Raw genomic sequence first — 72,089 nt, forward strand, 5'->3', positions numbered from 1 at the left:
ACAAAGCTGAACAACATCCTGCACCTTTAGATCAAAAAGGCAAATAAGGATTAAAAAAACTAGGCTTTTTTAAAAAGGAAAACAATAGCAAAGGCCTAATTATATCACAAAATTTGCATTTAGCAACCTTTGCACAGCCATTTGGCTCACTGCCTTGTTAAAGGGGAGTTGCAGCATATTAACCTTTAATTTTTTTTTTTTTTTTAAACCAGCATAAGTTGCTATTCCTGTGAGTAGCGGTCAGGAGCAAAAAGGTGAATCTAGTTCTCGACTTGCTGCTGTAAATCAGAAGAAACTGTTTCCCAGTTAGAGGGGAACCAGGCTCGCTCCATCTTTGTGCGGGGTCTCTGGGCCTTCCCTCCATCACTCCACCTGCCTCATTCCCCACTCTCCTCTTGCTGATGCGGTTGCGAGTATTGACCATAAATAGACCCGATTAGTTGCCTATCTCATCTTTTCTGCAATGCAAAAATCCCAGCGCCAGGTGTCCTGCAGCACGGTGGCTTTTCTGATAAGAGCCATCCAGACACGAGCAACTGAGACCTCACCAGTTATGGGGAGGGGAAGGAGAGAAAGAGGAAGAGCTTACAGGTGGCAAGGGACCGCCGAGGCTGCTTCTCTCCTGGGCCCTATCTGCTCGGCCCTGAAGGGACGAGACAGGGCCAGTCGGACCCAGGACAGGACTCGGTTACGCTCCGGGCAGCACAGTTGAGCACGGTCCCCAGAGCATGGCAGGAGAACCATCATCCACCCAACAGAGGGACTAAGTCAGCGTGCAAGAACAGCACTCCAACGGTCTCTGTTGGAATGATTTCTTTTAGAAGACAGATTTAGGACAAAAAGCAAAAGAAGAAGTCTTGAAATTTCTCTGCAGTCCCCCAAGAAAAGGGAGGGGATTAAAAGAGTTTTCTACATATTAAGATACCATCCCCTCTTTGGAGGCTTAGCTGCTCATACTGTTTCAGAGCTAACATAATAGGATATGTACTTTCAAAGAGAGCTGTGTTTCAGACCAGATGGTTTCTGTCTTCTCGTAGAGAAACAGCAACTACACAGTTGCAGCAGTGTTCAACACGGAGTCAATAGCACCCACATTTTTGGGGCAGACAAAAGTATGATTTGTAAGAATCTTAGTATAATTTAAAAGGGCTTTTCAATAATGCAGTATCACAGTTTGCTGTGAAGCTAGGTATCATGGACCATCTCAAGCAATCACGCAAGCCTATTCTGGCTTTACATACAAATGCATCTATTAATACAACACTGGGAGGATATGCCCAGATTAGCCAGATAGTGGTCATGGTGGCTGTCCCACAGCCCTGAATTTTCAAGAAGTGAAAAGCCTGTTTGCTGCTACTTTACAATTCAACAGTACCTTTTCAACCAAATAGCTCAAATAGTTAAGATATGCTTCAAAAAGTGAACACAATTGTTCCTTTCTATAGGCTGAGAAACACATACAAAAAGATTAAGACTAAGGGTTTTCTTTAATATAGATGCCTGATCCTAGATATCTACAGTCAAATTTTCAGAAATGATGAATTCCCCTTTCTGCCATTGGTTTCAGCTGGCAACATAGCACAAATGGCATTTCAAAAGCTGAAACTGTTTCACATGTACCTCACTCCTCAGGTGCTCAAAGCTGCAGACACCTTTGAGAGCATCGACCTCAGACTTGCCCCAATACAAAAACATGACAAATACTAGCAACAGAAATGCGATTTCTTCGTGTCAAAAAATGCCCTCTTCTAAACGGTGGACTCCAGCCCACCAGTAATCCCTACACATGTTGCATAAACAAAGGAATTGAGGTTAGATTATAGCAAAATATGGATAAAAATATTACTATATAAACACGCATTGTCTTGTCACACAAGCATCTATGGATGCTTTCCATCTTAAGCAGGAATGCGCAGCTGCCACGGAAATCTGGGAGATGCAAGTGGATGCGCTAGTTCAAAAAGAGGAAACAGTAACAATAAGGCAAAAGCCTCAGTCAGAGCATGCATGAGAAGTCAATGTTTTTACATTGACCTTTCACTTTTAAAGGTGAGACTACAATGGATTCCTGCAACTATACACGGAGTTTTTACCACTTTCAAACCTTAGAGGTATTCAGAGATAGAAAGAGGGAAAAAAAACAAACAAACAAACAAAAAAAGCCACTCACACATCAACTCACCATGAACAAACATTGAGTTAGGGAACGTGCTTAACTAGTGAGAAATAATCTGGTTAGCCGGAGACCTACAGTGCTCATTGTTCGCAGATGCTGCAGACATTCATCTTTTATTGCTATCTTCCAGAATATATCCATCCTAATGTGACTACAGCATATGAAAGTATTTGAGATACCTCTCTAAATACGCATTTCTGTGCATAATGTTTTAGCAAAATAAGAAATAAATTACTACTCTCCTCCATACACTGTGGATAAACAGAACAATCTGAAATAAAACAAAAACAATCTATACAGTAAGTATTATTTTGGCAAAAAGCCAAGAGAAATTTGGGAACATGGGTCCTAAGGATATTACAAATGACCAGACCAATTTTGTAATGGATTTCCCTGGCAATTTGTTATCATATCCATTTTCTACTTCATCCAGACCAGGGTTCAAATGACCTGCAACATCCATGCGCACAAGACCAGCTTTTCCACAAATATTTCACAGGTTAACTGTTCCTTCCATTTCAGTTCTTCTTAATCCATAATACTGGAGTATAATTAATGCCACATATGAACATAAAATACTCAAATGTTATGAATACCAGAGATTTACCAAAATGATCACAATATTATCAAGCATTATTTTCTTACTGGCTCTTCAAAGAGCTATGTTATGTTGTTTTGGATTGGTATTAAAACAAGAGGATCAGGTTAGCATCTAATTGCACTGAAGTTATAGATCTGAAATTCATGCAGAGAAAAAGCTCTCTGATGAATAACTTGAATCCATTTCAAATATTTGTTGCATTTAGAGCAAAGTGGGTATTTCCTTAAAGTAAGCAATCTGAATAATTCATAAGTCCCTAACCAAGCCAATAACTTCCCATCTCTCTCTCTCTCTGTCTCTCCAGAACCAGATACTTTTCAAATAGCTTGAATGGTAATAGTATGCAATACACAACTTTTAAGTCTTAATTGTAAGCAAAGGTGGTGGTAGGGAGTTTTGCAGAAGACATATCCAGTGTGGACAGCCTTCAAACACATTCCTATTTCTAAAGGGCATCTGATGGCACTTAAAAAAGGATTTTTAATTGCCAAAAAATAAATGGATGGGAAATAAGTTTCCAGTTTCCTTAGCTATTTTTATCCAAAAGCATGAGTTCTGACATAATCTGTACCTAGCAGACAACATCCAGCTCTATTTGGGTTACCTAAGGAAGTAGGTAGGCAGGACTCGAGTATCAGGTCCTGTTCGAGTTTGCTTGAAACGACAAGAATCAAATTCTGGCCTGAGCACAACTGCAATCAGTTAGGAGAGAATGTCAGATCTTGGATTTATTTTATTTTAATTTGAAAAAGTCTTCCGCTAGCTAAATTTTTTTCTGTAGCCACAACTATGTTACAAAATCACCATGATGTTCATTAACAAGCAGGTGCTTTGCTTAAGATGTCCAGCTAACCATGTTTTAGGATAGCCCACGTCTCACATTGTGGGAATGCACCAGCCAGCAACAAGCCCAGTCTTAAGCCAAGTTTTAGTCATAAAAGAAAAACTTGGTCCTCAGTAATAAATCATCAAGAATATGTTTTTTATATAACCCATATTGTGCCAGCCAATAGCCCTCTAGTCACTCTGATGCCAACCAAATGAACTACAGATTAAACAAAGTTTCCTATGGCACTGAAAGCAAACAGAGTTCAGATCACTGTGCTACGTGTGCTGAATGGCCTTGCAGGGAGGGGAGCAGAGCACGTACACTCAGGTTTGCACCCACTTCGGGCAGCATGCTCTAGCTATTAATTTGTTCACATTTCCTCTCCGGCCCAGTCAGCAGACAGGCCCTCTGTAGAGCCTGCTGGGACCACACCATAGGGAAAGGTGGAGCGTGGGAGGGGATTTGCAGCCCTTAGCCCGGGCCGGGAAGGCAATATTCCTGAGAACTCCGAGACACGCGATCCACTTCCCCGTAAATAGTGAATCATTCATGACTGTGCACTAGGACAGTAAAAAATGGCACTAGAAGTTGTTACCACCTGACAAACTTCATAGCTTCTGCAAAACCAAGACTGTGTTCTTCTTTGGCTTCACCAGTAAATTCAGTAAAAAACCGAGGGACTTCATTTCCCAGTCTTTAGACTTCTGCATGTTGCCCAGACTTGTTTACTGAACTAACTTGGTTTTGAACCACTGACCTATAGCCAAAGATCCACAGTCCATTATCAATCGAGAGTCTCTTAAAACAATAAGATGGCTTTATAACATCAGAGACAAAATTACTAACGGCTGTATCCTTGAAACCATTAGCCTTTTTTAGAACTTAACCACCTATGCCCATTGAAGTCTGCATGTTAAGCCTCTAAGTGTTGTAACATTATTTGATTTTACTTGACAAAGGGGCCAAATTCATCCCTGGTCTATTAGTGGCAGCACAATTACAGCAAGAAAACTCTGTCCTCATTCATCTTAATGATCAGATTAACAGAACTAGAGAAGCTCTTAGGACCCACGCTAACCACTTGATAGCAGTCTAATTTTCCATGGCTTTTCTTAGATGCTGTAAGTTTGCAAATAAGGGACAGAAACTCCAGAAAATACATCTCAAAGGTTTTTTTTTAATTCTATTTCAGATTACATACAAGCTAATATAACCTCATCCTCAATCTTGTCACTGCACATAAATTCCTAACTTTCTACTGTTCATCAAGCGTTTCCTTCATTTATTATTTAATAAACTGTTTATAGGATCCCTGATTATAAACATTTGTTAAAGATATCAAACCTAGAAATGTGCTAGAATGTTTCCCACCTAAAGTTTTAATGAGTTTATAATACCTCCAGCCCATATGCTTCAAAAACGTTATCCTCAATTATGTAACAGGGGGTATGCTGCTGATATCTGTTAACAGCTAGAACAGCTGTGGTTTTCTGCTTTTCTGCACTGCTCAGGAGAAGCAGCAAGTTCAGCTTCCTTTTTTTTTTTTTTTTAAATTTGGTTGCAAAACCTCTGAGCTGAACAGGTGTGTGCAATCACGAACCACAGCAATGAGCCCAAACTGCTGCTTTTCTAAAAATTCCACCAGTCAGTGACACACACTGGTCAAGGTTGCACAACCTTGTTTTCCACAGGCTGTTTCTGATGATTCATTACCCTCACGGAGGTGAATTTCAATTATCGTTAATATGCTTTTTTTCTTTTCTTCTAGTACTGAACTAAGAACTTCCTCATTTTCATTTCTTCTCCTCCTCCCCACACTGCTCTCCTAAATTAAGTGAATTTCCTTGTTAATCCAGAAACTAGCATGAACATTGAAGAGAAAAATCTCTCCTATTTATCCCTAGAGCAGGTTATCACAGCAAAAAGTTCCATATCATTCTGTGTGGAAATGCTCTTCTCTCCTACTCAAGTAGATTTACTGCTTTGTCCCTCCACTAACAGCTAGCACAGCTAAACACTTAGTGCCATTGTGGGACTGCGCTTTTGCAAGAAATGATCACCTAGAGCTACCAAACTAGTTTCACACGCAGATGAGCTTATACTTCTGCTGGAGTCAAAAGCAAAGGTCTGTTGGACACTCGACTGCCCCACAGCTCCTGCACTTCAGCAATCTGAAAGAAAGAAAAGTTGCCCCATTCCCCTTTGAGGTCTTCTCGCTTCATTTCAACAAAGAATGAATTGTGAAAAAAGCACTAAGGAAAGCTTTAGTTTTAGGAGCGAAATTGCATGCTACTTTGTCAATCACCTCTATTTCCTTCCCCTAGGTCTCCATCTCCACCTAAGCTTCAGCATATTCTAAGTAATAGGAAATGCGCAGACAAAAGCTGCATCTTCAGGAGGTCAGATTATACCAAGAACAGCAATTGTGAAAGCTGACATCAAATAGACCTCACTTTTATGTCTTCACAAATTCTGTCTGCAAGTACACCAGACATTTTGTTGTGTGAAAGGTAATAACAGCTGCTTATGAGTGATCACATGGAGAGACAGTAGCTCATGCCTAGAGTTCAGTTGTGTCTACCCCACAGGCAGGAAGCACCTTATATTTGTTCCTATCGATATTTAATTAAAGTATTACTTGGAGCAAAAAATAGGTTTTCCTACTGCGCAGGAGCTATGCTTTTGTAAAGTTTTCCAAACTTGTGTGTTTGTGCACACGCATTCCACATGGAATAGCTTCACCAGCCAGGGGAAGGACTTCAGAATATCCTACCGGGCTTCCGAAGGGTGGATAACGCATGGACAGAAGGATGGGCTTGAACCTACAGGTCCCCCACCCGGTTCCCTTCACCCCAGTCGTGTTTTCCGAGAAGTCCTGCCTGGCTGACGTGACACGCAGCAAATGCAGGAGGGAGGCAGGGGAAGCCCTGCTTTGTGTCGCCTGCTGTGCTTAAGCAATTCTGGAGTTCTCAGAAGCACGTAATTAAGCACTTACGGATTATCAACATACACGCGGTATCTAGGGAGCTTAGGTACATTCAAAGGTTATGTGGCAGCAGAACACAGAACCTAAAGGTCCAAATTTTGGATTTCTAGGCCCAACACCCAGATAGACACTTTGGCTCAAGTCCTTTTCTAGCATCAAGTCCTATGAAATATCAAAAATTCCACTTGGCATGTACTTATGTTTTTAGCCATCTAATTATCTTCAAAGACTTAAGCTTATTCCTTGCTGGAAGTCCTCAGAAAGCTATGATAAGGAAGGGTTTAGAGTTCAGTGTCCCCAGGTCAGACCCTCATGCACTGAGCATGCTTCCTACAACTCTCCCTCACTGCAGTGGGAAAAGCTCTGCATGCCTCCTCTCCAAAACCCCGATGGACATCTTGCAAGTCATATGGGCTCGCCTCCTTGCAAAAAACAAAGTCATTACAAAGAAGTCACAACAAAATACAAGACCATGAGTCTCCTTTCAAGGGAAGTTGGACAGCACAGTTCAGGACATTTAGAAAGAAGGAACAGAAACTTTTTTCTGAACTTTTTGTTTGGAACCTCATGACTTCAGATTTTGCAAGTGCTTAAGGAAAGATACGTGCATGCTGTGTGAGCACAGGCAGGGAACCTGTGATTCACTGGCTTGTGCTCTGTATATTTAACTCCTGAATCACAGGATAAGTGTAATGTCACTTTTATTCTACCGACTCGTAGTCAAATAGCCATGCCAGAGGAAGAACCACTGATACATGTCAGCCTCATCCATTCGGCACTGGGGACATAAAACTTCCAATTCATGTAATTTCTGAAATCCAATCACCACTAACTAGTATAACTTGCCACGTAACAGCAGAAGCAAAATGCACCTGCTTTCTAAAGTGATGGTCCAAAGACTGCTCTTATGTGGATGACTATGCAGCCACCGAGACCTATTCTACATTTAATACATTTCATGCATTGCTCTAATAATGAATGGCTCTTTAAATAGATGCAGCCTTTGTCTTTGCAGAACCTAGCACTTATACTCTTACATAAAAAAATTTTTTGTGTGTGTGTATATATATGTGTATATATATGTATGTATATATATACACACACACTAAAAAAACCACACACACACACACCCTTACTTCACTTGAAAGGTTATTGTAAGTTCTCCTACCTAGATGCACCTTACATGCATAAATGGATTGTGCATAATAGATTGCACATGAAAGGGTAGTCATTGGTGTAGCATTACCAGGACAATAATATACAGCCTTAAGAGTACTTAATCAATCAGTACCTATAGCATTACACATATCATTCACCACAGTTGTTTCTCATGTAATAGCTGCACATTTTAAATAGGTGTATTGGATAAAATGTGATTCACAGCACTTCACTAGCCCTAGAACGTGAGCTGCCAGACCAGAAGAGAGATACAGCCTTTCGAGCCAGTGAAATATATTTTGGAGAAAGAAAACAATCTGTCTATGTCATGTATGTTGAGTATCAGGTATCAGATTACGTCTTGCTCTGTGCTCCAGCAGTCAGATAATGACTTAAACTCTGGTCACCTTATTTAAGTATCCTAATATCCCCTGTATAGTCACCAGATCCTTATATGCATTTCGCTTATGAATAAAAACAAAAATTTGCCTAAAATAGGATTAATAACACTTTTCTCATTTACATCCAAGAAAACAGAAGTTCCCTATCACAAGGCCAAAAAGCAGATATCTATCTTCTCCATACTGTAAGAAGGCAAGGGCTTCACTTCAGTGGAAAAAAACAGCTTTCTTCACTTTACTGCACCTAAAGACTCTGTGCAAGATGTGCCTTTTCACACTGCAGCCAGGCATAGCTGTGTTGCTGCCTCTCTGCAGAAGGGTAGAAATGCCATTGATTTTTGGGTTTTTTTTTTTCTAGAATACGTCAGTACCAACATATGCATAACTATATAATATTGCAACTGCCCCAACATATTGAAATTTTGAACTGCTGTGGAAAATTTAAGGAGACAATAAGAGTTCAGTAGTCAGATAACGATGATCATTTTGGCTAGTAAGCTGTCAAGCCAGCTTTTTGACAACAGACAGTTGAAAGTAACCTCGAACAATATATAGAAGCCTAGAAGAAGGCAAATGCATCAGGTTAGTAACTGCCCAAGTTACAGTCAGGTAGGTTGAGTAACTCCTTTATTGTCCTTTGTTACTTGCTTGTTAATGGTATGGTATATAATAGGAAAGACTAAAATTGGGGATTAAAAGAAGGAAAGGGGGGGGAGGGGGGAATGATATTAGAACTCTTTGGAGAATTAAATCAGAAGATGTTTTTCCTTCATCTTTAGAGATTCCACTAGAATAGCTGATGCCAGTAAGGTATATTTGCACACAATCTTTCATAGAGAAAAAGAGCACTTTGAGTCAATTTGGCTACATCTGTAGTGATGCGTGTTTGTACTGCTGGTTAAATTCTTTGATTACTTCTCATTAGGGATCAGGGAGTAGTGATTTGGTATTTCAAACACTTCAAGTTCAGGCCAAAATCAGATTTATGTCAGTCCAATGAAGGATTTATAATTTAATTTAAGGCCGTGGCTACAACTCACAAATCTAGAGGTGTGATCAGATTGCTTATTGGACACTGAATTGTGGAAATGAAGCTCGCAGTTTAAATTCAGCTCAGCTTGAAGACAAAGAGGATGCTACTGTATTTACTGACTTCATATTTTGGTAGAGAACTTAGAGACTATCTATATTTAGGACTTCAGATTCTAGTAGATACATTTTTGATATATTTTAAAATACATTTTACTACCTTATATCTGGTTCTAAACTGGATGTGTTGTAATAGAGGTCATTAGCTTCTCTATCTGAAACCTGCTGTATCATTCAGCCTTAGTTACAGCATTGAACATCAGCTCAAAACACCCTTCCTTTGTCAGACACCGGTTCAGATGAGACCAGAGTTTGACTTGCTCTCTCAAAAATCTGGATTTTTGCTCATATGAAACTCTCAACATATAACACGTTTCCAGTCAAAAAATATTTTGTAGGCAAACACTATAGTGTGAAGTTTGGCTCATGAACTACAAGAGCAGTGGAACAGTGCAAAACTGTAGTGCCACACACTCTCTGCTACCTGCATAGCAATAATCTGTACAGCTGACAAATGTTTTGATTTGCAATTCCTCCTTCCATGAAACAAGTAGTTCTGTTCTAACTGACATTGAAAATGTCCTGTTCTGTGTTTTTATAGAAAGACATAAAACATGTCAAAGGTTTTCACTCCTGAAGGTATCAAGTGTTAAAAGATTTTCTGCTAAAAGCTTAAACATTAGTAAAAATTTACCAAAGATATCAATTCTGAATGCATTAAAAAGAGTGAAAACAGTCTTCAGCATTTCCACAAAAAACAGTTTAAGTTAGCAAGCTGGTTATGTGAGCAGTAAATGCCAGGTGAACCGAGCCCATCCAGAAATTGAAGCCAGATGTTGGATAGCCAACAGCTCCTGAATTCATGCGGAGTCAGAGGCAGCAGCATTTCTTTCATTCTGGTTTTGGCTGTTAAACTCCATACCGAGGTCTTGCTTCAAAGCACATCTTAAAGAATCACAAACCCCAGCTCTTACAATAGTACAATTGTTGTTTGGGCTTTAATCTCCCCACAATATAGGGCAGTAGGTTCTCAAAGTACATAATTTTATGGAACTATCTTCCACGGGGAGCGAGCCAGCTCTTGCTGGACATCTCTATTCTCAATAGCTAGCACATCTCCTGTTCTTGCTCTGTGACACCTCACCTGCTAACAACACCCATCACCCCTCTGCTTGCACCAAAATAAAGAAAATCCATCAGCATTAACTGAGGGTAGCTGTATAACAAGCTATATTTAGCTTGGGCTCAACACTCCCATTTTTGATATAGTCTAACTCCAGATTCAAAGGTAATGGGTTCTTTTATTAAAATTTTATCAGACATCTATAAACGTAGCAGTTGCTTTAGACTACATCGCACAAAGGGAAGAAAGAGGGAGAGGCTGATAAATCTTAAAGAGTTTATTATTAATACAGAGAGAATTTCCTTTGTTTGCTGTGATGTGTTTTATTGGTGTACTCACTGTGGTTCAATTTAGATTAAGAAGTAGGAAGATTATTGTTTCCCAAACGACAAGTATCATAAATAAACACAAGCAGAGAAATTCTTGTATTTATATCCCAGAGAGATACGCCAAACTATCTACAAATAGCCAGGCTAACGGGAAAATTAGAGTACCTGCAGGTTCACGGGTAGCCAGGCTACTGCATTTTACTGCCCTTGACAAAATACAACCGCTAGGTTTTCTAGAGTTTTGATCCACTGCAACGCCGCCACTGCACTGTGTCAGGTTACACTGGGTCACATCTCATCTGTGATGTGACATAACGTGACATAACTCAATGTGATGGGATGCACAGAACAGTCAGGTGCCCACAGGAAGCATATATTCTGCGACTACAAGCAAGTTGTTCGGCACAGCAGGTACAGTGCTCTGAACCGCTTTGCACATCCATTGATGTAGATAATTAGTATACAAAGCAACGCTCCGCAATATGCTCATTCCAACTCGGTTGTTTCCTATAAACCATACTCTTAAAAAATACTTTATGGTGACTGTTAGCTGAGATTATTCCACATTTGGGTGTTATGGTATCATAAAGGAGTAAAATCGCCTACGTCAATAAGCTGCGTTACACCTTAATTTGGGATGCAGCATTCAAGCACTAGTATAATAAGGAGTGGAATGGACATCAGCTAAGTACGTTTTGCAATTTACTTTGATAAATAAATCTTTCTAATGTTTTCACAGGCTGAACACAACACGTTTATAGCCACAGCGGCACTCTCTTCATCCATGAGAAGGCCACCCAACCCAGTAAGTGAAGTGCTGCTGATTTCAGATCCACTGCTCCCTTGTGCTAAACACGCAAGGCTACCTGAATACAGCCAATATGAGGGAGAAACCAAGGGCATCTACGAGACAGCAAGATTAACAAGGCAGTAAAAGCCCCTTGGCTAGAAGCACAGAGGTGCTCAGAGGGAAATGGAAGCAAGTTTATGGCAAGAGATGGTGGTAGTGGGGAGGGAAAGAAAGAAAGGAGCATCTGTTCAGAGGAAGGATCTAGAGGAGAAAGAAAAGCTTGAGAAAGGAGGTTTATGTTTTGGAGCCACCAACAGAACCAGAACAGCAGGAAAAGGGTATGCCTGAACAGGGACTTGTCCTCTCCCAGGATGTGGCAGGAACTCCATGTCAGCCACAACAATGTGGATATAGAGAGACAAGGAGCTAACAGGCAAGACTTTCATTTTTGGTAGTCCATTTCTAGGAGGTTGATCAGCACTCAGGTAAGTGGCCCGGGGTCCCCAGCTGGGAGCAAAGCTCCCTGAATCTCCTAGGCCGTCAGACTTCACATCAGGATGGCTTCTCCCCACAGACCATGTTGCAGCACCAGCACCCTTCCTCACTAAGTTTATTCCTCTCTGAAGGCATTCTTACCAATATGGGACCTTGGAAAACATTTGTGCAATTAAACAACAGGCAATTCAGAAACAATAAAGTTGAAGTGACAGTGCATTGACCTGCAGTCAGCATTGTGACTCATTCTTCTACCTCATCATGAGGAAATGCAAGACATTCATGGCAAATTTCTTTGTTCGTGAAAAAGTTGTCAGCATTAGATTTACAAGATAAACTCCTAAAGAAACCATAAGTCTTTGTTTTCATATAGAAAAGAAATGGAGTTAAAGCTTTGGGGCAAATTTAAGTTGATAATACCTCTTTATGGTAAATGGGAAGCAACCACAATACAATTCATGACCAATAAAACAAAAGTAACTGAAAATCTACCATGAAACAGAATACATATCACATGCAGACTGACATAAGACTTATGATAAGGAATTTCAATATTACTTTTCCTAATTGTTAATTGGCAAGAACCTCTACAGAACCTTTCACTGAAAGGTACTGTATTAAGTTGTGTCATTTTCTTTAGTTTTCAAACATCATAAAAAGCTTCATGGATTAATTCTAGCCATGGTCCTTTAATCAAGATCTGCTTATCTCCTTTTTCTGTGTATAGATTATGGAAGAGTGCTGTACTCCAAACCTAGTCAACCTCAAGCCAAAGAGCATCAGAAAGCTCTGCCCATTTCTCAGTTTAGAGGAAGTTACTATCAAGTTTCATTTTTTAAGTCTATTATTTTTATTTTATTGGAAGTACCTACAAAAAGGATAGTGCAGAACACTGCTCTATGTTACACACTTCAGGAAGCACATCAGGATTTTCAAAGGCATACAAAATTTTCCTTCAGTGCACACAGACCCCCAAACACATATCTCCACCTGCGTGCAGTGGACTCAGGCTAGGCTGGAGGTCTTCAAAGACACCAGAAAGGCCCCTCATCTCCACCATGTGCTACGTGGGTTCCTGCTGCCTTTGCAGGTATGCCGTTATGTTTTGGCATTTAGTTGTGAGGAAAATGCTCCCAAGCATGGGAGCAAACTAGGTTTCAGTGTCATGAATCTGGGCAACTCATACACACCATTAAGTGCATTGTCAACAAGCTACAGGTGTACATACAAACAGGCAGGAAAAGCACATGTGCAATCGTAAGGGGGAAAGGAGGGAGGGAAAGGGGCAATAACTGCCTCAGTCAAAGCTTTCAGTCCAAGGTGCCCTTGCTTTATATTTAGACCCTTTCTTGCCTATAGTTTGAACAGCACGCGTGCAAAATGAGCAGCTTTATTTTGCCCTTCCAAGAGAGATGTTCACAGCCAACCAGAGGGGAATGATGTACTGTAGAATGACAGGGGTTGCTAGGCTCGATCACCAGCAAGTGTTTCAAACTGTGGGAGAGCTATACAGAGTGAGAAAGTTTTATTTTTAAAAAGCCTGGCAAGCCATGCTCCCTATATAGCTCACTTCCTCCTAGAAACTTTCCCTAAAATATTTTTGTTTGATATTTTGATCCAAGTCTTCATCGGATCCAAATCCTAATCTCCTGACATCTGCTCCCATTTCTTCAACCTCCTTGTGCACAGGAGAGAAAGTCGGAGCCTTTGAAACAGGTAGCTGCTGCCTCTGCAAAGGTTGGGGATCCTCTACTTCAAGGCAGTGTCACTTCGGCACCAGCGCAGGTGCCATCACCCAGAGCAGCCGGGGAAGGGGGAGACACGTGCTGCCCCACTGAGCGAAGATCTCTGCTCCACGCAACGCCGCTGGACCAGGACCAACTCTATCAGACATACCAACAAGACCTGGCTACAAAACACACTTGGGGTAGTGATGGTTACACGGAGCATCTATCAGATACTACCCACTTCTGAGATTCAGTCTTACCATATGCTCAGAACGACGCAAGCCTTGATGATGTGTTGTAACAGCAACAATACCATTTAAAAGCAGCTCTTCTGTACATAATACTACTGCTGCAGAAGAATAGACAAAAATACCAGCACTACTGGCACTGGCAACAACACATAGTCATTTGCCCAAAACTTTCCATTATTAATGAACACTGATTTCAGTCACTTTTTGTTTATCCTATTTTAACTGTCTGAACTGGCATTTCCATGCCAGGTATCTGCTTTGAATGCAGATGCTTTGGAGACACTTCAGCTCAAAGCAGCTGAGGCATTTCCTTAATGAAGGCTGGGCTGGGGAGAGGAAATGTACTGCTTGGCCTGTAATAGTATGGATTTTTTTTTTTTTTTTTTAGAAAAAGAAGATCCTACCATTATTTGGAGTAAGACCTTGAGAATCAGCAGAAACAGGGGTAGCTTTTGACCATTATCGCCCATTTGACATGAGAAGACTGAGATGCTGCTATTGGAGAAGGGAAGCGTAACTGCCTGGGTAAAGTGCTGTAGGTTAAAAGCCCCAGGGAACAGCCAGCAGGCTTAGGTATGCTAGAGAAGGACAAACCTGCACGTGATGCGAGGCTGGGAAAACCCACCTGAGACACTGTCAACTTGGGAGAGAGAACACCAAAGCAGCCACTTTTGGTGGCAACGGGCAGAGCAATCCACCTCCGATGCCACATGCCCTTCTCCCCCCAGAGCCAAAGTCCCCGCGAGGACCGCTGCTCTTCGAAAGCCGCATGTGCCACTGGAGACCTCACTAGCCACCTGGCCACCAGACCCAGAGCTTCCACGGGCAGCCGTGACCAGGCTACAGGTTAAGATCATGCCACTAGACCAAGAACATCTGCCTTACTGTAATCCCCTGCCTCCCTTGCTCTCGACTTCCAAACATTTACCTCGAGCAAGTGCGATGAGGTACACGACCAGACTGTATTGCAACGTATGCATACCATCCGTATACCATTAACGTCACATCAGCATGTGCTGACTTTTGAATCCTGGACACTGTGAGCCGTTAAATGTTTGTGCATAGCTCTGAGCATACGATAGCTACCCACGCAAACCTTCCCCCAGCTGAGGTCTGTTTGGAAGCAGACTCCTATGCCAAGGCAAAGTCTCAATGAAGTCTGTGGGAGCTGCAAGGTGCTCAGCACTTTTAAAAGCAGGGCCTTTATATTCCGATCCCTAAATGAACTTAGCAGCCTAAACTTAGGCTCCTATTTTTGCCACCAAATAAAAAAAGACCCATATGAGCCTCCAAATTTAGAGCTGGGTACCTCAACATAGTCATCTATGAGAGAAATGTAAATCTTGCACTTCGGCCCACATTCCTATCAAGCTGATTTCCAAAAGAGGAACTGATCAAGCACACAAGATTTTTAAAAGGAAAATAATAATCCAAACTTGCTAGTGTGAATTCCTTCTATCCTGCTTTATTTCTAGTTGCCAGTCATCTGATTTGGACTTTGCTTCCAGACCTCTCACACCACAGTAATTCCATCAGCTCAGAGTCGACTGTGACGAAAGCAAGATTTTTCAAGATTTCCCACCTGACATCAGAAGCTAAATCTTATTTCCAAGGGGAACTGTGGCATTTAAGAGCTTTAGTCCCAGCAAAGTCAATGGGGCTAAGGTTCCTAAATCTGCGCCAAAGTTTTATACACCTTTCAATGTTGACTCGTATAAAATATCACTGTGCAAATATTTTCCATTTTCAGAGATCACCTGCTCCTGACAGCCTCTCAGGGAATTTATCTTAATGTGTAACACAATCTAAACATATGTGTTGCATTAAGTTGGGTTATATCAGGTCATGCCCACCTGACACGGTATATCCCCACATAATCTAATGCACTGTAAATCACTCACTACAACAAACTCAGACAAAAAACTTTCCTCCCACCTCACAGACAGCTGCAGTAGATAAAGTGTCCATTCTATTATAAATGGCCAGGTAAGCATCCACGTTTTGACATTATTTCAACATAATTCAGTACACTTCTATTTCAGTACAATGGTAGCTATAGATATGGTCCTAGTTCACTGAGCCCTGGTGATGGAAGGAAGGGAAGGGAAGTTTTATGACTTAGTTTTACAAAAATATTTCCAATTTGACTAATACATGCTACAGTAAAGGGAAAACGTCAGAGAAATATTATAGCGCACAGTCATAAAATTCAATGCAGGTCCAGAGCTCAGTGAAAACCAGCTCCGTGAGGATAAGCAACAGGTGGGAGAGCTGGCGAAGGGAGATCAGCTATCCCATGAGGTGACTGCAAGCCACAGTGCAAATCCATTCCCATACGGGCCAAATTACAGGTTCTCCCACCTCAGCTTCCGAAGAAGAAATTAGCAATTCTGCATCACTTTGTGAACTCTACCTAGCTGAAGACCATTAGTCTCTCTTCACGGCCCCACTGCTGCTCCCTGAATAAAATAGGGCAGGCAAAAGGAGAGGGCATGCCATTGTCATGCAGCTACAGCATTGGTTAACTTGTGCAAGAGACTCGCGCCCAGCATTTAGAAGCTGCGTAGAAAGGTTTGTTTATCCCATTTGCTTTGCATGGCAGTTCATCTGGACACAATCCTTGGAGCTAGCTAAATTATTCTGGAGGTTTTCAAGCAAGCATTCAAAATCGGTAGTTCTTCCATAAATATTAAACTATCACACTCATTACGACAAAGGCATCTGCTAAAGGCGATTATTTGTCTGAACATCCCACACAGCGTAGGTAGAACATGGGTTATGTTAAGAGCCTGTTGTAGGATGCAGTCTTGTATCATTTTATCAAGTATGGATTTTACATCCAGAAGGTAAGCATAATATCATGAATTATAGCTATATTAAATTATTGCGCTTTTTTTTTTTTTTGGCAATTTTTTAATTTTGAGGTTATCTACCTAGCTACTAGAGCTACACTGAGTTACATTTAATCACCAATAGATTTGTAGTTATAGTAATAGGAGCTTCTTGTGAAGTAGCAACAAAAGGATGCTTACAGAACCAGGAAAATAACATCCCTTACACTGAAACAAACAATTACTAGTGATGTAAAAATATGTAGTCCCACAGGCAAACCCTGCTTATTTAGATTACTTCAGCTGAACTGCCTTTAAACTCAAATTCATGCTAATGCAGGTACTGTAAATACAGTTTGAACCTTAATTCAATAATGAGATCAACAATTACACTTAAAGATTACTTAGCATTTCAGCAGTGTGAGCAAAATCCTTTTGATCACCTGTATTGTGCTATTCATTATTTTCTTTGATGGTTAATAACACCGAAATGTAATTGTTAAAAAGAATGAAATGAAGTACAATATTTATACTGTATTACAAAGTGCTTCAGCAAATCAGAGAGCTTAGAGCACCTAAATTAAAAAGAAAACATTGTCAATATTTGATGTTTGTCTTCTTTAACACCTAGTTGTGTTTTTATATCAATAAAGCTTCTGACCCCGAATTCATGGCAGTATCTAGAAACGTGATCTTTTGCCCATGAGATCCGCATTCTGGCCATTTTGTTGCATATCTTTCTTTCCTTCTTTGTGTGGCCTATAGAAAAGAGAATCCAGCATTTGCAAACTGCAGAGCAATTTCGAGAGGTGAGTGCTGGGAGACATTTTAGCAAGGGAGAAGAAAGCAATTATTTGACTTGGATTTCAACACTATTCTAAGTTGGGAAAAATGGCATGAAGACATTGTGCTAGGCAACAGATCATGTAAACATTTCCTATGACAGTCTTTCATCATATATAGGAACATTTACACTGCCAGATCTTGTCTTCTTTAAAAATGTCAGCTCTGTAAGTTTGATGCACATGTGCTCCTTCTGTAAGTGTCTGCTCAGGCAGACAGTTTACTAATTTGTGGCTCAGTAAACCTTTCACTGCACTGAGCACCTTGAGGTTAGCACATCTCTAATCATTATTTGATAACAGAAATCTGTAAGCATCACATCCCTAGTAACAAGAACATTGTATCTTAGCAACCAGCCTTGATATTCAAACAATTTCATTAAAGCGTAGCACCTCTTAGCAGGTGGGTGAGTGCGGGTGTTGATAAACATTTATAACATGATCAACCATTGTGTTTGCCAACACTATAATCAGCATGACAAATTTATGAATTTGTTTACAAGCTCTTAGGTACCAACCTAAGTAGGTAAACTACCTTACAGAGTGCTTCTGTATCTATAGATAGAGACGCATTCAGAAATTTGATGCTTCTTTAAATTGAACATATTGGGTAAAAGGTTAGCAGACGAACATCACATTTCACCATAAAAATCACCATTTAAATTAAACCACAAAGGATGCGTCAGAGTGAGGACAAGGATTATATTTCGCCCCCAAGAGAGCAGGGAAATTTAAAGTTGAAGCCATCTTTAATTTACCCCTCCTTCGCCAGCAACCCACGTCCGCGGCCACCGTGCCCCAGCCCCGCACGTAGGAGCATCACCTCCACCGTGGCACGTGCCGGGGCTCTGCCACCGGCGAGGCAGCTTCCCAGCCCTGCTTTGGGGTGGCATTCCCGTTTCCCACTGCCTCAGTTTCCCTCCTGAGGAAAGGCCAGGATAACCACAGGTCTGCCTCCCAAGGGAAATGGGAACAGCTCTAAATTATTTCACTTCATCAGATATTCTGCAGAACATGCATGCTGATGGAGGACGGCAGGCTTGGAAGGAACCAAAGCCCCCATTCTCCTTTGAATATATAGCTTGGGGTATCCTCGTTCATACTCAGCACACACAGCAGATAAATATTTCTTTTTAAGTGGAAGTGTATTTTTTTTCTACTACAGACCAGACAGGCCAAATTCTGCTTTTAGAAACACAGGAAATCTTTTTCAGTTCTGGGTTAGAGTCCTGTCCCTTGCTATCCCAGAGAGGCACATCTTCATAAACTATTTAGCTCCATCTTCAACCCAGTTAAGTTCTTTAACCCCACAACTGCCAGCTTTTCTAAAACTTCACTCCTCTAATAACTGGAGGTCTTCTTATCTAGGGTCTGATTTTATTTATGGCTCTTGAATATTCATTTGTTCTTATGTCAATATTATCATTTAACTTAGAGCAGCCAACCCTCCTTGGTGTTCACTTCCCTATTTTTCATACGGAGCAATCGTGACCCCTCTTAGTCTTCATTGTTGCTAGGCTAAACAAATTGTGCTCTTTTATGGCTGGATTACATCAACACAGCCCTGCGGAGGGCAATAGGTTTATTCTTTTGTAATCAAAACCAGCGTTTGATCTCATGAACTTAAATGAAAATATCCTTCTATGAGCATTACTTTTTAAAATAATTTCCAGTGTTTTGCTGCTGTTCAGAAGAAAAATGGGGAAAAAGACGGAGCAGCTAAAGAAAGTTAAACTGGCCTTGCACTGCCAGCCCAGGGCCAGAAGACCAAACCACTTGCTTTGTAATCTAACATACCAACCTCTGTTGGCCAAATCCTTTCAAGGGCCAAATTTTATGCAAGTGTTTAGGTTACAAACCCCTACTGAAATCACTTGCTTACGTACCTAAATGCATCTAAAACTCTGATACTCAGCCTCCCCACCCCTTACACTCTCCGGAACAGGGGAAGAGCTGCCCTTGCCTGTCTCACAGGGGTGCTGCAAAGACCAAGACTCTCACGAGCAACACGGTGATATTACGCCCAGGCACACATATACTCTTGGGCTCAAACTTTCCACAGGTCTATGCAATATAGATGCAAGCCTATGGCCAAGTAAATCTGTCGTGGTGAAGCTATGTCTAGAAACTCCAAGATATTGCTTTCCTTGAAAGCAAACCAGCCTTATAAAATACTGTGGGTACCAACAGTCTGCCACACTTTTCTTTCTGTGTTGCCACTTGCAGGGTGCATGAGCCAAGCTGTACACCAAGGCAACAGGAGTCATTAAAATGTTTAAGGTCAGCTGGAAGATAAATGCAAAATATATACTCCAGCTTGTATCTGCTGAATTGGTATTTTAGTAAAACAGATACAAAGTCCTGGAACAGTCAAGAAGTCCTTGACACTGCAACTCAGATTCTTCAAAACTGCAATCTGTTTCCACTTCAGCAATTGTGTTTCATACTAATTTTTCAAGCAAACCCATTAATAGCCTTGCTATGTGTGTTTAAAATTTACCAAAAGGTGGAAGATGGAATGTGAGGAGAGAAAAACAGGAATATGAAGTTTGTACCTTGTACCTATTGCATCCAAGGTAACACTACCGCATCACTGATTTCGCACTGGGCACACTACATCAAGCTATTAATCTACCTGAAATACCTGAGACCAAATGAAGCATTATGGAATAGGTAACTGAAACGCCCTTTTGAAATTAGTCATCCACCAAGAGGAAAAAAAAAAAAAAGGAGAAAAGTGCACAGCCAACAAAGAAAACCCACATTTCATCATTTTCATTTATTGCCTTTGTGTTTATCTTACCTCCCATTACTAAGACCTGACATATGATAAACCCATACACTATGGCTGGGAAAGACAACCCACCCGACACACAGGAGGAATGGATTTTTTAGTTCCTTTCCTTGAAAAAGACTCTTCAGGTTTGTAAAACTAGATAAGCTTTAATCAAGTATCTCAAGACATTTAAAAAAACAGGAATAAGAAGTACAGTGAGCAAGGACATATTATATGTATACACACACATATATGTATACACCTTTAGGAAGAATATGGATTAGTTCCCTGAAAGAAAAGAGAAATACCTAGCTAACATAGGAGACCAAATTCATACTCTTTTCCTGGATTTGTCCCTGGCTTCCTGTACAAACAGCATGTAAATTTAATTTCCAGCAAAAGATTTCTTCTGTCATCAAAAAAGATAAACAGCACTTTTACTGTCTGGGTTTTTTGTGAACATGTTGCACATTCTGTAAAATGGGAGAACTGTTTAAAACCCAATCCCCTCCCAATCCCCTCCCTACAAGCTAATTCTTACAAAGCCCTCCAAGGCAGAGAGCTGAGTGCATCATTGCAATACTATCTCCTAAGCAAGCTCAAGAAATATCGTAGAGAGTTTGGGGGGGGGGGGGGGGGGAAATATGCAACTGGCATTGGAAGTCAAATTCATATTTGCTAGCAAGGATCTCTTCATTCAGCATGTGCAGAGCCAGAGCCTGGTCTATGGAGCAACAACAGCAATAATCAAGACAGACATTTTCTCCTTCCCCTTCAACCCATTTCTCTCATTTCCCTTTCAGGATGCATGATTAGCAGTCAAAGAAGAGAAATGCATCAATATTGGTAATGCTATTAAAAAATGTATATATGTTTAGGTTAAATTTCTGTAGCATACTGATTAAAATGAGATAGGTTTGGGGGAAAAAAAAAGAGAGGGAGAGAGAATATTTTATTTAAGGTGGTCTCAAGCAGCAGCACTGCCCTGCTCCCTCAGTCCACTCGTGTCCTGCTCACAGAAAAGGCAGCTTTTCCAGCAGCCTCAGACTGCAACTATGCCTCCAAAAGGATGCATAAAAGTCCACGTACAGACAGAAGTTGGTGAAAATACTCTTTGCATATCTCATTTCTTAATACTCCAGTCCCCCGACTTCCGAGACTGGTTTGTCACTTTTTTGCCGCACAGAGGAAGCAACTTGACAACACTTATTTAGTCATACAATACAGCAGGCAAGTATACATTGCCCAAGTCAGCAAGGAACAGACATGTAATCGATAATAAAACATGCTACTATAGAAGTGATAATTACTTAACACCACCACAGGCTAGTTAAATATTATCCCCGTTACACAGTTAGGGAAAATGGACAGAGATTGTGTCAAGGCTACGTAGAGTCACTTGTCAGAAATGGAGTTTGATCTCGTTGGCTTCAGGTTCCCATTTTTATATCCAGATTCAAAGCCAAAAAGGGAAACGATGGATGTTATGAAATACAGAGATTTTCTGGGGGTTGGAGGGACACTTAATGCTTTTGCGGCCTTCTCCATATCAGCTCTATGACTGCTTAACATTTTTGACTCGCAAAAGGAGAAAGGAAAGCATGCTGAGGCCACCTGTGGCTTTGCATTCCCTTCCTTCATTCTTCACCCCCTTCTCCTCCCCAGCCAGCTTATCCCACGTTCCTGGGAGGGACACCAGGGACAACTGCTCACCAGCCCCTTACACAAAGAGCCACACCTTAGGCATCTGCCATAAATTTGAGCTATTTCTGCGATTTGAATGTTAGCAAGCAGTTTCTTCCCATGCGATGCCAGAAGCACCACAGGGCAGAGACCCTGCTGAAGGAACAGGACACGACTGCGCTGGCAGGGGGTAAGCGTTTAAATGCAGCCACAGACAATGCCTGAAGACAAGGACACACCTTATCATATTTAAGCATCATGTGTTGCCTTTTTAGCACATTTAAGTGCTATACTAGAATCCGTTTATTTTCATAACGCCTGTTTAGGGCATCCTGACATTTTCAGTGGAGAAGGCTAAGACAAGGAGAGCAAGTCTGAGGCTGCTCAGGCAGAGCATTGAATATTGCCTCAGTACGAGCCTTTAACAAAATGCAATGGCTAGGAAAGCTGTCCCAAACACAGCTCCACTACACTACGGCTTCTGGGATGCCAATATTTGTATTATAAACAATAAAAATCAAATATTTGCAAACTTTTTGCAAAAGGTAGGCTGCTGAAGTGTCCATTTCATCCCCAAACTCAAAGATTTATATAACAGAAACCTTTGTGTTGATGTGTATTAAGATTCCCCAACCTGGGTATGTCCTGAAGCCCATTCTTTTGCCCGATTCATAGGACAGCTTTTCATTCAAAAGAAAATAAAAAATAAAACTTTTTAAAAAAAAGGACAGGAAAGGAAAAATCAGTATGGACCACCTAAAACAGAACCTCATACTGGTCTAAGATGACAACTAGCCTTGACATATATGCCAACTACATCAGTAACAGTGTTTTAAGAAGAGGGTAAGAGAAAAAGCCTTTCAGATGTTCTGCTGGACCTTCTGTATGAATTCAGGAGCTGTATGAATTTCCAGCCTGATTAGTGACAACTTTAGTTCTTCAGAAACCCATCAAGTAAATTAAGAGGTTGCAGTGGCTAGCCAAACTACATAGATGTGTTTTTCTTTAGAAGGCTAAAAGATAAATATGGATGTGTAAGTATATACCGGTGTTTTTTTTTTTTTTTTTTTAAATAATTCAGATCACATCAGAAAGTTTCAGCATAATAATGAATTTTACCTTTGCAGTGTATTAGAGAAGAGAGATAAGAAAAGTAGAGCTGTATACGAACATAAATCAGAGTGACCTTTAACCACTTTTTAAGTCACAAGAAAAAACTATTGTGTTATCGGGAAAGAACAGTCTCCATAAAAGGAAAAGAGAATCAGTCCATTAGGTCAATTTTAATTTTGAGACTAGAATATTAAATACTTCCTTTGATTATGAATTGTACTGATGTGATTAAAATCTTCTAATAAAAAATCCTAATCCCAGAACTGCTGTCATATATATAGTTGACAATGTCTTACTGCAACTTAACATTTGTAATAAAGTACATATTCATTAAAAAATACAATCTAACCACATTTAAATTGATTTCAAACTTAAAAATAAAGTACAATTTACCCTCCTAGTCTGACTGATATAGAAGACTGTCAGTAAAACCATATATTGCACTGATTGAGATAATCTTTTAGTATTTTGCTGATAACATTATCACCTCTACAATATCAAACTGTCTTGGAGAACTCGAGAGAACTTCATCAGATACCGTGAGAGATGAGTGACAAAACCTAAAGGCAGGAATCCTAACATTTTCCCTAAGTATCTTTGTTATTATTTATAAACACTGTTTCTGTTGCTGTAACACAACTAGGAGACATATGCAGACAGATAAAACGCCAAATGTTTATTTTTTTTTATGTTTTAAAGTGATCTTCACATTATATAGGATTTTTCTTCAGATTGCTATTATAGTCTTCTGAGTCTGAAGTTGCAATCCCGAGTTCACTCATCACATTATGTGCTTGTATTAAGGTTTGCATTAAATCCCAGTGCTATCCGTAACTTACAACTAGTATTTTTACACCACTGAGCTTTAATATTTGATCGAAAGCCCCCGAAACCTCACCAAGGGTATCACCAAATCAGGCAAGCCTCACTTTCTTATGTATTTACCAACTGAAGCATAGATTCAACTGAACCTAGTTTGTGGAGTCCATGGTTGGTTAACCAGCTATGCAGCTTTCCCGACCCATTGTTTCTATCGACATAGCCAAAATTCTGCAAAACAGCATCTCTTGCTTCTGCACGTCAATATCAACGCTTTACCTGAATAGAAACAAAATAGTAACTCCCAGTCACATTAATTTCTTCCTTTTTCCTTAGTGCAACGCATCTAAAGAAATGAAACTTATTGAATCAAATGTAACGACATAATAAATTCTTCCCTTCAGACAGCATTGAGGCTTAATTCACTAGTGCACTTTAAGCCTTTGCCTTTAGCATCTGATGGGTCATTAGTCTGTAATCCAGCAGCTAGCCTGTTTGGAATCTGAACTAAATCAGCAAGTACCATATCAGTAGTTTCTGAAATATGACTGGCAGGTCAAGTGTCCTCAGAAAGACTGCCTGGGGCAGTTAAGACTAGGCTAGGGCACGACTAGAACAGAACCAGTGATGAATCTGAAAGCATGTACTCAATAAAGACTTCATTCATTCTAACTCACTAAACAGCAGTTCTTCAAATGACTTGACTTATACTTTTGATGTTTTTAACCAGTAGGTCATGCAATAAAATTGTCCTGTATGTGCCAATAGGCTTAACACACAGATCATTGACTTGCGTGCTTGGGCATATTTTATTTATATTTTTCCCTTGAGTTTTTCCATAATAGCCTAAAATAGGCAATAGAATCGCTATGGTGTGGGGAAACATGTAATCTAGTGGACTTAGATCACAGAATTTTCGAAAGCAGCAAGTCTGATGAAATACCCTCTTGTCAAAAAAGAAAAGCAACCCTGAAATGCCAGTTCCTACACCTGAAAAGTCACATTCTTGAGATGCTACTAATAATCTAACATCTGTGCTCCCAGCTGAATATTTTTCATATTATGTATTAAAAATAGCCCTTATGTAACCATTTGGGGTTTTTTTCAATACATGTCAGAAAACCAACCCTACTTTAGAATTTCAGTTGGAGTATTTCAGGCTTCTCGCAGAGGAGCGTGTGCTATGCTCGTCTCCATAACCTTCCACTACAGTATACGCTGAACACTCACGAGACGCGACTCAAAGTCCACTTCAGTCAATTGACCCCAGTGGTCTTTAGATCAGGCCCTTAATCTGTACATTGCACTAAGATAATCAGTAACAGCTTAGTTAGAGGACGCACATTACTTCTCACCTATCATTTTCCAGATTGAGCAAAACAGCTCACATCTCAAAATAAGAGACTCTCTTCCATGACTACAGCATGTCACACACTATCTTGATGATTTAAGTGATATTTGCCAAGAAACAGCAGTAGCAAAAAAAAAAAAAAAAAAAGGTATAATAGAAACATGAGCATAGCACTGACTTCCAAGAGATGAATTTTCTTTGCTGCTCCTCTAGATGTTTTAACTCTTATGCCATAGTAGTTTTTCAATGGGCACAGAGAGCATTAGCACTTTAAGTAAGCTGTTGAAATGAAAAACCAATTCACACATCAAGATGCATCTTACTCACTACTTAAATATATTTCTCTATTTAATATTTCTAAACATCCTTGTACCTCAGACATTACTGCGAACAGAGTAGTCCAAATCCAGCTGAGCTACTAGACGTACCGCAGCATTGCAGGGGGCCCTGATGACTGCCATGTGACACAGATTATGTCACTCAGGCCAGTGCTCCAGAGATCACCGGCAGAAACTGGTTGTAAAGCAGCTCTAAATATCATTGTTTCCACAAACATCCATTTACGTATTTGGAGAAATTGTAAGCACTTGTCCAGTTCCTTAAATCAGCGCCTTGCAGTGCAGATCTGTGGTGGTGAGAAGGTGGTCCCCAGCAAAGCAGGTTGTAAACACTTACTGAAGAGAATCCTAGTCTTGCCCTCATTACTGGGCACCAAGAGATAACAAGGCTTGGAAACAGTGTTTGGGGGGGGTAACAAACTTCAGAGTTACTCCACCGCCATCACAATAACAAAAAGCTGGGATTCACAGGCAGGCAGGATCGGGATCATCCTGACATCCTCGCTCCCACTGCAGGGCACAAGCATGACAGGAGGCCAGAGCCAACACATTTGATAGCCATCTCTTATGAAGCTGTCACGTGAAATTCAGTTGGGGGAAATTGGGGCAGTTTTGGAGCAAACCCCAAAACATAAATGCTTAGAGAGAACTCTCTCATTTCTAGATCCAGATTGTACAAAGTTGTCTACAGTGAATTTAAATATGCATTATACACGCTATATAATAGAGGCAAAATTACTTACTGCTTTAAGCATGCCCATGCTATTTTAAAATAGGCTGGCCTTCATAAGCATTTCTCCTATTATCTTTGGTGACATTTAATAAGTGCTCAGACATTGGGAACACAAGGGAAAGAAATCAGGTTATATATTTGGGAAAGCGACTCTTAAAAATTAGGCTGCTTTCCAAAAGAATACTTAACTGGTTGCTCACTGCCTAAGCAAACACTGTTTCGCACACACTTGTTCTCCCTGGTACAAGGAGAATTGCAAGATGCCCCTGCCAGGGTCAGATCCATGTCTGGGACATGCTGGCAAAACTGGATTCAAAGCCACAGAAGACTGGGACCAGTAACTTTGGCCTCTGTACAGTAGCATTCCCTTTTTCTTTCACATGCACACACTGAGGAAGTAAGAGATATTTACAGAAATCAGAAAATTTAATATTTTTTATTACTGAACCATCAAAGACACTCTGTCATTTGGGATCTCCCTCCATCTCCAGTCTTTGTATTCCAAGGTACTTCAGTAACAGCAGCAAGTGAGCCTAAAATGCCAGCTCGAGATTTGCATTATAAATGGCACATACAAAGAGAGATTTTTTTAACTTTTGGTTGATCTAGCATATCAAAGATCTTTTTCCTCTCTCTTTCTAAGCTACTTCAGTGACTGTATTGAAGTGAACTGAAAGGATTAGCTTGAAAGTGCCAAGAAATCCAGCATGCAAAAAAAAAAATTTCCCCCCACTTATTTCGGTTGAGCTCTTCATTATATGGGGCCCCTTTCCTCTTCTGAAATGTGTTTTTCCTCTCCATCTCTCTCATGATATTCCTTGCTGTGTCAATACCAAACAAGGTGAAAACGTAAAGCACAGAGAACCGCTCCTCACACTGCTTCTTCCAGCCCCTGTTCAACTTTCTGTGTTGCTAAACTAAGCACCAAAGCAAAGATTACAAAACATTAGTTTGTTATTTCAACTTCAGCTGTAACTATCAGTAAAGTCAGCGATACTAATGGCCTGTCCTTCCCACACCTTCCCTGAAGCAACTTCCCTAAAGCAGAGCCCATTAGCGCGGTTGCTGGTATGCATCGCAGAAACACATACAGAATATATTCCTCTTCTTCCCGAGGAGATCATAGACCGTTTTCACTGCTCGCGGTGTGGTTAGCATAGTCTTGCTCTAGTAGTGTGTATCTGGGAAAAATGAAGCAGCGTGGAAAGTCATTGAGGGAGGAAGAACAGAAGGAATGACTCAGTTCTGAACCTGAATTAAGACAAAAATGAGTAAGAGCTCCCAAAATCAAACAGATTCATGACCACTGATACCAAATCTCCATTCATGCGTGTTTCTATTTAGAAGACTTAAAACAAGTGAGAATATTCTGAAGAAACTAATACTCCTCAAGATCTCCTTACCTAGCCCCTTTTTCCCCCCCCATAATTAGCTGCTTTTTTTATTTTTTTTTTCTTTTTGCACAAAAGCCCTTTCTGTTTACTGACAAGTTTAGTGACAGTCCTACCCAAACAACCAGCATCTCATAGATCTCATTTTTGAAAATGAGTTCTCAGCTTGTGTTCAGGACAAATCCCCCCAAAGAAATACAAAACAGGTTTACAGATCTCCTCTACCCTCCTCCCCTCCCCTTCCCCTCTCAAAAAATACTGGCAAAACTAAAAACAGTATTTTTTTTTTTAACTCATTCATTAAAATACTTGCCCACAGGTTTGAAAATAACAGATAGTAGATAGGGCTGGAGCCCCCAGAAGGAAATGCAAGGCAGGCCCTACTGCCAGGCGCTTGGCCGGTCCCATGTATGCTGCACCATGCAACGGGCACAGGGGGGAAAGGAGGTACCAGCAGGCCCAGGCAAGGGGAAGGATTTAGGGTCCTCTAATCATCAATCCCACTGCAGAACAAGTGATCCATAGGCACAGGAGAGCAGCCTCTACCAGTGCCGCGTGTTTACAGAAGGAGGGGTTATTCACACTGCAAGAGTTCTGCACTAACCACTCTAGTCCAAGCTCATTCCTCTTATATCAGAGCACGCTTAGACAGAAGCGCAGCAGGAGAAGAGCTCGGCAGCACTTCATGCTCCCCTCCGCTGCACGGCTTGGTGCTAGCAGGACAGCAGAAGCCCTGGCAGCGGAAGCGGCACGTGCTCAAGCACTTCTGCAGATGAGCAGCTAGAACATGGGACAGCCTGGATGCTCGGCACATGGGGAACAGCACTCCAGACGTAGCCAAATTGAGCTTATAAATAGACATGTCACTGCTAGAGTCTTTACTGTGCGGTTTCTAGAAGGCTATTTACCAACAACTAATGCCATTTCTGGTATTCTTCGTATTTTCATACTAAAGTGCTTTCTTCACATCATGTAAGCTCTAACAGATGCCACATTCCTCAGTGCTGGTGACACCAGCATCCTGTCAGCACCAAATATCTGCCTCCCGACTCCTTGTTTTCATCAAGGGAACTTGCTAATGTCCTCAGTTCAAATTGCACCAGCTGGCCATTACACTGGGGAACCTCCAAAATCCACCCCGCAGACAAGCAAGACCTCCAAGACTTGCAGAAGCAAGACCAAAATTTTTCCTTCCTCCCCAAACAAACTGCAAAACACTGCTACAATAGCTGTTCATCAACACTACCACCTTAAGCTTTCTTTACTGTATATATCATTGTCTAGAACTGTAGTGTGGTGCCTTTTACATCAAAGGGGAATAAATTGGGAAAAAAAAAATCAGTAACAAGTGTTGTCAGCTGTATTAAGCTAACTTTTTTAATGTAAAGAATTAAGTGTAATATAGGCTCAGAAAAAGTCTTCTTTTTAATCTTCTTCTGATAAAGGGGTACAAAATTTAATCAGTTTAGGTTTACTTTATTTAGCTCTTTAAGATATCTTGAAAATAAACATAAGCTTCCAAAATGCCAAAGAAAATGACACAAGCTGCGCTCTCATGAAGGCTATACGGGTGCTGAGCCACATATAAAGAGATTGCTTGCATACATGAAGGTCTGCACACAATACACTATGCAGTTTTACAGAACCAAGTAATTAGTGTCAAATAAAAGACTAGCTGCATTAATAGCTATAGTGGCTTTTGCTGTTGTCTATGTTCAACTTTCCTATAAAATAATGTATGGCTAGAAGATTTTAATTGCCCGAGCATTCCTAGAGGAATGCCTACACTTTACAGTGACCCCCTCCCAGCTGGGTCAGCCTGATGGTAGAAATGAGCAATAAAAAGTTTAACACCATCTGAAATAATCCCGGATTTCATTTAATCTCTCTTCAAGTACTAAAAATAACAGAGAGCAATAAAATCTCAGATGGTGCATACTGCAAGAACTGCTGCTTAATCTTGCTGATTTAAAAAAAAAAAAATCCACAGCAACAGACCCCTGTCTCAGCTTCCCAATGTTATCAAGATTTTATTTTTTCCTGCATTGCTGGAATATGCACCTACTTCCACATATTAACAGATCTCCAAATAACACATGTAGGGGCTATTTTCCTATACATAAACATGCCTTCTCTGTTCACAAGGGCAGAAATGGCTTTGGACAGAAATATAAAGTAGTTGCTAAAGCCAGTAGTTTCCTTAGCCACACATATGACTTCTAAGTTTAATAGCAATTATGTCATTTTTATATATGATTCACTTGATGTTGTTTTTATGTGAATCATTTGACATATGTAACTCAGACAGACTTCTTAAATAAGCATATCACCAGAGACTAAATTACTAATCAATTAGCCAAAAGTTTGCTGTCCCCCCTCCAAACATGCAATTAAGAGAGCAGGCAGAACTCAGAAAGTCAGTGGAGGCACTTTGCCTTACAGAAAGGGAAAACAAGATTTGATAAGCCACAGATTCTCATTTTGAGGGGGAAAGGGAGCTGCAGAGCAACGAACACCAGGCTACAGCACGCAACCCCTAAGAAGACTTTGCAGCTCGCCCTCTCCCCGGGGCGACCCACAGCATCCCTGGTGCGTGCAGCCCCAAGGATCGCAGACCTCGGCCCAGCACACATGCAGGAACAGCGGCGTTAATGCGGCCACAAACCACCTGTTTCTCCATCCCACCACAGCCCTCTCTCTCCCAGCCACTTGCTGAAGCCCCGGGTGGCAGGTGCAGCCAGGGGAATGTCACCCTCAGTTACACTATTGCTGCGTTTTAATTCTCACTTCTCTTATTGTTGGGAGATAATAGGGGAGGCCAGAGGTCAGCGCTGAAGAAACAGGGAAGGAAGCAGCCTAGTCAGAGAGGTGTTTACGGTTTTCTCGCCTGACCTTCTTGTGCTGTCACCACAACGCACACCCTCCTCTCCAGAAGAGGTTTTACACCCTGCAACACACCCCTTCCTCATTTTCAAACCGTTTACTGCCCTGGTGCTCAGTAACCTGGGCAGTCACTGCAGGCAGGGCACTGGTTTTCCCTTTCCTCTACTTTGGAAGAGCATAACCGCATCTCTCTTTTCAATCTAATATCAGGTCAGCACCCTCAGCTTTCAGGCTCAGCCATCAATAAGCTTTTGGGTATTTTGTTTAACCTCCCCCCCCCCCAGTTTAACAGGCTTTAGCATATTACCATTAGCTTGGAGCTGAATGCATATAGGCAAGAAACCTGACTCACTGCATTTATAGGGCTTGAGTGAACTGGAAACAGGCATTTTCCATGCTCCTCTCTTTTTGCTCTGCAAATGCCTCTCAGAGGATAAGTCACATTGCTTGCTTTAAAACAGCATTAAGAGCTGGGTGTGCTTTGCATAAGGTCATTCCTTCCATCTTATGAGTCTCGCTAACAAAGTTCACAACAGCCAGGGAAGGATCCCATGCCCTCAGGGCACACAGGGAGAAGAGACTTAACTCACAGAAACCACTCATGGCTCACTTCTCACAGCAGCTTTCTATGCATCTTGGCTAGTAACTGAAAACAGTTAAGCACATGCTTAATACAAGCACACAAGCAAGTACACTAACTGCTCCAAGACAACCTTATTCAATTGTTTTATTCAAGAAACTTGTTTGAGGAGACCAGAGCAAACAACAAGACTAGGGATCAAACACTAAACATCCACAAGACCAGCCACTCCAAAGCTTTTCCAGCAAAAAAACAAGAAATGCAGGTTTCATCATTCTATTTGTAAACAGAGACATCACAAGCTATCTTAACACATTACCCCAACCTCCCCCCCCCCCCAAATAGCTGCTTTTACCTTAAAAAATGAGTGTATTCTTTCTTCCTTCCTCCTCAACTTCCTTCCTTACCCCAAATGAGAAGACACCTCAGTTCTCCTACTAGTCACCTTCCAGCAATCAGGCCCAATTCAGTGCACCTGAAAAACCCAAGGCCTCCCAGGTGCAATAGCAGCCGTGGGAGAGGGAGCTCTCCCACCTGTGCGAGCACCACACCCCAGGCAGGAGCCAGTGCAGCTAAGGGGCCGGGAGGAGTTGGGTTGGAGGGAAGGGGGGTGAGCTCCAGCTCCACAATCCTGCAGGATCCCATTTGGCTCTGGGCTGGAGCAAATCATTATTTCTGCCAGCATCTTTGACCTAGACTGATGAGGTGGGGAAAATCAGGTGTGTTTTTGCCCAAGAGAGGTCCCAATGCTGATTCTGGTATCGAGGCTTTCCTGTGCTGTCCACAGCTGGTGCATAAAAGGGCAATTCATAAAAGCCAACAAGCTAAGCTAAGCTAAGCTAAACCAAGCCACCCAAATAGGCAAGTAAGAAGTGTGAGGCTTAAACATGTATGTCTACTGAGGCTGGTAGTAATGATCTTTCCCCTTGGGATGGCAGACATGTTAATCATTTATCTGTCTTTCAGTCAGGTATAACTTTGCCTATAGGTGAAAATGCTTATTTAGATGAGGGGGAGCTATCTTTTAGTTCATTGCATGATTTGTGGTAGAAACCTGGTACGTACCTCCCTAACCGGTGTGATGCAGCGTATTCTGATGTGGGGTTCCTTCAGTTTCCATAGCTGATGGAGTTCCTCTGTGTCATAACTACTCATAGGAGTTGATTCAAAAAGAGAGTAAGAATGGCTAGCAGCGAAAGCACTTCCTGAGGAGGCCTAGGTCCTTCAACATGCCTCTGCACTTACACGAGTGCTTATATTATAGTGAAAGACTAGCAAGAGGATTGGAGATATCTTAATATGCTTAGAGACAATATCATTTTCCTGGATCTTGGGTATTGGACAGAAAAGGGCAGTATTCAAAGCTGAATTTCTCTTGTACCAGATACTCTGTCTGCAGTGCACTCTTGCCCTCGTGTACAGTTAAGCCTGCTCACAACACCATGACAGATTTGAGCCCCGCAGGTGGGAAAGGTGTGGGACAAAGAACTGGTGAATCACATCAGGTTTAGCCATGAACCAGGCACTAAATGGTCTGTTAGCATCATGCTTTAAAAGGCATCTTTATATGTACTCAGGGCTAGAAATATAGACATCCAGGAACTGAAACCAGGGGAAAACAGAGGAGGCAGGAGTGTAAGTTGAATTAAATTTCCCTTGTGAACACAGCTCAGACAAACCACGTTAGTTGTCATCTACCAGGAAGTTAGCTTGGAGATTAAATGTGTTCATAGTAAGGGAAGCAAGTCCGTGAATTTTCTCCTTATTACAGTGGTCCACACTCCTGCCGCACAGGCATCACAGAGATGCCTATCCCAGCTGCTCACGCTCACATGTTGGAGATTATCACAGTAAGAGCTCTTGATTCCTAGAAGTTTTATTCACTTTCATTCAAAATGTGTTTTTTCTCCCTTTTTCTTCTGCTGTAGAGATCTGACAACCTGGTTTTATAAAATAAATAAAAAAAGACAATTGTGCATGTTGACAAGAATCAATATAGCTGACTTGACTCTCCTGAGATAATGGTTTGTTAAAGGTGAAAAGTATACTGAGTTTATTTACTTGTCTGATTAACAAATGCTTAAAAAAATTATGAGCAAACAGAGATCACTTACAGGCTATACCTGTCTTACAGGACCATTCTGCAAGGACCATTCCTGCATAGGAACAAGGAGTCTCAGTATCTGAAAAGAGACACAATTGCACCATGGAAAGCCAGCTTTAATGCAACTATCTCAGCTCTTGGGCATCACAAGCTTAGTGCAAGTTATATAGCTTATTCGGGCAGCAAGTACTGCAGTGAAAGCTGTGCTAATAATCTTCTTCACAATTTATTGGCCAGCGTCTCCCGGTGGGGTGGTGCCTAATGCTATCTTCTTTGGTTTTAAATCATTCCTTCTACTCTTCTCCACTTTGCTTATGTTATTGCTGCTCATTGCTCATTTGCTTATTGCTGGTCCTTTGTTTGCTCTAGGACTCTACCTCTGTTTCGTGAAAACTCAGTTCCCTTTACAGTGGTGCCTACAGACCTGTGGCAATTAGTTGGGGCTTTCAGGGAGCTGCATGTGCTTCCTCAAAGCTTTGGAAAACACTGTGAAGCTCTAATGCTTCTTGAAAGTGAACCCCCCTGTCTCTTTTTGATCCTGTTTACTATATATACTTGATTAATACAATGGCACTCCCAGGCTACAAGTTATCAAAACCATGCGGCCTGCCCTAACAGAAACTAGACATAGGACATTAATAACAAAGCTCCTGCTATACTATAACAGAAAATACAATAGACTGACTGCACAGCAAAACGTAGATATGTCACATATTCTTGTGTTGTGCCTCCACCTTTCTCGCCTTCCATTTCCTGTGGCTAGTCCATCTGTCCTCACTTGGGAGCTTTGATTTCACACATCTTTACCCACCGCATCTACTCTGCTCACTGTGTAATCCTCAGGCGCTTTCTGATTTGTAAACCTGTACAACAGTTACATTGTGCGGTTTTTGATCGCTCCTGGGCAACCCTGACTTCCTTGTTTTCTTTCGCCGAGAAACCCACCTTGCATCCGTCGCTTTGCCTTAGAGCACACGCTTCCCCCGCGCCGTTTTTAATGTGGTCTGCGTGCTGGATTTCTCGTGTGCAAACTCCCCCCTCTCTGTGCATGCTGACTCCAAGTTATCAGCACCCGATATCCTGCCATAACCAAATGAAATAATCCTACAAGCAAGGATCCTGGCAAGGAGCAAGGACTGAAATAATTTTGCAGAATGATCGTGTTCTTCCCCATTTCCCCTCCCTTCTCATGGCTTCAGGCCCCTGCCCACCCAGGCTTTGCTACTGTAAATCCTTCACGCCAAAACACTGGGATGAATCCATGCTGGGATATAGGACTGGGTATGTCCCGCCCAGGAGCTCCCACTCTATCTAACTAGCTTAATAAACTTTCCCAAGTCCAGATGAGTCCTGCAAATGAAGCATTCACCAAAAGTAAGCCATCCCAGTCTTAGAAACCTTATCCCAAATAACCTCTGCAGTCCTAGCCCTGACGTGGACAAAGATCAGCCTGGGCCTGGCAACTTATCAGACATGCTCTGTAAAAAGTCTTAAAGCCCAGTATGTCCTAACTAGGAAATATCAGAGTAGTTATTTTAATATTAAAACAAAACAGAGGGAAAAAAAATTGAGTCATGACACAAACATGTTCAGGACCATCCCTCCTTCCCCATGACCTAGTTGGCCAAGTGGGAAACAACCAACCCACTTAACTTTAAATGTTGTCATAAACTGAGTCACAAAGATATTATAATTTTCTAGGTTTCTCCCTTCCCCAAATTGATTGATGCTGTAAAGGCACAGACATGAATTTTAGCCTAGATGGATTTTTATGAGTCTTTCTAAAGTAAATTTCATATATTTAGTGATATCATGTTCTCCTAACATGTATTACAGACCTACAGAATGAGACGAACACACAGAACCAAGAAAAAGGATTAACAGAAATAATACCATTTCTAGGAATTATAGTTATTGGAATTCAAGTTGAAGCCCATTTCCAATATGCAGTCTTAATGTGATCCTCAGGGAGCTCTGAAATTATCATCTTCAAATAAGTGATCTTTTCATGCAATTTTATTTTAGCACTATATCTAGGTATCTTCTCCATAACTTCTATGTCCACAAGCTTATTTATCTCCTTGCTAAAGTTCAAAATCTAATTTCCAACACAGGTTACTTACTGTAATAAACTGTACAAGCTTTAAAGTGACAAGTTGAAAGATACAATTTTTTAGAGTTATGAATTAATAGCCATATATGTCAAAGAAAGTGCCAACTTTTTCATATTTATAGATATATTATTGAAATGATAAAAAATGAACTGAGGAAAGAGAAAAGAAGTGAGGAGAACTACATATAATGAATCAAACATACTTAACAAGACATGTACAGACACTTTAGTGTGCATCTCTTTTATTACATTACATTAATCAAATTCTGCTAAAGACATCCATCTAAGCAAAGTGTCACAGTGATATTCTATAAAAACATTCTTTTGAAAAAGAGTCTTCCCTGACAGCAGTATCAACTATATTGTCTTAAGTGATTGTCAGGACTGCATTACTCAGAAATTAACAGAATTTATGTAAGTGCCTCGCAAGCTCCCCTGAAGAAAAAATAATTTAATTGGAGCAAGTGTACAAACTCTGATAAAGGCTGGTAAAACATGGATAAGTGATTTAACTTTGAGAAGCATGAACTGGGTTTTTTTCCACTTCTTCCTTTGGTTCACAGCACCAACAGATGTTCTCATTCTGGAAACTTTTGGAAGAAAATCCTGCCCTCTATTAAAATGGGTAGAATGTGAGCACTTTTTCCAAGTCATCCAGCAAGACAGCTTTTTTCTACATTTAAAGAATTGTCTTTTTTTTTTATGATCTTCCAAAAAAAGCCTCACAGGAAGGCAGTGAGGGTTTCTTTGCAATACAGACTTGATGCCCAACCCTGCCACCCACTTAGCATGGATAAGCCCTAGGGCCAGGGATCAGGGACTGGTTGGGAGACATGGGCTGGGCAGAGCAAGCCACTGGGCCGCAGACCTGATCTGCAGCAGAGCAAGGAGCGAAGGACAAGGGACCTCTGATAGTCCTCAGTGAGGCCATGAGGGAATCACAAGAACCACTCTGGCACGAGGTTCATTTTACTGCAAACGTTCACTATCGATGTCAGGCCTGGTACGTCAGGCTTGGTGCGATCTGCTCTTCTGCTAACAGACAGACACTGGAAAACAATGCACTCACTGCAGGTAATGTGGTATTTTTACAGTCAGTCTATTTCAGTCCTTCATTTCATAATGGGATTTATAATGGGTTTCAGGCTCTACTGCTTAAAACAAATTACATGCAATTAAAGTTTTGTTTTAATTTTTGCGTCATTTCATATCCTTTTTTAGAACATTCTAAATAAGGATTTCTTAACTCTGACAATGTCTAGAAAACATGTGAATACCAAACCAGAATCTTTAATACTGCATTTGGACTCAAGCTCCTTGCAAGAATGTACTTCCCTACCTCAGCACAGGCTAGAAACAGAAAGAGAGGTGAAGGGTATTGCATCACTTCTGCTCCATTATTTAGATGCACTGGGATTCATAAATCTGCCAAGGTGACATCCATTAGGTAGCATTAAGGTAGTACTGGTATTCCCACTCATCACTGGACTTCCCTTTTGGGGGCTGATTTTTAAATTAAGGAAGAGCTCCTAAGGGTCATCCCTTAATGATGTGGGATCAAGTACTTGTGTCAAAATATAAGGCAAGAGAACAATTCACAGGGAAGAGTTTTATCTAAATGATCCACCAACTGATCACAAAATCAGTGATTTGCTATTCCAAATTATTCACTAATTTCACCATCAAACTATTATCCTGGACGTTATTTAAAACTCAAAGGCAAAACTACAAAAGATAAGCATAAAATTCACAATTTGCGTAACTTATTACCTGAAATATGTAACTTGTGATAGACAGAACGTAAACTTCAAATTGTATTTTCAGTTACAGTGAGAGCTGTTTGAGCTGCACTGGTTAGTTCAGTCGTCTACTCAGAAAAAAAAAACCACACAGTTTGTCAAACTAGTCGATGCAGTGCAATTTTGCAGTGAACTGTGTAAATACAGGAGGATTGTGAACACATCGAATCAAAATTCTGTCATGAATTCAAAGCAATATTTACCGAACATCCCATTCACTGTTCGCTCAGCTGCTCTTATCAATGTTATAATAAACTATAAATCCTAGCGAGCCCTGAGGCAACTTAACTGCTGTAGTGATGCTGGAGGGTGATTAGGAAAAAAAACTAAAGATAAGATCCATTGTTTTTTCATGGTTCTGCACATCATTTTTCTATTTCTGATGCTTTATGTGTGATAATCTGAGCTTCCTCAGAGGTAAATTCTCATCTAATCATAACTCCCCACACATCAACAGAACATATCCTATGTGGTCTAACAACAAAAAAACAGAGAGCAAGAAGTGCTTCATTAGGAACATGGATTTAACCTACTGTAAGCTATTTCTTAGGCTGCAACAAAAGCCCCAGAAAAGGTGAAAATTAAAAGATGCCACCTAAAGAGCTCTCTAAAATTAGAATTAATTTAATTCTTCCTGAAAGTCTCTAAAATGGATGGTGCTGAGAGCTATGAAGATGGGGCTATTTAAAAAAAATTATCATACGAAAGGAAAAACAGCCCTATTAAAAACAGGGCATGTATCTTATTCTTCCAGTCAGCCTTTTACCTGTGTCAAATGAAAACCTCCATGACTGGGGCCATTCCGTAGCATGTTTTATATATGTAAAGAAAACAGATGGGATCAACGCTGTCGCAAGGGTAGGCCGAGAGGACGAAGGGCACCAAAGGCAGCAGCACATCAGGCACAAGGCATCCACTTCTTGTTTTGGTGACCCTGGCAGTAGCCGGAGGAGCGTTTCAGGCTTCAGAGGCATGTTTTCCATGGGCAAAAAGGCATTTCAGTAAATTCTGGAGCATAACCGCTAGCCACCTCTTTGGGAGGCAGGAGAAATCCCCGGTGCATTTGGCCAGCGGGAGCATCCCTGCCCCGGGTGGGCTGTGGTGAGCAGCCCGCCAGCGATGACCCCGACGTGCCACAGCCCGCGCAAGCACCAGACCCGCGGGGCAAAGGGGTGGAAACGAAATGCTTAAAACTGACATACAAGTCTCTCCTTCCAGGTGCAGCGGTGCTTTGGGGTTGCCCTGGCCGGGCCCAGGAGGGCTCTGTGCTGCCACGTGCGGAAGGACCAGCGCGTCCCTTCCTCGGGGCACCCCACGCGGCTCTGCGCCACGAAGCCCTGCGCACGCAGATCTCCCAGATGGCCCTGCATAGGGCCACCCAACGCGGGCCAGACGCAAACCCGCAAAACACCCGTATAGGGCCTTTAAGGAGCTGGCAAAATTTGGATCAGCTATTAATGATAATCTCCTCCTTACCTGGTTTCTAGGTCTGCTCCTCCTGGGCGGTCAGGCTGGGGGAGCCCGGCGGGACGACGTTTGTCACGGTGGGCTCACGGGCGTCATGTCCCCGCAGGATCAGCCCCGGCAAGTGGAGCTCATCTCTCGCTGAGTGACAGCTGCCATTTTCATGATATGACAGCGAAGGTGAATTTCGTCTCGGGAGGCGGAGTGGGAACGCGAAAGAAAATGCCTTTCCTCAAGAAGCTACTGAGAAATCAGATGGCTGGAAAGTGATTTGGGGGTAAATTCTATATTTAAAAAACATTTCTAGCCAATTTAACAGATAACTTAACCAGTTGCTACATTACATTGATGTGTATTTATAGCTCTATTTAAATGGATCTGTATTAAATTGTCTGATTTTCAGCGGTTCTTAATGGAACCTGACTTTTCTCTGTCCTAATCTGCCTTGTGAGATTGTCCAAAGACGGCTTCCTGTCAGATTATTACACTTTAAAAATCATTTTAGTGACTTTCTCCCTTCGTAATAAGATGGAGCGATTAGGAGAGCTTGTACAATTACGCTGCAGTTTTCCTTTAAGACACATACAAAAATTCCTTCTCTTTCTCAGCCCTTGGCACGTTCAGAGTTACTGTTCCCACTCACAGCTGTCACTACCATGCAAACTTAATAAATTCCATCTATGCATGACTTACTTAGCTAACCTCCATCCACCAGAGATATACGCTTCTTACTCAGACAAGCAGGACAATAACATAGTAAAGCTTCAAAACAATAGCTCTCATGTTTCAAATACGTATAATATGGCAAGGGGCTTATCCCAGCCCTGGTGATCCTACCCTGCAGAACGGAGCTTTTCTTTCATACTATTTAACTTCTGGAATTCCTTTTTGGGGTGGGCTTTTTTTCTTGATTTTTTTTAAATTCAAAAGCAGTCTGAAAATGTACAGAACAGCCAATTGGAAAGGAAGGCTCTTCCAAAAACATAAGGCGAATTTTGCTCTGGGAAGAGTTAAACAGACAGGGTTTCCCCTCACGGAGCTGAATATATCCCAAAACACAGGCAGACATATTCTGACCTAACTACATACTTTGAAATTTCCAGTAACTAATGACATCTCCGGAATTGTTCTAAATTTAAACCCACATAACTAGAGTCAAATCCGGCCCTAAACAATTTTGCTAGCTGCAAATTTGTCATGTATGTTAAACCCTAACCAACATTGCCCTCAAGTCATTGATGCTGGAACCCCGCACCATGCAGAATACCTCCCACTTCTGCCACCCTGCCTGTCACTAGAGCAATCAGCACTTTCTGAAGGAGCTCAGCATTTTTCAGAATTAACACCATAAGAGAAGTAATCATGTCTATGTTAAATAAATACTCCCAAATGCCAGGTAAAATGCACATCACACTGCATCAGCCATCCACACAAGGTATCTGGAGGCAGTAAAACAAAGTATGTTTCACTTTGAATTAGAGCAGGAGAGCACTGAAGCCTACAAGCAATATAAAAATGCAGGATGCGTAATTTTACTAGGTGCTTCCTCGCAAGATTTCCTGGGGCCAAATGCTGTCCTGGCTTCCAACCTATGTAATTTTGATGAAATCAAGGAGTGTTTTCAGTATACCATAAAATGACTGGAGCCAGATGCAATGGGATTGGCCCCTAATGTAGGTGAGGAAGAAACACCAGCAGGACTGCTAATTCTGCTAATTCTTAGGCTGATTAGCTCAGGTTTGGGAATGGGCATTGGAGAGGTTCATTCTAATATTCAGTCTTTCTTTGTGCAGTTTCTCCTATTGGACCAGATCTTTAGATCATTTAAAACAATGGATTTCTAGATACAGATTTAGCCTACTACACATTGGCCAGGTCCTAGTATTCAACTGGAAGAAAAAAATGCTCTCTGTAGGTCCCATGCAAAATTGAATGTGTAACTCCAGAAGACCAAGATTTGCAACATGAGGCAGACTGGTAGAAAGGATCCTTCCCTTTTGTTTATTTCACAACATTTTAGAGTTTTGGGGCAGACCTGAAAACAAGGGGCCACAAGAAGAATTTGTTTGCTTGGAGCAGCTGTTTCTTTACTCACCCTGAGGAGGTGATGGCAGTGCTGATTTGACTCTACAGACCATATTCCCGTCTGACTCCAGCCCCTCGCGGCTATTGAATGCAGTCCTGTGAGGTGCTCCTGCAAAGTGTTGATCAGAAGAAGCTGAGGGCATGCAGTGATTTTGCAAGAAATATGGACTTTTCCTAGACCAAATCTTATTTATGATATCTGCCCTAACTTTTCAAAGAAAAAAATCATACGGCAAATGGGACACACAAACATGTCAGAAAGGAATAACACATAGCAAATATAGCTTTAAAATGCCATTTCTTAGAGCATATTCATACAATTAAATTCTATTATAGTCTCAATTTCCACTTGGAAAATGGATGTCATAAGAGCATGTATAAATTATTCACGTCTTTACTAAATGAAAGACTATCAAAAAATTGTCACATGCTATCCATATGCAGTATGACTTGAGACACAATTGACAATGTAACTAATATTTTTAATATCCCAGTTATTTCATAATTATAAGAACACTGATATTTTACAGTACCAGTTCAAAGTGTGAAACTAGGAAGACTAGTAAACTTTGCAAAACCTATGGCCTTGATCCTGCATCCTTTGAAAATCCAAAGCTAGAAGCACACAGTGTTTTTATGGATCGGTGGGTATTTTTGGGTATACACAGAATGAAGAAATAGAGCCCCATAGTGGTTAATCCCCAAAGCTAAAAATAAAAACAAAACAATACCCTACTGAAACCAAAGCCTTTTAAGCTGCTATCTTAATTTTTAAGCAATTTATTAAAATGTTAATTATCTGAATAACATTATGCTTGAATACAAGGGAAAAGGGCATTTTGAAAATTGTGCGTTTTTTTAACTGGGAGGGTAATTCACAGATTTTTTCCAAAATGACAATTTCTTTTTTATTCAGCAGCTTGAACACTAAGTCAGAGCACTCTTCAGACTGCAAATATAGCAATTATCCCAAGTAATGCTTTGACACTGTTACCACAGGCAAGTGGCCAAAGTGCATCAGCAGTCAAAATATCTAAGCAAGTTAACAAGCTCCTTTTACTCTCTGCAGAGCAGGAGAAGAAAGGGAATCCAACCCCTGAGAAATGTTAAAATAAAGGAGAAAGAAAGGCTGCTGGTGTTTGTTAAAGAAAATGGTGTCTCTGTCTTGGTCTGATCAAGGTGTAGTATCTGAGTCCCTGACAGATGTCCCTGGCTGGATTTGACAGGGAGGGCTTTTCCAGTTCAGATCTGCCGTGTGTTCCTGACTAATGAATGACTGCAGCCCACCAGCATCCATCTTCAATCTACACCTTGCTCGCACAGCCCCATCGTTGGTTTGGTGCTCTTTCTCTTCTCTCTTTGCCCCATTTTTCTTTTCAGCTCCATTTGCAAAATACCCCCACATGCACCATACAAAAGACATCTAAACTCATTAAGTAAATTCCCAAAGAACTATTAACAAATCATTTTGCTTCAGCCAGAGATATCAGATTTAATTAGGTGAGCAGTGTTGATGGGGTGCAAAAACAAAAGCCATCTCCTGTCTGAAAAGGTTCAGGTCCTATGTAGGCCCCATTCTTCCCTCTATGGCACAGACAATAATTGAGCATTTTTTTTAAGAACATAGGGATGAAAAGAGGAGTCTGTACTGCAGACAAAAGCTTTCAACTAAGATTTGTTTTCGTTTCTTACCAGGTGACTTAAAGGGAAAAAAATCTTCAGCTATAAAGAAATAGCTATAACCTACAGTGAGAACACAGTGACAGAGAATATAAAACAGCTCTAACAAGCATAATTTTTGCAAGTGATTAATCAAAATGTATTTAGCCAGTCATTTTCAATGATAATCAAAAGACCTGCTTAAAACAATAATCATTTTGCAATAATAACAGTTATGTTCATTCAGATGCAAGCAGGCTCTGCTGCGTGGAATAAAACGTCCACGCTGTCCCCTACCACAACGGTTCAGACACGAAGGGCTTCTCTGACGGGAAGTTATCAGCGCAGGGCCTACAGGTTGCACAGATTAACATCCTGGCAGCATGGCAGTTCAAGGTACCAGTGAGCCCAAGGTTTATTTCATCTCTTGTTTTAAATCTTTGAGTTAATGCTACTTGTAAGTCTTGCCTGTTGTCATTTTAGAGCAGCATTATCTGGGTGGTAGAATAATACCGCCAAATTACTTGGTATGTAATGGGAATTTTTTTCTAACAGCTTCCAGAGACTCCAGAGATCACATATTGCTCAGGAAAAGAGTTGTTCCATTTCTAAAATACATCTTCAAATTAAGAGGCTTAAGAAGTACTAACAATTGACATATGCCTTTGTGGTACTAGCTATTCCTCAAGACCTTTAAGCATATTCTTCATCACTCCTTCCTTCTTGTATTGCAACAGTACTGAGATGAAAAAAAAAAAAAATCCCATGTTAGGCAGTCAGCATGTCAGATCTGAGACCACTCTAGATTCTAAGAATATATCTTTATAATTTAAGGCTTATATGGAACATGCACCAATTAACACTGTGGAACAAGCTTTTGATACAAATCATTAAATAAACACGCCAAAGCTTTTCAGAACCAGAAGCTACAAATGATAACAAAAGCGGTCAGCAGATTCAGTGTGAAAGCTCAAAAACCTCCTCCAAAATATACTCTGATGCCATTATACCAATTACACAAAGAGCAGTGGCTCAAAGAGCTGCCATAAGCAAAAAGAGAGGAAAAAAGTTTAAAATCTGCCATTCTAATTTTTAATCATTTGAAAATGTTTAATGGACTATATTTTACGCCTGTAAGATATAAGTACTGCAATCCAAGACAGGAAGAGTAACAAGACACTCTTCTAGTCCTGAAAGTCAACAAAAAATAATTTGGAAGTATTTTTAACTTACTTTATCTGAACCCCTGACAGTTAATTTGGTGTGAAAAACTGCAACAGTAGAAAACAGATGTTAAGGGGCAAGCATATAGTTAAGGTCAAAACAAACATAAAACACAGCTTCCATTTCTAAGGGAAAAAAGATTTGTCCAGCAACAGGTTTTATGCTAAACCTGCTTTTTTATTGTTCTGTTTGTGATATCTGTAGACTACACAATGCAATACTGTCTGCCATAGTGCAATACCTCTCAGCACTAGTAATTTAAGACTTTCTTCTCTGTAATACACTAAACCATCATAACCTGTCTCTTCCTATTTAGTTTAACCTACAACCACCACATACTGATTTGGCTGTGTGTGGCTTTCTCTATTGCCATTTATTACTCTGCTCGACTCCTGAAATTCTGTTTGCAATTTAAGGCCACAAATTAGAAGCGTAAGTCATCTGTTTCCTATAATCCCCCTGTCAGGACTGGAATCACATTTGGAGCTCAGCACCAAGCCTGGTCCTAGGCCTTTACAGCCTCCCTGATTGGCTACGCCGGCTAAAAGCTGCACGCCGAATAAATAACACACACTGGAGTGCAGGGCTGCAGAGAGAGAGCAAGGAGAGAAAGCGAGCAGCTAACTAGCTACGTAGGATAAATAAATACTATTCTACAACCGTAACCTTTGGAAATACTCTAACCGAGTGACTGGGAATTTCTGTGCCTGTTTTTTTAGATATCTTATATTGATGGCTATAACTTACTTATATATATATGATATATATACACTATATATAATATACTATATATATATATATAAACTTACATATATATATATAACTTACTTACAAATCTTTGACAAGTTCTGCCACCTTTATCACACAGTACATTTTCTTAGTACTGTCTTTTGCTGTTCCAATTAACTGTTTTGCCCCCCATTGCATTCACTATAAGAAGCTAAAATGGAGGTTCTAACACACTGACTCCGTTTTTCTCTTTTTTCTGTAATTATTCTAATGAATCAATGCATTTGTTCCTTTGATGCCAGTGGAAAATGATTTTAAGCATGTAGATGAGAAATCTTAAAAGAGGATCCTTTTTTTCCTGACAATGAAACCTTGGTCAAATAAAAAACAATTCTTTCATGCAAACATTTGTGGTTATGCCAACATTTAAATAATCTCATCTTTCCTTTCGGACATTTTAATAGTAGTTTTTGACTGCCATTAATAAAAGCAAAAATCTGTCAGCACTTCTTACTTTACATTATTTTAAACTTTCTTTTTACTGCACTGTGAGTGACACAGCATATCCTGTTACAATCTCAAAAGAGCAAGATAAAGCATCTGTAAGGACACCAATGCAGAATGGCAGTCGGAGGAGAAATATCTCTAGCTAGTAGCCCAACAAGAGAACTACTCTGCTTTGCAAGAGGAGAAAGAGAAAAAAAAAAAGAAAAGAATTAGCTACCATTAATAAAAAATCCTCTAACTGACTTATATTTACTAATGGATATACTTTTACATGGGCTTTGAACTTCTAACAAGCAAATCAGCATATTTTAAGTAGTATACTCTGGTTGTAGAGAGAGCCAAATGCTAAATTCTGCAGTGTGATCCAGGCTGAATTGCAGCAAGTATTTTTTTCCCTTGGATTTAAGCAAAACAATAAAAACCTTATAATTTTTGTTTAAGTTAGAGGAGTCCTAAAAAAGAACATTCCACTGCTCTTTGTGCTTCTGTAACTTAAAAATTGGCTGTGCTTTTAAGTGAAATTTGGCAGGCTGTTAGTCTACAATGTGACTAGGATATTTGGACATAACAAAATTGGCCAAGATATGATATTTTAAATGGAACTACTGTTCATGTGATTTCCTAAGGATTTTTTTTTTACTATGCATTTAGTATTACAGTTTTATACACACAAATAAATACATATTATGAGTCCATAATATACAAATGCAAACTATTGTCAAGCTGCATTTACAGCGTGTACTGCGATGATTCCTGAGCAAAAAGGCTCTCTCATAATAATGAATGCCCATTATTATAAATAAGCACACAGTAGAAATAACTCATGGCACACAAAAGCACACGCAAGCCACTTGGTTTGTTCCAGAGCTCAGACACCAGTGCTACTATTAGCGAGCTCTGCATTGGAAGAGCAACTGGAGTCCTGCCATACAAATGAGCAGCATGCTAAGGAGCAGATGTTCTGCTTTGGAGGCCGGGGGGAAGTCCGCACCAAGATGTTGGTGGACCCTTCTGTGTTTACAACACAACTTTTGAGATCCTGCCCTGAAACTGTGATGGACCTGTCTCCTAAAAATTAGTAAGCTCCAGGAGGTACATCTGGATCAGCCCTTAAAAACATTTTGAAAGTCATGTTTAGCTAGCATTTTAAACCTATATGCAGGGAGAATAGGCTTCTTCCTCTTCACTGAAACTTCAAACACTTCCAAGTTCCCAGAATAATGTTCATGTCAAAAAATACACTGACCATCTTGCTCAGTAGCAACAGGATTCATGTGTGCCAGGTTGCACACAGACAGACACATGGTATAAAGTCAAATTGGCCATTGCTTTTATTAATTACCAATTGAACCAAACTGAGCAACTTAACCCCAGGCATGGAACCTGTGCCAATTACACCGCGAGCTACGCCACTGCACAACCTACTTGAAAACCCAATCAAAAAAAAAATCACGTCTGACTTACATCTCACTCCATGAACATGCATGACATAGCCCCAAATGCTGCAACTCAGCTCCTCAAATATGAAAAACAATTTCTGCTCGACTGTGTTAACTCACTCTGTAAAAATTAAAGAAAAATTGTGTTCATTTTGCTTGTCCCAGAACTATGAATATAATAGGATGCCAAATGATTTGCCAGATGAACAATACAATCGTATTTTATATAGTAAAACATATAAACTGCATCCTAAAATGCACGATGCATTAAAATACATGGCAGAAATCTAGGATGCAAGTTACCAAAAATAGGAGTGTAAAATATTGTATTGTGTATAAATGAAAACATTTGGCCGTAAAGATGTAAGAATATTTAGCACTTACTCGGCCCCTGTAATCTAGTTAATTAGTGTAATTCCCTCCTTAAACAACGAGACCGAGCCATGAAACGATTAGTTGCCTTTCCAAGGGCCACCTAGCAAGCCAGTAGCAGAGCCAGACAGAAGAACCAAGTTGTTTCGGGTCTCCAGCTCAGCCCACTACAGAGTATTGACACACTGAGAAGGTCTCTGGAGAGAAAACAACAATCTTAGGCAAAGCAGAGCACCTTTAGAAGATATGGAAAATGCCTGTAGTTTAGAAGACAAAGAAAATTAGGGAGCTGAAGAACTACAGAACAGTAAACAAGAGAGAAATAAGGAAATGGAAATGACTGAAGGGATATAGGAAGTAAAAGACAAAGAAAGCAATGTGATCTCTGGCCAAAACTCAAGATTAATATTCAGCAATCATAGTTTGACACTCTGCTCATGCTCCATAAAAACCAAGTCAGATAAACCTGTAGTTCTTATACTAATTCAAACAGCACCAGGGGACCGCTATTTGGAATAAACCAGAGAAAGCCCACGAGCAGTTTTAAATTAAGAATGCAATTCTGAAGTGGAGACTGAAATCACCTGTGGACAGAAGTGCTTTTGTCCTGTTTCTTGGAACGCACACAGAGATGGGCACTGGAGTGACAGAGAGGAGAGCTTGTTCCTGTGATTAAGGACAGTAAGAATGCAATCCATTCATTGTTTTGTGGTTCCCAAGTCCTACAGGAAACATCACAAATCCACACAATGTTCCCGAGTGCTAAATTTTGCCTATGGATCTCCAAGTGATCTGACAGATGTGTAAATTCACGTGGAGCCAAAAAACTGCCCCGGGATAATACAGCTGTGCATGCTAAAGACTGCAAGCTATTCCAACATGAGCTTGTGGACAAAAAAAATTCTTTTAACCCACCTTTTCTTCCCAGGTGTAGAGTAGCCTGGGGTCATTTGGGGCTGATTTCACTCCGCTCTCGTCAAACTGACCCATTTTTGCCCATTAAAAATTCAAATGCAAAGAGGAGGATTTTCTCTTTTTGCTAATAGAGCGAGCGTTTAACAGGCAATGCAAGGATGAGCAGATTTTCTTAAATGCCAAATGTTGATGGATACACAGTGCAGATACACTAGTATCATAGGCTGTAAATGTCACTTAGCCTCAAGAATTCCTCTGTCCAACACTATTATAGCAAGGTGCTTTTAAAATTGGAACAGGATTTACACCAGAGAGGTGTGAATCAAGGATACATTTTTTAGCCAGTGATAGCTCATCAGCTTGTTACAGAAACCTGGCATGGTTTAGACAAAGCTAGATAGTTACTCAAATCCACAGTGATTTACATGGGTCGTCCTTAATGGTTTCAAAAGCAGCTATTACTGTAAGTCCCAAAAGTATGTTTGAGCATAATAGGCTAGTTTGTGATACACCGATCAAAGTAGCCAAACAATCCGGAACACGTTAATTACAGACAGAAAACAGATTGTTCCTAAAAATATAGTCTTACTCTGTCTTTTCATGGAAAAGCTGTTTCTGAGTAGGTGAAGCACACAATAATTTGGTCTCCAAACCAATCAAAATGTAACGCTAATAGGGACGCAGTCAGCAACAGTCACTCTCCTACACTCTCTTATATCAGACAAAATCATTAACCCTATATTAATCGTTGACTATAGTCATAACGGAGTCATATAAGAGCTGAAAGATTACAAATTTGGACATGCAGTACAGTAAAAAAGGATGGGAAAGAAAAATAAATACTATATTCAATGAATGCTCAGTGGTTATTAATTCAAATGAAAAAGTACATTTTTCCAAACACTCTATATCAATATATCAAAATATACTCAGAGAAGAAGTGCCATTTTCAGGCATTTGGGATGGGGGAAGGGAAAGGGAGAGCAGAGGAAATATGCCCCAGTGGTAAAAGCATCAGGTGAGAAATCATCAGCCTTTTCCTTGTTGCGCTACCTTTACCCCATCTGTAAATTGTGTGGGGAGGGAAGGGAAATGGACTGATAATACTTCCTTGCCCTTGAGGATGTAACTGAGGCTCAGATTCATTAATGCTTGTAAATCACTGTTAAATATCCAAGTGACCAAGCAGTTATTGCATAGGACTAGGGGGTCCACAGCATAATTTCTCTTTCCCTCTGGTTCCACTGAAGGTACTTTATTAAAGATCTCCAAATTTGCAAGTCTCCAGGCTTGTAGCTAAGAACAAGATATTGAGAAACTACTGTTCAGAGTGTTTGTCCCTTTACTGATAGAAGATATCGCAGTAATATCCATATCTAGTGAGTGAACATTGCCAGAAACAGCTTTAACATGGATTTTGCTCCACCTTCACACGCAAGGTGCTTTCAGAGGCTATATACAGCATGCCCTCCTGGGGTGCTTTGCTAGCAAATGGCCAGGGGTCGCAATAGGAATCTAAATATGCACAAAATGAATGTATCTTAGGGACTGAATGCAAAAACACACACACAAAAAATGCATAAAAATAGGATGTCTGTTAGTCTCTTAAACAGCAGGCTAAAAGTGGCATTTGCATTGCTTTAACCTACAAAACACAGCATAGCTCATGATCTTTTGTGGGTTTATTGCCATAAACCTTGATGCAGGAGCAGTCAAGGTAGTTCAGATTAATAAGAAAATATTGAATGACCTGAAGTGATGCTTAGATTACAGAATGAAAACTAAATTCCAGGAGGAAAGCTACAGATGGGAGTAAAAATCCCCACAGATTATCCTCAAATATTCTGGAGGATCTCAGTTTGTTTACCCTTCTATATAAATAAAGCACCAGTTAATAGCAAGTATAATTTTAATTACAGAAACATAATCACGGATAAGGTGCATGCTCTATAGGGAAAGTTACAGGATACAGGATAGCGCTGTCACACTTGGGATCAGCAGCATAAACAATCCAAAAGTCCATTGTGGCTCTCTAATAATGAATTTAAAATGCAGAATATTCTCTAATCTTAATGTTATAAATAACTCTCTCTATTGATCTTCTCTCTGTATTTCACACACACAAATTTCTTCACTGAGATCTTGATTCTACAAAATACTTTGAGTTTTAATGTGACTTCATGTTTAAACCTGAACTGCTGGGTAACTTCTTTGTTGGACTGGGACTAGATTTCCCCATCAGACATCGAGTTTCCTTCATAAATTAGGACTATTGCTCTGTAACCCCAGTTACCTAACCGGGGCAGCCTTTGCTTCTCTACACTGACTGCAGAGCAGTTCTCTGTTCTGTATCACCTCTGCCTTCCCTTACTGCCTGTTTATCTCCTAAATGGTTTAAAACCTTACTGCCTGTCCCCATGGTCTTTCTGATCCCCCTCAGGCATCTGCTAGCAAACCAGTCCAAAATTCCTCTCATGCTTTTTGAGTTTGCCAGGTTTCCATATCCTATGTCAGTGTTAGCAAATTTTAATGGAGGAGATGCCATCTCCATGACCAATTAACATCTTTTGGGATTACCCAAAAGCAGCTCGCACAGCTACCATCCTTGGTGCACGCTCCTCCCCAGGTACATTCAAATACACACACACACAAACACACACACACAGAGTCTCCCGAGGCAATTGGTGCTATGTCTATTGAGCAGCTGCGTCCTGAGCATTTCATGGATCTAACTCCACTGCTGCGTTAAGCCAAACTTCGCTAGCCTTGTTAGGGTCAAATTCTGTCAGCTTGGGGATTTCAATCATTATTCTCTGCAGTGCCAACTCTTTTCAAAGGATACATTATACAAAGGAGAGAATGAAGAAAAACACCCGCTTTTTGATTTTATTGATATATTCAAATGTAAACAACTTCAAGGACTGCTACTTAGTGAAAATGCCATTTGCATGGCCATTTTTATGTATAATTTCAGACCCCGTGACCATTTTGAATCTGGTTTTATCGTCGAGAGTAGGAAACTACAAAGTATAACACTAGCTGATCTGTAAAATTCTCTACAGATGCAGAAAACCTTGCTAATGGACTTCACAGCCTCAGATAACTGACTCGAGTTTCTTAAATTAGACAAATCCTAGTGTTAATGACAATGCTTATTGCCTAATCTAAAGACCTAAGTATGTTTCATCTGTGACGGGTAATCCATAATAAATGTTTAAACGATCTATGTGGTTTCCAGTGTTCAGGAAAACCTCTCAAATGAGTTTCATCTTTAGAAACCTCCTCAAAATGGAACATGATCTTTTGTAAATGATTAACACTAGTCCTAGTTTTATTCTACTGATCTTCCAGCAAACCGCATGCTCCGGCTACTCGAGTGACAGAGTGAAGCCAGCTAGTAGGAAATAGTTCTATGGCAGTTTACAATGTCTTTTAACATGGTAACAGTAAAACTAAAAATAGCTTTTAAAACCAGAGTCAAATTTACATATGTATTGATTCCTTTTCCTTTTGTAGAGGTAGCTAATGCAATCTGATGAGCCACACCAGCAAAGGACAGCTCAGACAGTTACATTTAATAATGAGACTTCTCTGTGCCACATCTTCCCCTGTAAAACATTTTCCATTAAAACTGGCATATTACAGAAGCCAACATAGTGATCCTGCTAGCCCCAGGTCCTCGGGGTGCCCATGAAAAGCTCACTCTCCAGAGCAGATTTCAGTATGGCTGGTTAAACACCTTCAGCACTTAAATACTGTCGAATGACTGTGTTAGGCAGGATGATGGGTGAGTAACCATTCTTCCCAAAGTCACTCAGCTGTGACTGCATCCTCAGATGAAAAATATTGCAAACTTATGCAAGCCACTGTGAAAAATGTCCCTGCAGACCTACAAAAAATAACAAAAACTCTGCGAAGACAATAGTTGGTACAAAGCAGTTAGGTACCTGATAAGGCTGTCTATGCTTTGTTCAGCCAGGGCACAAAGTTGAAAATTCTGTTGGCCCATCCCACCTCCATGAGATGTCTGACTATGCGGAGCATTTGAACCATATGAAAATCTACTTTTCAGTACATGCATGTGATAACTTGGTTGGCAATAATGCCATTTTACATTTGTAATGTATCCTCTATCCAAATGCCAAAACACCTGATTTCAAGAAGATTTGGCATTTTTCTGCTCTGGCTTTTTCAAACATAAATAGAGGATTCAACTACCACTGAAACGCTGCAACCTCTAGCATAGGGCACATTAACTCTTTCACAGCATAAGACAATGCACTTTTACTTTGCACTGGAAATGAAAAATATTGTATCCAATTAAAATTGCATGGGAAATGAATGCAGGCAAAATTTAATTACCCAAACTGGAATTTGTCTAGGACATAAAGACTAACACCCATGCAGTTTTCAAAAAAGACATAGTCTCTATAATGGCCATATTTAATATTTTATACATGACCTAAGGTTAGATCTGAAAGATCTGCTATAGATCAATTATAAACCACTGACCTACTCTTCAAAATGAAGAAAACAAGTAGTTTTCTAGTAACGCTGAAGAATGATAGAAAACATCAAAGACCTTGCCCTTTTCCTGATAATGTTAAAATCTGACACTGATGGAAAAAAGCTCTCTCGATCATCAAGTAATGAAAGAGTAATGAGCATGGTAGTTGTGTTCTCTGCTGTCTCATTACAATACATGGTATTGTGATCTGCTTTGCCAACAAGAGATTCTGGCACACTTGAGAGAATGGGAAAAAGATTGACACAATGTGAGGCTCTACAAAATATCATTTCCAGTAGCAAAAAATAATTAATATCAGACTATTTTATCTTTTATGGAGAGTAATAACCTCCCAAAAATTGTGTTCTTTATTAAATGTTCATGGGTCTGGTTCTTAGCTGATCTAAGTCACCAAAGCTTGACTGTTGTTTAATTGTTAAAGTTACAACAAGTTACTCCAAAGAAGATGATCCAATATAACTTCATCCACACAATTTCATGATGTAAACCCTTTTTTCTCCAAGAAATGAGTATGACATAGATTCTGTTACCTGTGTTCTATTCACCTTGAATAGAATATTATTTTCCAGAGGTCTGCTGAATTCAGTGTAGCAGAAATCATTACACTTACATAGAAGTTAACATTAAAGAGTTAATATAACTGCAGTCACTAGATGCAAACAAGAATCTTAGCAAGTCCTGCTGTAATGCGGCTCCCCTGATTGCCTCAAAAAGACAAATTTCTGTTACAACACGGAAACATTATAAACTAAATTCACCAGAGTCCCGTTGTGCCTTAGCTAGAGAATATGATTTCTGTATTAAGTGCTTTTAATTTCAATGCTTGGGAACTGTTTTAAAACTGTCTGCTAATTTGTGGCACTGTAACAGTCATACTCTTACTGTTGCAATCAGAGGCAGAACTTCTTTAATGTGCCTCTTCTAATGCCACTTTACTCACGGATAAGCCTAGGCAGTTTTCCACCTGTCCTGGCAAATAAATCAGCTGTGTTAGGCCTTAGACAGGTGAATTTGCCAAGCCTTGATACACTCTTCATACAAGTGAGTGCTATTTATGCTCAATATTTTCATTATGAATGAGCTTCTCTTCTCCTTTCAAACACCTCTTTTGAACTCCTGAAAGCTCAGATTGTCCTTCTGACATCTGCCTCTTGCAAGTGAACTTCTCTTTGACAGGTGACACTCTTAACCTGTTTTTTATTTCCAGCTCTGCCATCCAGAGAATCTGTCGCTCCCTATCTTCCAGGTTTGTGATCTTCCCTCTTAGCTGCACCGACATGTTCTTGGGATACTGACCTGCAGGCCTCAGAAACTTCAAAATCATTAACCACTAAGAGTACTCGTACAAAATGTGTTTGATAGTTCTGCTTACCTGTCCTGCAGGCTTACCCAGTATTATGCATGCCCACTCAGTACTGTTCCTGCCTCTGTCACTCAACTCATCCATTCAAATGCAATTGGAAGTACTGCTGAGCAGAACACATCATCTACATTTTCACTGCCCAGTCAACTCATAAAAATAGCAGACGGTTGTCCTAGGTACTGACCACAATGAAACATTCGAAAAACATCCAAATGACCAAATATTGAAAAACTTCCTATGGGGAACATTAAAGAAATTTCAAGCGGGATGTGGTCCCCTGTTCTTCTGCATCACATCAACTAAAAAAATGTCACAACGTTGTTGAAGGTTACATGATGTAATCTGGCACAAGGTGGTAAATATTGAAGCCTTGGAAAAAAATCTTTAAGTTCAGTACTCAGTAGTAGATATTTCACCAGAATTTATTATAGCAGGTGGAAGTAGGGTAGACGACAATGACCTGCAAACCATAAACTTGTAGGTCTACTTTTTTCCTGTGGAAGTGAATTATTTTCAGGTAGTTTAACATATCTCTGATTGTAATTACTACGCAGACCAATATCACCCTGAACATTTGACCTGAGTAGCTCCATTTCTTTGTTTAAGAACAGATTTACTTGAGGCTGGTGCAATATGTGAAACGAGCTTGGCTCAACTGCTGGAAACAAAATGGAATATTAATTAATTTATTTTTTAAAATTACTATTGTGTCAGAATCTTAAACTGGGGCATTTTTCTGTGTCAGGAAATGCTTTTTAAACATGCATCTTTAAAATAAAAAGGAGAAAGAAAGCATAAGAATTCATTCTTTTTCAAATTGAAACCAGCATAAAATATTACCCCAAAAGACCTGGGCTGATTTCTTTATAAATGAACAGAATGTTAGAACCATGGCAAAGGCAAATTGGCCTACAAGAAAACTGACAGCTTTATAGCCTATGCCTCTGATTGAAATGTTGGGAAATCTCTTGGCAATTCTCCCAGACATCCAGGTAGAACAGTGAGTTCACTGATTATGTTAACTAAAACAATCTGGCTTTGCACAAACGCACCTCAGGCCCAGCCAAGTGTGAAGGCTTATCAACGTGCCAGACCAAGAAAAAGACCTATTTACCTGAGGAGAGCAGCTAAATGACTGGGCTGTGCGAAACAACACAGGGACATCAATGTTCAGAGCTATTTTTTTCTTTTTTTTTAATATATAGCTTAAATGAAGGCAATGAGCCCTCGGTGGGACTGTGTGGGTGTTAAATAAGAGCACAATTTCAACCAGTGTGTTTAAATGCTGGTAGTTGTCATTAATAATAAAAGCACCATCATAATAAGCATGGTATTAAAACACATACAAACAGGGAGAATAAACTTATTTCTGTGAGAAAGAGGTTCTTAGGGTCAATATAGCCCTCTTTTATACTCTCCCTGCGCTGCATTTGGGGTGGTGCTTGGTTGCACGGCCTCGGAAAGAAGCTTGGAAGGGACTGGCACCTTGGAGACCCACACGTTCCTCCCCTCTGGAGTCTGGGAAGCGAAAGCAGCAGCATGGTGTGACGCCTTCATGGGGAGCGAGCCAGCCCCAGCCCCTAGCTGCCCTCCCCGCCAGCCTGCTGTGTGGCAGGCAGCCCCAGGCGACCCGACAGCTCATGTAAGCGCCTTGCACCCAGGCGTGGGTAAGCCTCGCTAGGACAAGGGGCATCACGTTCAGAAGGGAATTGTTTATATTTTCCAGGGGGAAAAAATGAAAGCCATAATAAACCTAAACAATAAAGATTACAAAAAGAAACAATGCTGTTAAGTGGCAATCTTCTGAGGTGAATGCATAGCTGGATGTTATTTTAAAGAGCACATAACCCAGGGAATTATGATGTTGTTTACACAGGCCTGTCTCTTGGAATCTGTATATGTTTAGAGTTCAGTTTGTTATGTGTCTTGGTTAAGCTCTCCAATATGTCTGTCTTTTGAAAAGAATCCTATGCTACATTAAAAGCTAGGTCTAGCTACTTAAAAATATGAAGAAGGTACCTTAAGTAATGTCCCTTTCCCCAGAGATGCCCTTGGTAGCAGTCAGTAATGCAATCAGATATCTGGGGTTATTTCAGATGCCTGCCAAAACATCACTCATGTCTATTAAAGTATCCTGAAAAACACCATTACATCAATTCCAGCAATGGCATAATTATTCTTCTTTCTGGAATGTCTTCTGATGTGAGTCACCCTGCGGAGTGGGATTTCTGTGGAAAGCAGCTTTAGGAATGCCTTCAAGGAGGAAGGGTTGGGGTGGGGCGCCTGGCAGCGAGGAGCGCTCTCGCCCTGTGCCTCGGCAGCCTCCAGGGACAGCCACCAGGGAGAGCGCGGCAAAGCAGGGGACGGCATCCCACCACTCGCTGCCTCACGCAGAGGTTAGCACGACCCTTCTTTTCCCACACAGAGTCCCGACAGGCGCTTCTTCTTCACTAGTATACTGAATTGGTAAGAAGTGCATTTCTGCGATGGCAAACCAAGTACCAACTACATCTTTGCTTAATAACTTGGGTTTCCCTTTCAGCTGCTAGGAAGTACAAGGTGTAGTTAGGATAGTCTGTCTTCTCTATTCATCAACTCATCCAAGCACCATAAGTCATTTCGACTGTGGTCATCTAAGGACTTTCACATAGATAATCTAAACCACACCTCCATAGCCCATGGTAACATGATTGCAGCTAGGATTGCAGTTTTTTTATCATTAGGAACTGTTGGATCATTATGGTCCTGTACTTTGAGAGTCAATAAAAACATATAGGAAATCTATGTGAGAAATTCTGGGTTTGATTACATCAGTGTAAACCCAAAGTAGTTTCTTTGATGTCAGTGGATCATCTAGCTCAACAGAGCAGAATTTGGCCCTCTGCCTTCTCCTTTAATCTTGCAAAAAGAAAAATTTAACTTGATGAAATTCTGCTTCCCTATAGGAATGATAATACTGGCTGGAATAATGCAGTATTAATTTTATGTTTTAGAAGAATAAAGAGCATTTGAAATTACCTCTGAATAAGCAAATAGCTCCAAAATCATCCTTAACAAAACTACAAGTAGTTAATTTCCAAAGGAATGGACATGTGCTATTGCTTAAAAATATATATATATATATCCACACACACAAACACACACACACATCACACACACACACACACACACACACACACAAAGAGAGAGAGCTTTGCTTTGTGAACATGAAAATTGTTTCTATGCAGCTTCATGAAGCTGTGGCAATGTTGACAGACTTTTGATGAAGTCTTGGCTTCACTGAAATCAGTCAAATTTCCAGCAACTTCAAAATTTATGTTCTTCTTGAAGCTATGTTCTTCTTGGTAAACATGTACAGAGTTCACATTGATGATAAAATAAGTCATTTACACAGTTATCAGATAGCTCCTAAAGTCACAATCTAAATGACAATATGGGAAAGGCTCTTGAAACAAAACCTTTGAGCATTCTTATACACGGAAAAAAAGAATGATAATTGAAATGCTGGATAGTCATTTGCATCACTCTCCCAGATAGGAGGACAAATGTGACATTCTTCTTCATCTGTTGTGAGGATGCCTGTGTGATGTTGGTTGTTAGAAAAAAAGCATTTCTAAGATTTCACTCCTTCTAGCTACAAGGAAAATTTCTTATCAAACTCAGAAGAGAATTCTAAAAATAAAAAGATGTTTTTATTGCTATGTTAATATTAACTGGATATTTTCTTTAGCAAAATATGACTCTTTTGGAAGCTGGAACACCATCAATTTGCATGTGAGGACACTATGCCATTTCACAGAGAGCAAGTAAATGTGATCTGGAGGTCCCCTCTGATCCAGCAGAGAAGACACTATTAAGGGGTAGTATTTTGGGGACCTTAGAGTATGGAGAGTGCCATAATCCTCTCTAAGTTTCCATGCTGCCCTGAAAGCTGTATCCTAGAAATCCATGAAGAGCCACATTACAGGATTTTGAGAATGATGTTGGTAAGGGTGGTGATGGCAAAAAACATCTTCCACAGGAAGCCTGAAGGATCCTTTTGCATCCTCCCATATTCACTGTGTCATTTCTGTCCTCACCAGAGGTGCCCTGACAGGGAAGCAGTAGTGAGCATCACAACATATGCTAAGAGCTGAGAGGCTAAATCCCTTAGTACTGGCCCATCCATAGGAAACAAACTGTCCTCACTAAGGAGCTGACTGAAAGAAACCTTGTCCCACCAAAGTTCACTTATCATCCACCTACAAGAAGAAAAGTCATGAACAGGCCATCAACAGATCCTGATCTGGCCTGTTCATTGCAATAAAACCGTGACAGATGTGAATATTTTTAGATCCGTTTTATCAATGGAAAAAATGGAGGCAGAGAAGCATGAAAAATGTTCATACTTTTCAGCAGTATATTTTCATGCATTTAGCACTTATCACAATTTAATCTATTTTAGGTTTTCTTGATCATTTATTGTAAAATCAGATAGATACTTTGAACAAAGCTAGGGTAGGAGATGAGTCAATATCCTGCAGCAACAAATATTTAGAGACAACAGATTTGTAATAATTAGATGAAGACAAGAGATGATGAATCGGTAAATCTGAAAGTCTTTACAAACTCTGAAAATCACAGATGACCGTTTAATCCATCAACTATCTTCTTAAGAAATACAATCATGGAAACTCCTGAAAAAAATCCTTACCGTAATCCTACCTTTATCTCATCCACAAATACGCATTTTCTGTATAAAGACATGATCCCTCTTAAAAGGTCAGTATTTGTAGTTGGCTACCAAACACCCCAATATGCCTTCCCAACCATCCAAATTCTTTACCATATCTATTTTATAATCTACAGGTACTTCTATGGCAAACAGGGGCAAATATTCCCTTTCTAAATGGCAGACATATGTTTCTTCATTTACCGACTTCCACTTCTGTTTCTCACAGGTTACGCACAGTTTAGATTCCCTTTTAGCTGAACATATAGTGAACTTATTAAAGATGAAGTGAACAGGCATTTCCTCATAGCACTACCTCACACATGGGACAGCTTAATGGCTTTGCAATTAATATATGCATAAGTACAACCTGCATTATCGGTGGTAAAAGGCAAGCTGGCTACTTGATCACACATAATTAAACAACACCAAAGTTCTTGTGTTCACTGCAAGCATGTGATATACCTGTTCCACAGTGGTACATGGTATAAGCCTATATATAGTTTCTTCCAAACGCATGTCTAAGCTTACTCTGAAATGATGGAAAGCACCTGGTCACATCTCTCCTGGTGCTCAGCAGTGACTTTAAAATGACACTGCACCCAATCAGACTAACAACAACAACAAACTTGGCCCAGGAGCTATCTGAAAATGAAACAAAAAGGAGTATGGATATCTTATCTGAACTCATAACAGACAGCTGCTGCAAGATGAAAATGGGGCCCCAGAAAGGGAAATCTGAAGAACTATTGCTTTATAGAAATTGAGGCTAGACATCCTTACACTAGAAAAATGAATATATGTTAAACAACCTTGAGGAGGATTGGGGAGAGGCAGGGCTTTTTAAGTAGAGTCTTTAAATAAATTCTAACTCTGCAATTAAATGGAAATGTTTAAGCCTATAAAACTAGAAGGAGCTGAGGAAAGGGGGGAACCCGTATGTATGAAACTAGCAGATACAGAGCCATTTTACACAGTTCAGTAGGCAAGCTAACATGAACTTAATAGTGACAATTGTTTTAAATTGATTCAAATAACAAATACACATTTCAGAGATTATGAAGTTTTGCACTGCATTTTTCTTTTTATCTTTAAAAGAAAACAATGCTAATAGTTTCCTTTTTCCTACGCTCAATGACTATTTACTACTTTCTTGATGTGGACTTTCAAAATACAAAGAAGGTTTGGCAAGTTTTCAAAGTCTTTCTTCAAAGTCAGCTCTTAAGTACTTTTTATAAAAACATGAAGAATACTTCTTACTAAGGAGAATTGATAATGTACTGCTTTCGTTATTTGTATATGAAATACTGTCAGATAAATGCACATGGATTCATTTGCTTGGACCTTCTCTGTTAACCTTATGTATGAAATTGATTTCAGGAAAAGGAATTGATCATAAGAGTCAGTAACATAATAACAGCTTTCAACCAAAAGCAGCTCCAGACATTATAGACCCAAATTTCAAAGAAAAAAGTTACTGTACTTGCAAGTTTAGAGTCAAACTTGGCAGTTCTTCCAAACAGAGTGGTCAGAAGAAGAAAAATAAAAATAAACATTCTTCCAAGATTTTTTTCAATTGCTGTACAAAATAATGGTACAAGTATGTCACAACCCTTTCAGAAAGTTATTCATGAAACCATAAGCAGAGTGTCTTAAATACTTTGTTACTAGATAGTTAACATTTGTATAGCATTTTGAGAATTTGAAGAACTTTGTAAAGTTGTCATTTTTTTTCTGCTGTATAGAGCTAAACTTAAAAAAGAATGTGAATCAAAGCAACATACTCCGCATAACAAACCTAAGTAGTTGGATCATTTGTAGACAATCACATAGATCTGTTTATTTCAGTTATGAACTGAACTGTGGGCCAAATTCAGAGGTGATTTGTAAGGTGGTGCAAATTAAATTGTGTAAGTAGGTGCAAGTAGATGTGAGTGAGTGTGAGAGTCTATGTTGGTGGTGCTTACATGCCGAGGGGCCTGCAAAAGGTACCACTTAAAGCTGGGAGGGGGAGAACAACTTTTAAGGCTATGGACATACCTTCTTTCAGATCGAGTTGTGTCAGCTTGAAATGGTATCCCTCCTCATCATCATCTTTGGGTTACCTCCCCACAAGTCTAGCAGAAGAGGGTGCATGTGAACGTCCCCTAGCTCTGTTCAGAAATATCCAATTGCATTAGTTCAAATGCTGTTACTCAGCAGGGTAAAGTAACACAGGTTACTTTGTTGGAAGTGGATAATGAGCATTTATACAACCTCTTACATCTGCAGCGCTCGGAGGACAGCAGACAGTGGGTAACAGGCAGTACCATTTTCAGCTGGCACAGTAGGTTTCCAAAGGAGCATGTCTATGCCTTTACCTCAGTTGTGGGCCTTTTCTGGATAATCTCAAGAAATTACATTGTGGCCTTCATTTATCTCTGTATTCCTTAATGCCCCTTTTCATTCAATTTCCTGTCTCCTGTGCTGACACCTCTTTGTTCATCTCCCATCTTTTCTCTGTCTTGTCTATTTAGACTGTAAATTGTTTGATAAAGGGACCATGACTTAATAGGTGTTTGCACTACATCTGGCACCATTTGGTCTTAGTCTCAGCTGGGACATGAAGTCTCTACTATTAAACGAATAATTAATAATGATTAGGTCCTAAAGCAGCAATGCTGCCAGCATGTGAAACTCCACTAACCTTACTCACTGCTCCTATCACTCTTCTATTTCTTCTAATGCCTGCTAGCTTCAGTTAACCCAGGAAGCCAGGGATTACTTCACAGACACTTCTACTGAGGGGCAAGAGATACTCCTATTCAATAGGCCACTTAGTACTTTCTCTCCTTTTTATAAAATAAAAGTTAAACTAGAAATTAAGCTAAATGTGAGTGTAAAGTCTTACAAAAACTTATAATGTATTCTTGTAACAGAACTATGTTATGCATAATATAAACAGCTGTATGTAAGGGAGATCACTGTTCTGTTTCAGGAAGTAATAGCTAAAGAAGCATTTATTTATTTCTGACAATTAATGGACATAAAAGCCTATGTATTATCTAAAGAGGGGAAGATTAAAGGAGGGAAGTAGCTTACACTATTGGATTGGCTGCACCAAAACAAATAACCTCACAACTTCATTTTGTACAGAGCCTTCCATAAAGTCTGGATAATAAAATGCTTTACAGAGAGCAGAGAAGGAGGGAGGAAGCAAAAAGCAGAACAGATATGTTTTCAGCTGAGATTGGATATGAAGCAGTAAAGCCGTGCCAAGCAGCAGGAGCTGCAGAGTAGAAGGCTCTCACACCAGCAAAGGCAGGAACCCAGGAGAAGCCAGGGAGAGGGCTGAGGTTAGGCTGAGCAAGAAAAAAAAAGGGGGGGGGGTAAAAAGATGAGGAGCCAAATTCTTCTCTTGGTTCCACCAACGCAACCCCACTGACATCAATGGGTGTAACTGAAAACAGAGCCAACCTAACGTAGCCTGACAGAAATACAGAGAGAGTTTGAAAACAAACAGGACGGTTCTGATCAGTAAACTAAGATGAATGGGGAGCTTGTGGGGGAGCTGTTGGCCAATCTGTCACAGCTCTCCAAAAGCCAGCTCCCTCCAAAAGGCGCAGACTGCAACTCCATTAGAAAAGCCCTGACGACAAACGCCCATCCTCGTGGCCCCACGACCCGCAGAGCTGCTGGCAGATCCATTTGATGCTTTCATTCAGTCAGTTCCCTGTTTGATCCCTGCAGCATTTAGTGCACAAGTCCCATTAGCATTAATAGGTTATGGGTCCAAAGGCTCCCTCGGACTGTGTGGAGGGCGTGATGAGGGCGTGCATGGATGGTGGCACTCACAGCAAATCTGCAGGTGCTGTAGCCCCCTTCCCGGGTGCTGGGCCAGGGCCCAGCCCATGCCAGCACCCTTTCTGCCTCCCCACCGTGATAGCCCACACTGGTTGGTGGACTGGCAAGGAGACACCTGCTCCCTCAAAGGCATGAGGCAGAAACCTAAAACACTGACCCAGGCCACAGTCGATCCCTCCATCTCACAGCAGCAGCTCTGTGCACTAGATGTCCACCAAGGCTCGAGCGAGCAGTCGGTCATTGGGCTGAGAATAAGAGAATAACCAGCCTCAAAAAACATAAATACTGCTCTAGGACAAAGAAAGCCAAATAAACAATAAGCAATCGTACCTTGAAGAACTAATCCTCGCCCCACAGTGCGACCACACAGCCCACGTTTGCTCTGGTCTCTGGCCCACGACTCTAGGGTTGCCCAGTGGCAAATCCACTCACTCCAAACTGCTTGACTGTGAGTTTGTCTCTAAAGACAAGAGACCTTGGAGAACGGCTCCAGGCTCTCTTTACATAGCTCCTGGACCACCAAACATCAGCACCCTCCACCAGGAAGACAAGGGACAAACTATATCCCAGGTCTCCTTCTGGCAGAGCCAAACTCTTCCTCGATGTCTACAACCACATGCTTACTATGACCTCTGACAGCATGTGATGGCAGCAGGGAGCAAGCCTGGCAACCTCCCCCACCTCGACAGTCGCCAGGGCCGTGGGGTGAGTGGGCCAGCGCATGCTTGTGGGAAGGAGCCACGACTTACCGGCCTGGCACAATGTCCTCACAGTGCGGGGCAGGAGCACGGCTCCTCACAGGCAAAGGGAGGCCTGATGTTCCTCCTCCGAGCCACGGCTTAAGGCTTGGGTTAAGGATTGCACAGGTTAAGGCTCATCTTCCTCTTCCATCATTTTATCAGTGTCCCGGGGACAAAGAGGGTGGACACTGGACACAGGGCTGTTTCCTGCAACTTCATCAGTACTGCAGGAAAAGGCCTTGCAACAGAAACTGGCTGTACAGACTACTTTTTAGTGTGGCGAAAAGACAAATCATAGGGAGCAAACGGAGAGAGGAGATGTTATCTGCCAAATTACAGAACCACTGTGATTATTTCTGGATTCTGAACACCAGCTCTGACTGCCATAAAATGTAAAAGACCAGATTCAATAAAAAATTATTTCCAGCTTCCCCAGCACAGAAATCCATGCAAGACTTAAAATAAAACTCTGTTTCTCCAGGCTTGCGCTGTCTTGTGCCGACTTCAGTGCCGTGCAAAGTAGACACATTTTTACAGAATCTCACCCTAGATTACTTTCAAAAGTAGTTTTTCACAACATATTTGTTTGGTAGATTTTGCTGTCTCTTCCTCTTTTTCTATTTTCAGACTGCTTTGCCTAGTGGGAAATAGATAAATAAATGTAGATCTTTTTACAGTTACTCAACATTTAAATATTGATCCACTAAAAAAATAATTCGGAGTGTGTGGAGGACACACACATATTCCTTAGTTCTCTAGTCCTTGTTAGAAAAAATGTCCAAATAGTCATTTTGAAAAGTTGCTCTGAGTACACAGACAGCTGTTCCTCATACATACTGCAAATGTTTCTTTTAAATTCCTAAGGACGCAAGAGTTTGATACAAAGCCAGTACCTCTAGAAATGGAGAAAACTAAACACACCCCATACTGATGCTTTTACTGTCCCAACAAACTTTCTCCCACAACTAAAATGTTAAAACTTTTACCCCACATCCCACATTGTGAGATTAGTCCAATAACTAATGTTCTGTCCAAGTAAAATACATTTTGTCATTGCTTGAAAATGTTACCTTTCACAGAAGTATAGTATTTCTGACCAGCAGGGAACATATGTCAACATTATCTATTATTACACAATGTCAGGACCAGAAAGGGAAGGTGGGTGGTGGATGTTAATAACAACTTAAGCGATTTTCTAAAAGAGGCATTTGAGAAGTACAAAGCCAGAAGTTTTAAATGTTTTGTCTGATTGTAGCTGTGTCAGCAACCTGCCCCCACCACTAGTGCAAACCTAATTCTGACTGTGACCCAGTGCCTAGTTCTCTTTTCAATTTGAGCCAACACATTGCTAAACTGGAAAGTTTGAAAAATACCTTAGAAAACTTCTCCACCAAAAGGAAAGAGAAAAAAGAAAAGAAAAGAAAAACAAAAACTTAGATCAGTACTAGTGGAAGTGTTAAGGCTGTGATCCTAAGACAGATTTTTCTCTTCCACTTTTTTAACACTATGTTAAGCTGGTTTTTTTGTGCACTGTTACAAATAATGGTATTTGTCTGTGGAGTGTCTTAAAAATAAGATTTAATTTAAAGATTTTTTCTTGATGGTAGAAAGGCACAGCCCCACATGGTTGGCTATTACAGAAATTATCTAGTTGTTCAATCACTGACCTAGGAATTTGGAAATTCAGTTTCAGTTCCGTATCCTGCCACTGATCTTTTGTGTGCCAGAAGTCATGTCACTTAGTCCTCCTGTGCCTCAGTTCCCTGCCCTGGCCAGCAGCCTTTCCCTACCTCTCGGAGGTGTTTTACGGTATGTCGAAGACAGATATAACTACAGCAACAGGGCCTTTGAAATACCTAAGATAAACAGATAGCAAACTGCAGTGTTTACTTACCACACGCATGCAAGATTTAACTTTGATAGGCAAATACAAGGGGCTGAAGCAGCAAGCTCAGCTCTTGGGAGCTGCTCCAGGATAGTGTCTGGATCCCAAATCCCAGACCTTTCAGATGCTCTCCGGGACAGGTTAAACACCCCTCGCTGCTCCCTCTGTGCTACACAGGATGTGGGGCTATTTTGGTAGCTTTAAGGTGACCAGAAAAACATTCCTGGCATGAACCTTCATGTAAAAACCTAGCTGTAGGAACGCTTGGGAGACTCCCACTTCCTCACCAGAAACCCTGCAAACAGAAATTAAACAGGCAAAAGCTCAGGCTGAATAAATCAAAGAGAGCTGCACTGCACAGCAATGCTGTGTGCAGACACATTTCCAGTAATATAGTTATTACTGAAAATAATACACTGAAATTAGTGTCCTAAGCGTCTCTCTTCCATTTTCTGGTGCTAAATCAGAGGAGATTAAAGTCAGGGGGACGAAGGTTTGTGGCACTTACCCTGTGGAAAGCAGTGGCGCTGGGGACAGCTTTCTCCGTGCGCGGAGGCAGCTGAGGGCCGAAGCAGGCCAGGGTCGAGCATGCAGGTCCGTGAATCCTGCAAGGGGAAGAAGAAAATGTCATTTTCCTTAAAACAGTTGCCATGTGTAAGGCACACTGGATGCAGGTATTTCTTAAGCAGGCTGCTGTTTCCATGAACCCCAGCCCTCGTTAAAAAAAGAAAGCACACCACAAGCAATCTCTAACCTTTAAAACATCGTCCAGGGGCCGTTCTCCGTACTGGTCCCTATCACTCCCAGCATGGAGGGAGTTTCAGGGCTGGGGATCCCCACACAAGGCAGCCCCTTCAGCCGGGGAGGTTGGCGCGGTACTGCAGGCGCCGGGCCCGGAGCCACGCGTGGTGGCTGCACAAAATGGCTCCTGCCTCCCTCGCCATGTGCGGGGGCTGCACAAAATGGCACCCACCTCCCTTGCCACTCCGTGATGGGTGCCCGGCCTCTCCGCGTGGTAGGTTTGCCTTTAATCTCTGTTTTCCACAAAGCCTCGGAAAATACACTCTGTGGGCCTCACGTGCAGTTTCAAAATGTGGATTTGAATATTTAAAAAGAAAAATTTCTTTCCCCGCCACAGACGTGGCAGTGTCAAAGTTGCCAGGCCCAAAATATTTCCTCACCTATTTTTTTTTTCCTTTTCATATCTGTTTACAAAATCCATGTAATTTCTTTGCAGTTTGTTCTTTCCCCAAAAGCAAATCCTTCAGGGTATTTATTCCCCTCAAAATACAAATTATTCTGTTCCCCGGTAATTATCTGTTTTGCATACAGTTACACAGCTGAATCAGAAGCAGCAAGATATGAATAAATATATAAATAATGGACACACCGAGGTGTAGTTTCTCATGTTTAACATAACACAGGGGAATACATTTTTATAGCAAGCCAGTAAATGTTGTAAACTGATGTTTTCAATTCCAGTGACTTAGAATTAACTTCTAACTGTGAGATCTAAACTAGCTGCAGTCTTTTATAATCTCCTGCTTTAAAGCTATAATGATTTTTTTTTCATCTGCTGTTAAAGAAGAAATTGCATTTTACTAGGAGATGGTAAAGGTAAACCACAGAAAAAGGATGATTCGAACTGCTTAAATATGATTATTTTTGTTCCGGGTGATTTCAGTCAGGGCTGTAAAGGAGGGAGCCCGGTTAGGTTATGGGGAGGAAGTGCTGTAAGCGTAAGCGTACATGTTGTTTGCCGACACTTATGGAGCTTACATTAAAAAAAAGGAGGAATATACCAAAAATGTAGGAAAAAGCAGCTTGGCTGCACTCTCCTGCTGAAGGCCTGACACCGTGACTGCTCACACTGGTCCTCCAGGCAATAATAGTAATAAAAATAATTCCTGAGATCTCCGCAATCCGGGGCCCGGGGGGGTCGAAATTTGGACGCGAAGCGCCCTGTAGCTTGCAGGGCCTGAGCCGATTCCTTCAGGAACGAGGTCAGCGCAGTGAACTTCAAGCTGAACCTGGATCTTGGGTTTAAATCCAAGGTTTTGGTTTTGGCCCCATCTCGAGTAGAAAAAGGATGAAAGGAGATGAGCAGATAATTGTAGGAACTTAAAAGCCAGTGCTGCATTCTTTTAAAATTACAAATTAAGCTATAAGTGATTCCAAACTATGCTGTTTTTATTAAAAATGACTTAATAATCTAATCTTTCTTTCCTTTCTTTTATTTTGGAATTTATCCTATATCCTAGTAATCACACATAGAAATTACACAATACTACGCTGGATACTCCTGACAATATAAACACAATTGTTTATCCAGAAGCATTATAGGTTCATGCAAAAATATGGCATTTAAAGCTTGTGGTCAGATCAAGAAACCACAAGTATAATTGTTTGTTTATCCAGCCAAGCATTACTCTGTAGTGTAAGTTTATGGGGGTTTTGCATTTATTTATTTATTTCCAAATCATTCCAAATTAAAGTTATAGAGTGAAAATAAATGATTAAAGGCAAACAACTTAAGTCCATGCGGGCAGAAGGCCGTTTTAATATGTAAATTGCTCCTTTGTCGTAGCTTGTACTACTCGGTTTTTCATGCTTCCATAGAAGCTCCATGATAACGGGGCCCTTTGGTGGAATTTCTACATATTTTCTCTGTAGTTCGGGGCAGCTGGTTTCTTTCCTCTCGGAGGAGAAAAGCTGAAGTATATTTATCACTCCAGCAGTGACTCAAAACAAACAGGAAGTCTTCATCAGCAGACTCCTGGGCAAGGCAGATACTAAGGTACTGGCAGAAAGGAAACAGAGGCCTTCGTCTGTGGGAGTCAGACATACAGCGCATATTGCAGTTACAGCAGATAACTAGATTAGAGATCCACCAAATTATTTTTAAAGTCTTAAAAAAAAATAAAAAGAGAGAGAGAGAGAGAGATCCCAGGATGCTCTCAGGGCTAGCAGAGAGAGGAGCTCCTCGCGAAGCGTCCCACTGAACGTCCCCTCGCCGGAGGGGCCGGACGGGGCCACCGAGCGCCTAACACTCTGCGTGAACCTACGAGCAAAAGGAAACCTGCGCGCGGGCTATTCTGAGCGACTTCACTTTGATCCGGCTGCCTTCGGAAAAACTGCTCCTTTCGCCCGAGTGATTCCTTCATTTAAACCAGGGGTTTCCGGTAGGGCTGGCCTTCTTGTGACTAGAAGGGATGAAGAAAAGGAAAAAAAAAAAAAAAAGAATAACAAAACACAGTTAATGTTTTTAACCATTAAAGTGATTATTAACATTCACAGCCAGTTTTTAGGAAGGCCTCTGAAAACAGACAAATGACTGTCCTAGCAGCAAATGCCATCTCCTGTATCAGTTAGGGACAATTCTGACACAGGAACTGCTCTGCTGTTGTTTTTTTTTCCACCAATGATGTCCAAACATTAAACTAAAACACTTCAGTCCATCTTAAAACAAAAAAGAAAAGAGCACAAGAGGGTGAAACAAGCCCTCCACCCACATGACCTGGGGCTGATTCGGTGGGGGACAAGGGAGCTGTAAGCTCCCGTGAGCTCCCTGCGTTGTCCTCCCCGCAGCAGCACAGCTGCCGCGCTTCCTGCAAATAACCCGGCTTCCCACAAAATAAATAGCACACAGAACCCATTCTGGTAGTGACGGCTCAGCTCTCCACCACGCAGACTGCTTGGAGACTTCTCGATTAAATACCTGCCTTTAAAAGGTATAAGGATGCTGGGAAGCTCTAAGTGTCCCACAGCACTGAAGCACGCGCTGGATCTGAAGTATGAGTGATGCCATTTGGGTTGTGCTCACAGGCTTGGTGATTTGTCAGATTAAGGAAATTGGGTTTTGGGGTTGTTTGATGCAATGGGGACTGCCTTGGTGTCAGGGTGCAACCCAACCTGTGACTGGGTTACCAACCCATCCAGCTAAGGGCAAAGGAAGCTTCTAACTGTTCTGGCCAGGACAAGTAGGGTAGAAAGGCAAGGAGCAGAAGGAGGAAGAAAAGAAGAATATGAAGTTAGTTGAAAATTGAATTTTTTCCAACAATACACCTTGTTTAACATCCAGTCCAAAGCTGTTCATTTTGCAGCCACCTTAAATACAAACTCCAGCTCAGGAGTCTCCTAAGTTCCCAGCCCACAGAGGCTGGGAGAGTCACTATGTACTTTCCCTATGCTTATGCTTCTCCCCAGACATGTGCTGTTCAACACTGCCAAGGACAGTATACTGTGAAGTCTTTGGTCTGACCCATTATGGTCTTATATCCAGAAGTGGCAAGAGATGGCAGAGCTGGTGAGTCCACACTTTTTGGTGGTTAGAAGGAGAGTTCTGCACCTTAAAATGGATGAAGGCCTTCCTACTATAGATAGCTTCAGTGGTGAAAGCCAGCCACGCCAGGAGATGTGCACTTTTGAGCCAGCCATACATCTCAGTCTAGGATGGGCCTGGAAGGGTGAGTCCTACAGCATTTTCATACGTCCAAGCTGGACTTGGTTTGAACTGCTCACTGACAGTACTCCAAAGCAGCAGACCTCATGTCCTTATCACTTAACTGCACCCTATGACAACTAACCTCAATGTCTCACCACAAAAATCCAGCGCTCTATTAATAAGGATGACTTTTTAGCTGCATACCTAAGGTGCATGGAGCTGATAGAGGGAACATCAGAAATTCATGTGAGATAGTGTACTCAGATGCAAACATTAGCCAACTATCTAAACAACAGTATGAAGTCACCGTAACCTGAGACATGCCAGACTGAATGAGTGTGAGCAGTGAAAGAACCAGTTTAAAACAGTGAGTGCTTCTTGCCTGCTCACGTGAAATCTCAACAGGACTGCCCTATGGAAAGCTGGCTGAGGTCTATGTCAGAGGGATGATTACCACGACCTCTGGGCCAGGACAACTGTTGTTTGGAAGAATCAAGCAAAATGTGTCTCCACCACATTGACTCCCAGATGTGTCAAGACATAAAGCCAGGCAGGGAGGGTAATTCTGTTACCTTTGGAGTCTCCCTCTAGAAGTCAGACTCTGTGTCCTCTCAAGGAATGGTCCCGTCCAGCCAGCATCTGTGCCAGTGCCAAGGAAGGGAAACCTGGTGAAGGTCTTTGTATATCACGCAGTAGGTGGGAAAGTTAAGTTAACAAGGAGCAGAAAGCACTAGGTCTCTGAACCAGGAATATGTGACATACAGGTGCTTGAGACATCCTACTACCAAAGCTAGCCCATTCCCAGTCCTGGACATTTTTGCTTAAGTCAAATACATAAGCTTTACTGGAACATGATATGAACTACATACCAACCTAGTCAGGCAACCAAAACTCCAGAGCATTAAAGAGTCTGGACAGCCCATAGTGCCTGAGGCTCCCCAGACCATCTTCGTCACTGCATCTGGCTGACCCACAACCAAAACTGGGATGGCTCTGCAGTAAGCCATGCCAACACCTCGCTGTTAGTCTGAAATGCCCATTCCTGCTTCTGGGGGACATGAAATAGCACAAGACTTTCTCCCTCCTTCCAGAAGGTTCATGCTGAGAAGCAACTCAGAACTGCTAGGAGCTCTCTGAACCACAGAGATGGTAGCTCCTCACAAACTCCTTCACTTCACTCACACCTTTCACTCCCTTTTTCTTCTGCAGTCACAAGGACAACCTTTCTTCCTGGCCAGGTCATCAGTTTTGTTCCCCTATAAAATGAGAGAATGCTATCTCTTCTTGGTAAGAGAGCTGATATCTTTTGGGTGGACATTTTATTGGTATAGGAGTCTCTGCAGACTGGGGGAGCCATGTTAAGCAAATCCCTTAATGATACAATGGATATTTAAAATGGGATGAGACAGGACATACCTGATGATAGCGGGTCTCTGTGCCATTCACACCTTTGTTAAAATTCTGCTGATGGTGGTTTCATCATAGAAATCACAGAAGTGCTGGCTGAAGGGGACCTCTGAAAGCCACCTAGTCCAGCCTCCCACATGGAAGAGGACTGTCATCAACCCTAGACCAGCTTAGCCTGGTTTCCTCTAGCCAGGTCTTAAAAATTCCAAGGATGGGTGTCCCATAGCCTCTCTGGACCCCTACAGCAGAGCTGCACTTACCTCCTAGCAAAGATTTTTTTTTCCTAATGCCCAGTCTGAATGTCCCAAGTTCCAAATTGTTTATGTTGTCCTCTGACTACCAAGAGTTTGTCTCCAACATCTTTGTAACTATCCTTTAAGTAACTGTCTGCTGCTATTAAATCATCCTCAGCTTTCTCTTTGCTAGATTAAACAAAACCATCTCCCTCATTCTCTTGATGTAGATCATGTGCCATAGTGCCCTATCTAGATAGTTACCCTCTCTGGACATTGAACTGGGGGCCCCCAAACTAGACAAAATATTCTAGATGCAGCCTCACCAGTCCCAAATCAAAGGGAATATAGTAACTTCCTTCCATTATCTGGGTATGGCTTTTTGAAGTTTGCCCTATCCATTATGCAGAGATGCTGCTGGCTTGCATTCCTCTTGGCATCCACCATAACACCCTGGTCTTTTCTAGCAGGGCTGTTAATAAGCCAGTCAGTTCCCTGCCTGTATCAATGGATGGGGTTATTCTGGCACAGGTGCAAACCTTGCATTTTTATTGTTGGACAACATAAGGTGTCTGCAGGCCATTCCTCATGTTCCTCCATGTTCATGTTCCTCAGGACTGCAGCACTGCTGTTCAGCAACCCCACCACCACCGTTAGTGTAGTGTGCAAATTTGCTGAGTTCTCATCCTCCCTTAACGTTCAGGTCATTAATGAAGATATCAAACAGTATCATCTCCACTATCAATCCCCAGCTGGCCATAAAGCCATTCAGTCCTACTCCTTCCCTCTTACTCTGAATGGGTTGTGCAGTTGAGACAGGGTGGCCAGACTCTCGACTGTAACTAGCTCACTCCAGCAGTGAGACATTTTCAGTAGATACCTACAATCAGGTTTAACAAGCCCCATGCATATTTGCTGTTTATGTCAAACCTATGAAGCCTTGGTTTGGAAATGGCAGCTCCGTTTAGCAGATGAGTCCTTTGACTGCTCACTTAAAAGCAGCTTCAGTAACGCACTCCATTTTATATTTCACCAGCTAAACATCTCAAGGTATGAGACAATTATAAGAAGTGTACCACTGAAGATGTGATTTTGAGACAATTATAACAAGTGTACCACTGAAGATGTGATTTGCAGTCATAGGGAGCAAGTGGCAGAGCTGAGAACAGAGCAAAGATCTGTAACTCATATTCAGTGCTCTACCTCCACAGACCTCAGAAATGTTCATGT

This window comes from Dromaius novaehollandiae, chromosome 7 (assembly GCF_036370855.1).
Source record: "Dromaius novaehollandiae isolate bDroNov1 chromosome 7, bDroNov1.hap1, whole genome shotgun sequence".
Lineage (NCBI taxonomy): Eukaryota > Metazoa > Chordata > Aves > Casuariiformes > Dromaiidae > Dromaius > Dromaius novaehollandiae.